This window comes from Diabrotica virgifera, chromosome 5, assembly GCF_917563875.1.
Source record: "Diabrotica virgifera virgifera chromosome 5, PGI_DIABVI_V3a".
NCBI classification, from domain to species: Eukaryota; Metazoa; Arthropoda; class Insecta; order Coleoptera; family Chrysomelidae; genus Diabrotica; species Diabrotica virgifera.
The window spans coordinates 167,411,406-167,483,494 of NC_065447.1; positions in this window are offsets into that span (position 1 = coordinate 167,411,406).

The window sequence follows — 72,089 nt, forward strand, 5'->3', positions numbered from 1 at the left end:
TAGTGGCTGGAGGTTTGTATATGTTAACTACGGTAATCTCTCCAATTTTGGTGACCACCTCATGTATATTATTTTCATTGGAAGCAGAAAGCAGGAAACCATTTTCTATATTGCAGCGAATGTAGGTTACGACGCCGTAAAGTTTATTACAAGTGGCTACCAGTAAATCGTAGCCAATTATCTTTCCCCTTAAATCAAGCTGGACTTGTGGTGGTGTCTGTCCGGTTTAGTAGTGGTGTCTGTAAGCGTTCATGCCTCCGCTCCGTACAACAATATAGAGAAAACTTAACATCTCGAATGTCTTATTTTTATATCTCATATTTTCTTTCATTTCATTTTCGTTCAAATTTTCTTGTGTCATTATTACAATTGTAACTTTTTCTGTTCATCTCACAGATGAAAATAATATGTACTTCAGTTTTAAAATTAGAAATGGTTAATAATAATAAATAATTTCGACTAGTGCTTTATTTGTTATTAGTGATAATAAAATACTTTGCTACTAATTCGATTTCTTCTTAGCCTTCTATCGTCCACGTTTGGACACAGGCCTCTCCTAACTCCTTCCATCGGTCTCTATCCTGAGCAACATATTTCCAATTCGTTCCGGCTACTCTTTTAATATCATCAACCCATCTCATCTGTGGTCTTCCTCTCGGTCGTTTACTTTGGTAAGGTCTCCAATGTTGTATCGTGGCATTCCAACGTTGGTCTTTTTGTCTAACAGTGGGGCCTGCAAAGCTCCATTTAAGTTTGGCAACTTTTGTTGTTATGTCCTCGACTTTTGTTTTTGATCTTACCCAGTCGCTCCTCTTTTTATCTGACAGTCGTATACCTAACATTGCTCTTTCCATAGCTCTTTCTGTTGTAGCTAGTTTATTCATATTTGCCTTGGTTAGGGTCCAAGTTTGACACCCATATGTCATGATAGGAAGGATGCACTGGTTGAACACTTTGGTCCTCAAATATTGAGGTATTTTGCGGTTCTTAAGTATCCAACCAAGTTTTCCAAATCCTGCCCATGCTAGTCTTGCTCTCCTATTAATTTCCGCACTTTGGTTTTCTTTGTCAAGTTTCAGGATTTGGCCTAGGTAGATATATTCCTGGACTTTTTCTATCTCACTGTCATTTATAGTTATGCGTCTGTGGTCATCTGTGTTTGTCATTATTTTTGTTTTCTTCATGTTCATTTTTAGACCGACCGCGACGTATTGGGAGCTGCCTGCGAGTTCCTCTATCATAATTTGCAGTTCCTCGAATGAGCTCGCAATAATCACAATGTCGTCAGCGAATCTGAGATGATTTAGCTTCTTGCCATTAACGTTAATGCCATAGGTTCACCAATTTGTCGTTTTGAAGACGTCTTCTAGTGCTAGGTTGAAAAGCTTTGGCGATATTACGTCTCCTTGTCTCACGCCTCTCTTAATAGGGATGGGATTTGTATTTTCGTCTAGTTGTACTATCATAGTTGCATTTTCATATATATTATGTATTAGTTGTCTATATCTCGAATCTATTCTACAATTATTAATAGCTTGTTCTATGGCCCACATCTCGATACTATCAAACGCCTTTTCATAGTCTACGAAGGCAAGAAATACGGGTAGTTGGTATTCATTTGCCTTCTCTATCAATGTTCTCATTGTCAGCAGATGGTCTGATGTACTATATCCTTTGCGGAAGCCAGCCTGTTCCACTGGTTGGTAATTGTCCATTTTGTAGGTCAACCGGTTGTTAATAATTCTCATGAATAGTTTGTATACTTGACTGAGCAACGATATCGGTCTATAATTCTGTAGGTCACATTTGTCCCCTTTTTTGTGTAAAAGTATTACTAGACTTTCGTTCCAGTCTTTAGGGATCTTGCTATTATGGAGACATTTATTAAATAGCTCTGTTAGTATAGGGATTGTTACTGTCTTGCTTGTTTTCAAGAGCTCGGAAATTATACCGTCCTGTCCTGGAGCTTTATTATTTTTTAGTTCTTTTAAAGCTCTTTCTATTTCGAATCCCTTTATATTTGGTAGTACTTCTGATCCCACGTTTTTTATTTTTCTTTTGACGTTCTCCTTTGTTGATTCATTAGGCTGGCTTTGCGAGCTGTACAAGCTTTTGTAGAAGTCTTCGACTATTTTTGTTATGTTATATTTGTCCTTCTCTTCCTTACTATTGGCGTCTTTAATTTTAATGATTTTTTGAACACCCAATGCGGGTCTTAGACATTTTAAGCCTCTGTTGTTTTCAATGACTCGCTCTATTAAGTTCTCGTTCCATTTTTGTAAGTCGCGTTTTAGTTCTTCTCTAATTGTTTTATTAAGTTCTATGTATTCTTGAGTATGGCGTTTGTTTTGCGTTAGTAGTTGTCGTCTTTCCGTCATTAGTTGTTTAGTTTCGTTGCTTATTTTGTCTTCTTTAGTACTTGTTTTCTTTGCGACCTGTAGTCCGGCTTCGAGAAGGTTCTTATTGATGTTTTTGTTAATTTCGTCAATTTCATCTTGATTATATGAAGGATCATATTTGAACTTATCCGCTAAGACCTCTCGGAATTGCTCTTCATTTGTTTTTACTTTAAAGGCATCTATTCGCGTTGTTTTTTTAAATATTCTTTTCCTCTCTTCTTTCATGTTATTATTTATTTTTGCTCTAACTATACGATGGTCACTACCCGTTGTTACGTTGTTTATTGTTGTTACGTCTTCGAATATTCTTTTGTTGTTTGAGAGAAAATAGTCTATTTCATTTTTGGTGGTTCCGTTAGGTGCAACCCATGTCCACTTTCTGTTAGGTTTCTTTTTGTAGAAGGTATTCATAATATACATGTTTTCTTGTTCCAGAAATTCCATAAGTTTTTTTCCCCTTGTGTTTCTTGTGCCGAATCCAAAATTTCCAATCTTGCTTTCAGAGTCTTCAATCTTACTTCCAATTTTGGCGTTAAAATCTTCCATTATTATTATTTTGGATTCTCTGTTGGTGTCTATCTTTTTTAAGATTTTCGTAAAAAGTATTTATTTCTTCATCAGTTGCCTTTTCAGTTGGAGCATAAACTTGCACAATCTCTAATTCGATTACTTCAGACATAATAATAATTATCGATTTCTAACACATCTTTAATATTAATATTGGAATTGTAGCTAGGGCCGCGCCAAGGCTTTCAAGCGCCCCGGGGCAGGTAATTTTAGGCGCCTCTTTCCTCCTTCCTTTGTAAGTAGTTTTTTGTAGCTTATAGTGAATCGTTATACGGTATAGCTACAAACTATTTTTAATGTGTTAGAAAGTATTATCATCATCATAATCTAACCATTATCGTCCACTGCTGAACATAGGCCTCCTCTAAGTTTCTCCATGTCTCCGTATCTTGAGCTATCAGCTAACCAGTTCCCGGCAGTTCTCTTTACATCGTCACTCCAGCGCGTTGGTGGTCGATCTCTGCTTCGTTTATCTGATTGTCCGCTCGCGGTCGCAATTCCAATAATCTTCTAGTCTAGCTGTTGTTCGGTGTTCTTGCCACATGACCTGCACATCTCCATTTCTTTGTTTCTACAGGTTCTACTATGTCTTTGATTTTTGTTCTTTGCCTGATATTATTTGGTATTCTGTCTACTTGTGATTCTTAGCATGGCCCTCTGGGTAACCCTTATTTTCTGCTTTTAGATTTTTGCTCCGTATTTTAAAGAGCCGCTTGAATTGACATGAAATTTGGCATACGCATAGCCAATTTATGACAAAGAAAAAAATTAATACATATTGCGTCGTCGGAGATGAAAAAATATACCTTCAAAATAAGTCCGGAAGTGGATAAACTGACTAACTCTGAGCAACTTTTGTTCCACATACAGTTTCTTTTCACTAAGTCAATATTTTTCGAGTTATTTGCGAGCGAATATGTTCATTTTTCAACATAAAAACCACGGCTTTAGACGGTTTTTCGCAAATAACACAAAAAGTGTGTATTTTATTGAAAAAAATGTTCTTAGCAAAAATATAACTTATAAAAAATTTAAAAAACTTGTGCACGCATGAAGTCTGTAGATCTAGTAGAGGAAGAGTTGTAGCTCGAGAAAAGTGGGTTCTTATTCGTCAAATTCCAAATCGAATATGTCGACGTGAAATAACCAAAAAATGAAGCACTTTTCGAGCAAAACTATAACTTTTTTAAAGTATTTAGAAAAAGCTTTATTTTTGTTTTCTTTTAAGTCTCTTTCTAGCAGCAAAAGTAAGCCAGTAACGCTGAAAATAAAGTTGGTCCCTTTTTTTGGTAAAAAACATCGTAAAAATATCCGCTTGATTAGCATCCCAAGTGAAATTAATCGTTACAGCTTTACAATTTACTTGATTTGTGTATATTTATACAGTGCGCTGGAATAAGTGTTACCCCTCCTTATTAACTTTTTTATTTTTAGCACATAAGCAAAACGCTCGGACAGGTCGATTTTTAAAATAATCATAGTAAGTATATTATAGCATCAATATTTCGAACTTTACGCAATCCCTCTTCAGGTGACAGACATATAACTTTGATTTTTTTAAATGAGAAAGTACATCATGTAATACCTCATTTAAAAGCTTTTGAAATACTGATTGGAAAAATGTATAAAACTTTAATCCTGTTTGAGAGCGTAGGCGCAAAATTTCGGTCGACTTCGTTCTAAATGCAATAATTTTTTTCGAATCCTGAAATAACTAATAAATATTTTTAAAAAATTTAAACGCAGAATGAAATATTCTATTAGTCTCGATAGATAGTCGAAAGTCCCTGAGAACTCCTATATTGTTTATTTTAATAAGTGATAGAGGTGAAAAAAGAGAAAATTTAGTCAGATTTTTAATTTAAAACATATCATTCAAAAGAAACTTTTTGTTTATTATAAGGGACTGTCAGCCCTCGGTAATAATGTAATCTATCATTCGGCTTTTAAATTTTTCAAAAATACTTATTAATTTTCTCAGGATTCGAAGAAAATGAATGCGTTAAAAAGAGTTCGACCGAAATTTTGCGCCTATTCTCTCAAAAGCGATTAAAGTATTATACATTTTGTAATCAGTATTTCAAATGCTGTTAAATGAGGTGTCAACATGATGTACTTTCCCATTTAAAAAAATCAAAGTTATGCCTGTCACCTGACGAGGGATCGCGTAAAGTTCGAAACATTAATGCTATAATATACTTTAATTAATTTAAAAATCGACCTGTCCGAGCGTTTTGCTTATGTACAAAAGATATATAAGTTAATAAGTAAACACTTATTCCAGCGCACTGTATGATCTGGAAGTTTCACCATTTCAAAGTGCTTATTTTTGAAAAAAAAATTTGTTTTAAATAAAAAAAATAATTTGAAATTTCAAAGGCAATGCTTTTTTTTCAAAATTTTTCCTAAGAATATATTTTCGATAAAATACTTTTTAAGTTATTTGCAAAAAACCGTCTAAAAACGGTTTGTTTGTTTTTATTGTGGATTTTTTGGATTTTTTGTTGAAAAATGAACATATTCTTTCGCAAATAACTCGAAAAGTAGATATTCACTTAAGTAATATAAAAACTTTATAGAACAACTTAACTTTATAGTTACTTACAATTAGTTACTTTATCCACTTCCGGACTTATTTTGAACGTATATTTTTTCAACCCCGTGAAGAAGTGCTACTCTCCTAGGGCAAAAGCACACGTCGACACAATATCATTTTCTTCTTTGACATGTATGCCAAATTTCATGTTAATCCGAGCTGTTTTTTTAAATTCAGAGGTTTTGCAATATTTTACCGTGAGTTAATGGAGTAATACTTCGGGTAAATGAGAGAAATAACGGTTCGTAAACTTAGGGGATCAATATAATAATAATTGCTATTTTTATATCTACCTACGATTGGTAAATTTTCAATTTTACAAAATAATAAAATATTACTAATATTTCTGGTAATTTTATTGTCAAATCTTTTTGGGAACTGCCGGCGCCTTTTTGATTGGGCGCCGGGGGGCATCGCCCCTCTCCGCCCTTATGGACGGCGCGGCCCTGATTGCAGCGCTACTGGGTAAAATGTGGCAACAAGCAACTCTCATTTTGTAAACTCACTTTTATAAGACATAATATCTTCTAAAACGTTTTTTGGCTTTTAAGCCAAAAAGGAGAAAATAAGAAAACACAAGAAAGCACTAATAGACGGTAGAAAATACTACAAAACAGCCGACTATGGCTCTTTCCAGGTGACGTTTACTTGTTTGCTGTGGGTTGGGAAAAATAAATAAAAAAGAAAATAAAAAACGTAGGTAATAGCAACTACGTCGGTTATAAGAGCAGTGAAATGATTTTATTAACTTCATTTTTATTAAACGCCAGAGTGATACATTGAAATAACTGACGGAGTAACCTTTAACATAAAAGTAATATATTTTTAATATCTTCTTAAAAGCACAAATTGTTAATAAATTTTAAAACCTACTCCAGAATTTAAGTTAATAAATTATTTACATTCCAGGGTGGCTCTGTGAAGAAACAACTAGATTTATATGTGGGAGGTTAATCTGGCTTTTTCAGAAAAAATCAATAACATTAATAGTTGATTTTATCTCCCTCTCAAACAGATCGAGAATATTAATAAAAAACGTAAATTTTTAACAATAATTAAGAACATTATTTTCTACTATTTTCCTTGCTTATAACTTTAATACGACTGAACTAGTTAATGATACGTTATGTACGGCTTGGTATTAAACAGTAACAGGGTAGGTTTCTTAGTCCTTACAGTATAGTCTAAGAGCTGAGAGCGGATTTTGTGCGTGATAAGTAATATGGAAAAACTATACGGGGATATGTTAAATTAGTTGTGTACATGACTTTCCCCAACGGCCGAAAACCAGAAGGGGGACGAGGGTAGTTATAAGGGGTCAAAGTCGCGGTTTTTATTATATTTTTTGTGACGCTCATGATCGAGATAGTGCACCAAAATTTGGGAATCAGTAGGTCATGACATAACTAAGTAAAATCCCCAGTACGTAACGGACGTAACTATGTAAAATCTTCACGGACTGAACGCTGCTTGGCGTACAAAGGGGTGGTAGGCAGGGGTGAGTATAAAAATATAAGGGGTTTTTTGCCGTTCGTGAACGAGATAGTGCACCAAAATTTGGGAATAAGTAGATCATGACATTACTAAGTAAATGCTCCAGGGGCGAAACGCTGCGTAGGGGACAAATGTTGTGCTGCGTCACAAAAAAATAATACAAACTGCGAATTTAACCCCTTAAAACTTCCCTCATCCCCAACTCTGGTTTCCGCCCCTGGAGAGTTTGTATAATTACATCATGAACTACTTACTCCCAAATTTTGGTTCACTATCTCGATCACGAACGTCACAAAAAATCCCTTATAATTTTTATATTCGGCCCTGCCCCCACCACTTTGTCGGCCATGCAGCGTTCTGTCCCTGGAGATTTTAGTTAGTTACGTCATGACCTGCTTATTACCAAATTTTGGTGCACTATCTCGATCATGAGCGTCACAAAAAAATAATAAAAACCACGATTTTGACCCCTTATAACTACCCTCGACCCCCACTCTGGTTTCCGGCTCTAAAAATTTTACTTAGTTATGTTATGTTATACTTACTCTCAAATTTTGGTGCACTATCTCAATCATGAACGTCGCAAAAATCCCCTTATATTTTATATATTCAACTCTACCCCCACCCCTTTGTCGACCACGCAGCGTTCCGCAGAGATTTTACTTAGTTACGTCATGACCTACTTATTCCCAAATTTTGGTGCACCATCTCTATCGTGAGCGTCACAAAAAAAAATAATAAAAACCGCGACTTTGACCCCTTATAACTACCCTCGTCCCCCACTCTGGTTTCCGGCGGTTGGGGAAAGTCATGTACACAACTAATTCAACATATCCCCGTATAGTTTTTCCATATTACTTATCAAGCACAAAATCCGCTTCTATCTCTCCGACTAGTACTTTGTTAGAAGTATTGTATCAAATTCCTGTTTTCGAAATTACAACTTTCTTTTACTAGTTTTCTAGAGCTGTTCTAAATAGATATAAATTTGACTGAATCCAGAACTCTACCGTTGTTTGATAATCCCTATTCATTATCATTATCATCATCATCATCATCATCATCATCATCATCATCATCATCATCATCATCATCAATGGCGTTACAGTTCTTCGTGATCTTGGAGGCGTTTACTATTTCCTGCCGTGTTTGTCTGTCCTATGTCACTATTTCCCATTGTATCACTGCCCTTTCTCCAGATCTTTTGTGACTGCATCGTTCCACCTTTTTCTAAGCCGTCCTACAGACCTTCTCCCATCTAGCCTTTCCCAAAACACATTGTTTATAAGGCTATTGTCATTACTGTGTATCATATTGTCTTGCTCATCGGAGTCTATTGGTCTTTATATTATATCTGACTAGATTTTCCTTTCCGAATAGAGACTCTAACTCGTTATTGAATCTGCGCATCCATTCGTTTGTCACGCTGTCTCTTCAAGGATCATATATTTTTCGAAGGATTTTACATTCCCACACCAGTGGCAACTATGGCCTAAAAACTAAAAACCTATATGAAAGAGATTTAAGACTAATAACACACCTCTATTACAATCAGCGAGCAATAGTTATCATCATTTTCTTTGCCTTATCCCTATGCGGGGTGGGCTTCCCTAATTGCATTTCTCCACACAATTCTATCTTGGGTCATATCAATGTCAATCCCCTTTACCAACATGTCCTGCTTTATCGTCTCCCCCAGGTATTCTTTGGTCTTCCTTTCCTACTCCTTCCGGGAATCTGCACTTCAGCTATTCTTCGTATTGGGTGAATAACGTCTCAACGTTAAACATGACCAAACCATCTTAACCTATGCTCTCTCATTTTGGAATCAATTGGTGCCACACCTAGACTTCCCCTAATATACCTACTCATTTCTAATTTTGTCCTTCTTTGTCACTCCACTCATCCAACTAAGCATTCTCATTTCCGCCACATGCATTCGTTGATCCTCTTTCTTCTTTACTGCCCAACATTCAGTTCCGTACATCATAGCCGGTCTTATGGCTGTTTTATAGAATTTTCCATTCAGCTTCATTGGAATTTTTCTGTCACACAACACACCACTCGTTCCTTTCCACTTCATCCATCCAGATGTAATTCTACTTCATGCATCTCCATCTATTTCTCCATTACTCTGTGATACCGATCCCAGCTACTTAAAACTATTCCTTTTTACAATCAGTTCACCATCCAAAGATACCATTTTATTTGTAGTAACTTCATCTTTAAATTAACATTCCAAATACTCTGTTTTTGTCCTACTAAGTTTTAAACCTTTTTGCTCCAGAGCTTCGCTCAACTGTTCCAGTTTTTGTTCTAAGTCTCTTTCACTATTTCCTACTAACACAACATCATCAGCATACACTAAGCACCATGGAATGTTACCCTGTAGTTTCGCTGTTATGTGGTCCAAAACTAATGAGAATAAATACGGACTAACCACCGAGCTTTGGTACAATCCCGCTTTCACATGAAATTTATCAGTCTCTCCCACACCTGTCCTAACACTAGTCGTTACTCCCTCATACATATCCCTCACATTCTTTACATATGCACCAGGGACTCCTTTCTTATTGAGTGCCCACCACAGAATCTCTCGAGGAACTCTATCATATGCTTTCTCAAGATCAATGAATACCATATGAGCGTTTGTTTCTTAACTCCTATATTTTTCCATCAACTGCCTTATAATGAAAATTGCATCTGTTGTTGATCTGCCCTGCATAAAGCCAAATTGATTCCCGGATATTTCGGTCTCTTTATGTATCCGTCTATCAATTACTCTTTCCCATATTTTCATGGTGTGGCTAAGCAGTTTTACAGCCCTGTAGTTTATACATTGTTGCATATCTCCCTTGTTTTTGTAAACAGGTACCAGTATACTGCTTCTTCATTCGTCTGGCATTTGTCCAACTTCCATAATTCTATTAAATATACCTGCTAGCCACCTTGTTCCTGTCTCTCCCAATGCTCTCCATACTTCCCCAGGAATATCATCTGGTAATACCGCTTTTCCATTCTTTATTTTTTGAAGCGCTTGAGCCAATTCCTCGTTTGTTATTTTGGTGACCATTGTTGCTACTGTCTCCGTTGACTCTACAGGCTGTCTGTCAAATTCTTCATTTAATAAGCTGTCAAAGTACTTTCTCCATCTCTTTTTGACATCCCTTTCGTGAACTAGTGTTTTATTATTTTCATCTCGGATACATCTAATCTGATTAAAATCTTTTGCTTTCTTTGCTCTCTGTTTGGCTATTTTATATATCTTCGTTTCGCCTTCCCTGGTATCAAGTTGATCGTATAGGTTTGAATACGCTTCTGCTTTGGCTTTTGCTACTGCTACTTTAGCTTCCATTTTCGCCACAAGATAGTTTTGAAGATCTGTGTCGGATCTGGTTTCTTGCCACTTTTTATGTAATTTTCTCTTCTCTTTTATATTTCCTTGTACTTCGTTTGACCACCACCAAGTCTCTTTATCCTCAAACTTTTTTCCTGACGTTTTCCCAAGTATTTCAATAGCAGTCTCTCTAATACTACTGGCCATTTTTTTCCAAATTATATTAGGGCTTCCTATCATGTTCCAATATATTTTTTCTACTATTCTTCTCCTGAATAGACCTTCTTTCTCATCGTTTAGCAGCCACCACTTGATTTTTTGTGGTCCTCTCCGAAATTTTTGTTTAGTTTCGCTTTTTACTTCGATGTCCAGAACAAGCAGCTTATGCTGTTGGCTTACTGTCTCACTAACTATTACCTTGCAGACCTTGCATTCACGTATGTCTTCTTGCCTTATCATGAAGTAGTCTATTTGGGATTGATGTTGTCCACTTTTGTAGGTAATAATTTGAGTTTCTCGCTTTTTAAAGAATGTGTTAACAGTCGCCATATCCAATGCTGTTGCTAATTCAGGCATGTTATCTCCAGCTTGATTTCTAATTCCAAAGCCTAATCCCCCATGTATTGCTTCGTATCCTGCCTTGGCTTGGCCCACATGTGCATTGAAATCACCTCCTATTATAACTTTCTCCTCTGATAGAATATCACTCAGGACGTCTCCTCATTGGTCATAGAAAGCTCTTCTTTCATTCTCACCCAGACCTGTTTGAGGAGCATACACACACAACATTCAATACCTCTTTATCAATTACAAATTTCACCGACATCATTTTATTACTCGTTCTTACAACTTCTACTACGTTATCTTTCATTTCACTATCAGCAATTATACCAACTCCATTTCTAGTGCTACTACTCCCTACATACCACAATTTGTATCCTTCACCTAGTTCTTTCGCCCTTTGTCCTTTCCACCTAGTTTCTTGAATGCAAGCAATTTGAACTCTCCTTCGTTTGAGCGCATGCACTAACTCCAGACTCTTACCTGTAAGACTACCAAGATTCCACGACCCTATCCTGATTTTTCTAACCTGCAATGGTTAGTTCCCCTTTAGATCCGAACTCCGAGATCCGAACGGAGGCTCATTTTACTTCCGGTATATTTTACCTCTGGAGATGCCATCATTTTAGTATAAGTTTTTATATCTTTGGAGAAGGTCTTTTCATTTTTATGGCCTGAGAAGATTTTGTTTGGATATTTGATGCCTGAATGCCTTTTCTATCAGCACCATACCCTGTCCTGCACGTTTAGCCAATACACCACCAATGCAACCAAAGTGCAGTATTACCTTACACCCGCCTGCATTTTTCTGTATAGGCCAGGATCCCTACTGTAAGGACTGCCCTATAAGCCAATGTATTGTTGCCCGTATCCCGCCACTAGGAGGCACGTACTTTATTTGGGATACAATCAGCGCGCAATAGTAAGAATTGAAAAAGAAACATCTGAAGAAATGGAAATAAAGAGAGGAGTCAGGCAAGGCTGCTTACTATCATCTGTATTATTTAACGCTTATTCTGAAGAGGTAATGTGAGAAACTCTAGAAAATAAAACAGTCGGCATAAGAGTACCTAAATAGAGTCTTAGATAACAACATCAGATATGCAGATGATACTGTTATAATAGCCGATAGTTTACAATACCTGCAAAGACTCGTGAGTAAAATAGTAAGGTGTAGTAGAGAGTACGGACTATCTCTCAATATCAAAAAGACGAAGTTTATGAAAATTAGTAAAAACAACCATAATACTAACGAAATCTTGATAGTAGAGGGCCAGCAGATCGAAAGAGTAAATAAGTACACTTACCTAGGAACACTTATAACAGAAAATAATGACTACACTGCAGAAATAAAAGTTAAAATCGAAAAAGCACGTTCTAATTTTATGAAAATGAAAAAGGTCCTATGTACATAAGATTTAACATTAGCTCTTAAGGTACGCCTAACAAAATGTTACGTATACAGTGTACTATACTATGGAGTGGAATCATGGACGTTAAATGCAGAAACAATGAGACGACTTAACGCCTTTGCAATGTGGACCTATAGAAGAATTATGAGGGTTTGCTGGATAGATAGAATTACGAATAATGAAGTACTGAGAAGAATAGGTAAAGAGAAGGAAGTTGAACTTACAATTAAAGAATGAAAGCTACAGTATCTCAGACATGTGATGCGGGGCGAGAAGTATGGCATCCTTCGACTCATAATACACGGAAAGGTAGATGGCAGAAGAAGCATCGGAAGAAGACGAATTTCATGACTGAAGAACCTGAGAGAATGGTTTGGATGCTGCTCAAAACAACCATTTAGAGCTACTGCCTCAAAAATTAAAATAGCTATGATGATTACCAACCTCCGTAGCGGACATCGCACCTGAAGAAGAAGAAGAAGAAGAAGAAGAAGAAGAAGAAGAAGAAGAAGAAGAAGAAGAAGTTATGACCGTTTGTAGTAATATTTTACCTTATTCGCCGTCGTTCCTGATTTGAGGTGGCCATGTATTTTGTTTTGTATTCATTTATTTTTAGATCGATAGGTTCTTAGATAGATATGCAGCTTCTTCAAAGCTCGAGAAAATGTCCTTAACAATAATCCCAATTATAGCAACGTACATATTCTCACTTTATTATATTTCTCTCACAAAATTTGACAAGGACGATACAAGTCTTAATACATTAATAATTCTCGTTTTAGAGTTAACAAACAAAAATAAATAACATAGTTTTTTACAGTGACAAAGTAAAAGACTGAAAGTGGAGTTGGATATTCTCTAACCACTGTACGTACATCAACCTTACGAACTCTTATAACATTTACTCGTTGGTGCAGTATTCACACTGATGAACTACTATCTATCTCACATGCTTTCAAATATGATCAACAATATCCGAAAACCCACATAACCATATGCACTGAGTTTTTCTCTATAGATTCTATTAATACTATACGTACCAACCATTTAATAAAAGATATAATTAATGATGAAAATTGTTGCAAATTATGTTTATTTAAACCAATCATCGATTAAGTCATCACGTCCAGATGGATGACGTCACTAATATGGTATTTATGTCAAAAAGTCATAATTTAAAAATAAAAATTAGGATTTTTATTACATCTAAATTTTTATTAAATTTCAGTATTTTTCCATATACAGGGTGATTGATTAGTGTGGTAAAGCTCAATAGACCGCTACAGTAATAGATAGTAATAAAATAACAAAAATTGTAGCCAACTTTAAGCTTTACATTTTAAAATTAATTAAAATGTTACAGGGTGTTCGATAACATCGTGGCAGACCAAACTCATGTTTTTTTTTAAATGGAACACCCTATATTTTATCTGATATTCGAAATATTCTTAACTTCCCCATTACAAAAATACAAAGGTCTGTTATGTTATATAAGGCATTTACAAAATTATAGCCAATTTTCTATGAAAATCGTAACAAGTTCAGCTCTCTGTATAAATAAAAATAAGCACAACAGCAACGGTTTATTGATTCCATATTTTTTTATTTATTGTCAAAATTTTAAATAATGATTGACATTGCTAGTTTTCTTTATATCGAATACAGGGTTTATAGTCTGGGTTGATTATCGGAGAATAGGCCATTTTTGGGAAAAGTTATTTACCAGCAATTTTATTGCTGGAATCGAATCTTATGATTGTATATATTAATAATATAGATATGCAAAGTCCGCAGATAGTGTGCTACTTTTTTTATAAACCAAATGGCGCCCAAAAATCGTGTTTTTTCAATTTTTGCTCTATAACTCCAAAGATTTTAACTTTAGACCAAAACACCCAAATAAAAATTCACCGCAATTAAATTCTGCATAGGGACTTGTTTTTTTCGATTTACTTCGACGAAAACTTTCCCCAGAAAAAGCGGGTTTTTCCAACAAAATCTTTAATTTTCAACTAAACTTTTAGATAAGTAGTTGTTAGTCAATAATTAAATAACTTGGTAACGTAAAAGCACTTTCCGTATATATTATAATTCCAGATGCCGATGGAAATTTAATGAACAGTTTAGCAACAATTGAAATGTTAATTAAAATTTTTACGCTCGCTATAATAACGACAATAATTATGATGCATAAGAATAACTATGATTTTTTCATAAAAAGATACTATACCGATCTAATGTATTTTACAGAATTGAAATTGGACTATTTAAGCGGCCTCAGGAATATTTTAAAATTATAAACAATTTAATTTTTTGGCTTATAAACAAATAGAATATCTCGGGAAATATTAAACTAAATTAAATTGCGAAAACGGTATTCGAAAGACAGCGGCAGGACACTTCTTTTAAAAGAAAAACGTTTAATCATGACGAGTGGTTCCTGAGATACAACCGGTCAAAATTGACCGAAATTTACGGCAAAGATATAAACAATAGGATCATAATTTTTAAACCATCACCTTTTTATTTTTATTCTCTTTCTCTACACCAATTTTCGTATCTTTAAATCCTCATAACATATATTATTATAATAAAAACTATGGATAATACGTGTGAAAATTGCCAAAAATAGCAAAATTCCAATCAAAAATTAGGTTGGAGAAAATGTAACCCTCAAAGTTCAAAATCGGTATACAAAAAAATGCATTTTCTCGGCTTCCCATGGAGCAATTTCCTTCATTCTTTTTTTGTTCCCAAGTAACTCGAGTAGAGCCATCGAACTAATGTATTATTAAATGTCAAACTTGCTTTTGTTTTGTTATAATAAATTAATTTATTTATTATAACACAATATTATAATTTGTTTAAATAAAAATTGTTTAAATAATTATACAGCTTTCAAATGAGAATATTTATGTTTTTAACTTTAAAAGGAATACTTGTAGTAAGTTTATCTAAAAAAAGCCTACAACTGGAAAAAATATGTAATTTTCTGTTCTTATAAATAAATTAATCTATTATACCAAAAAAAAAGTTTGACATTTAATAATGCGTTAGTTCGATGGCTCTACTCGAGTTATTAGGGAACAAAAAAAGAATGAAGGAAATTGCTCCATGGGAAGCCGAGAAAATGCATTTTGTTAACGTATACCGATTTTGATTTTTGAGGGTTACATTTTCTCCAACCTAATTTTTGATTGGAATTTTGCTATTTTTGGCAATTTTCATACGTATTATCGATAGTTTTTATTATAATAATATATGTTATGAGGATTTTAAAGATATAAAAATTGGTGTGGAGAAAGAGGAAAAAAATTAAAAGGTGATGGTTTGAAAATTATGATCCTATTGTTTATATCTTTGCCGTAAATTCTGGTCAACTTTGACCGGTTGTATCTCAGGAACCACTCGTCATAATTAAATGTTTTTTCTTTTAAAAGAAGTGTCCTGCCGCTGTTTTTCGAATACCGTTTTCATAATTTAATTTAGTTTAATATTTCCCGAGATATTTATTCTATTTTTTTATAAACCAAAAAATTGTTTGTAATTTTAAAATATTCCTGAGGCCGCGTATATAGTCCAATTTCAATTCTGTAAAGTACATTAGATAGGTATAGTGTCTTTTTATGAAAAAATTATAGTTATTCTTATGTATCATAATTATTGTCGTTATTATAGAGACCGTAAATTTTTAATTAACATTTTAATTGTTGCTAAACTGTTCCTTCAATTTCCATAGACTTCTGGAATTATAATACATATGGAAAGGGCTTTTACGTTACTAAGTTATTTAATTATTGATTAACAACTACTTACCTAAAAGTTTAGTTGAAAATTAAAGATTTTATTGGAAAACCCCGCTTTTTCCGGGGAAAGTTTTCTTCGAAGTAAGTCGCAAAAAAACACGTCTCTATGCAGAATTTAATTGCGGTGAATTTTTATTTGAGTGTTTTTGGTCTAAAGTTAAAATCTTTGGAGTTATAGAGTAAAAATTGAAAAAAAAACACGATATTCGGGCGCCATTTTGTTTAAAAAAAAAGTAGCACACTACCTGCGGACTTTGCATATCTATATTATTAATACATACAATAATAAGATTCGATTCCAGCAATAAAATTGCTGGTAAATAACATTTCCTTGTATTTTGCTAATTAGCCCAGAGTATTAGTTTGTATACAACATTCCCTATGTCTAAATTTATTAATTTTCGAGATATTTTCATTTTTCAATGGACCAGTAGCGTGGCCAACCAGATCCCAAAATTTAATAAACTGGACTGATTATTTTGGGGTTACGTTAAGAATGAAGGTTACAAAATGTCTTCAACAACAAGGGATGAGATGAAAAATAGAATACAAAGTGTATTTCGAAATGTTAGTTGACAATTGCTTAGTAGTGTAAGTAACTCATTCACTCAACTAATTTTGAAAAACTTATGTAATTAAATATATAAAATATTTTACTAAAAGTAGCTTTTAATTTTTTAAAAAATGTTGTATTTTGTGTTCATGTTTTTTTTGTAAAATTTTTTACTGATAAATTATTTTTCGTTCTTTATTTGTTACACTGTTTCATTTACATACAAAAGTAGTTTTTAATTGTTTTCAGAAAATGTTGTATTTTGTGTTTGTGTTTTTTTTTTGTAAAATTTATAACGAATAAGTTATTTTTCTTTCTTTATTTGTTACATTTACATACAAAAGTAGTTTTTAATTGTTTCAAAAATGTTGGATGTTGTGTTTGTGTTTTTTTTTTTGTAAAATGGATTACTAATAAATTATTTTTCTTTCTTTATTTGCTGTATTGTTACATTGATTCCCGGATTGATAATCAGTAATCTTAAATTATTAGTTTTAAAAAATTCAGTCATGGCTTAATTAAAATTTGGAAAGATTTAGGGCCGGTTGTTCGAACGCTAATCAACAATGATCATTATCAAATAATTAATTACTGTCAATGTCAACTTTTTTTGGGTTGTCAAAACATAATTAATTACAATTCTGAGACTATGATCAATTAATATAACAATAATTATTAACATAATTAATCATAAATCTCATAATTATAACTAATTATGTTTTCAGCAACCCAAACAAAGTTGACATTGACAGTTTTGGTGACAGTAATTAAATATTTAATAATGATAATTGTTGATTAGCGTTCGAACAACCGGCCCTTAGACCCCTAATTATTAATTTGCTCTGAAAAATTAAAATATCTCGAAAACTAATAAATTTAGACATAGAGAATATTATACAAAAATTAAATTACGGTAACGGCACTTTTCGATAGTGACACAAAATACAGGGTGTTCCATTTAAAATTACTAAGAAAATAATGTACTTGCGTTTTGACTCACCCTGTATTCGATATACAGAAAATTAGCAATATCAACCATTCTTAAAAATTTTCACAGTCAACAAAAAATATGGCATCAATAAACTATTTCTGTTGTGCTTATTTTTATTTATACAGGGAGCTGAACTTGTTACGATTTTCATAGAAAATTGGATATAACTTTGTAAATACCCTGTATAACATAACAGACTTTTATATTTTTGTAATGAGGAAGTTAAGAATATTTCGAATATAAAATAAAATATAGGGTGTACTATTTAAAAAAATATAAGTTTGGTGTGCCACGATGTTTTCGAACACCCTGTAACATTCTAATTATTTTAAAATGTGAAGCTCAAAGTTGGCTACAATTTTTGTTGTTAACTTTTATTGCTATCTCTTACTATAGCGGATCTATTGAGCTTTACCCCACTAATCAATCACCCTGTAGTCCCCGGCTTACGAAATAACGAATTTATTCGTTTCATTTTCACCATACTGTATATCTAGGGAGCTCCGAACATCTGAGTTATAATAAATAGAAGCTTGTTTTCACTAGTATATGCAAATAAAAATCTGACAACCACTTCCGGATTCCATCTCCCTCATCAATATTTCCTAATAGATGGGAGCACTTACTTGCTTATTCGTATCCTAGAACAACATCAACCAACACGGTGTGGCAACATACGCATGCATGTCATATGTCTTCGTTCGAGGCATCTACGTCGAGGGAGGCAGTTTCCTAAATAGAACGGATATTATTGTTCCCGACGTAACACAATACTACTAGAATGGAATTTATTGTGTAATGATTACTAATTGAAGTTAACAACGGAGCGCCATCGATATTCGAGAATCGATCGCACAACGTCCATTGTACATTTCAGGCTGAAGGGGAGGATTCTAAGAAATCTCGAAGACTCAAGACGTTAATTCGATTGTGCTAAGTTTATGCTTGATGAATATATCAAGATGGATTTGTTTCATATTGATGTATCATTATAATCAGTTCCTTACTGATGAAATTACTGACAGGTGAAAGATATCCTCCCCAGGGATTGAAATTAATAAAGCTATTGTTGCATTTGGGACTGTTTGTTACAAGATAACAATGGTACCTTTAATTATTAACCCAAAAATTAATTTTGCTGCATTGGTCCAAGAGCTGTGAGACATTTTTGAGTAGGTATTTTAGGCAACCTGAAAATTTTATAGGTGACTCTTCCATGATAGCCTAATACAAAAATGCCGGTCTGGCTGGAGCGTAGCGGTTATTTTCCCCAAAAATCCCCCCCAAAGTTAAAAAAAGCGTACAAATTGTTATTACAAAAAAATATCATTGACGTGACTTTAAGTAAATTTAAATATTCAAATATAAAGGAAATAAACAGGTTAGGCGATTTGAGGGCGATTTTAACTCTGCAAGATACTTGCATGGGCGCCACAGGATTATTTTCAAGGGGCGCATCTGAACTTCCTGAGCTGTGATTTCATCTGAATCTGTACATACTGTTAACGAGTATAAAATATACAACTATACATGCATAGCGATGTACATTCCTTCCCGACAGGGAGGTGCAATTGTTATTTTGACAGGGTATTTTTTAATATTAAAAATAAATATTCTAAAAAAGACAGGATTTTTTTGGTGACATCTTCCAACTGCCAGCTGATCAAACAAATTACACGTGCATGTAAATGAAAAGCATTATAGGTAAGCAGCAGTGTGGGAAAGAGCGTATACCGATAGCTGTTTGCGTTCTCTGTTGTAGCTAAACGAGTCCGTTCGCTCGAGAAAAATAACGTGATCTGGCGATTCCCATGTTGTTGGGCCTCGAAAGGTTAGAGTAATAATTATATATTATAGTTTTTTAAATAACTTTTTATTAATTTTGCAAATATAATAGAAAAAGACAAATTTATTATTATAAATATAGGTAGGTACAGGTAGAAAAGTATAAAACTATAAACTAAATTAATTCTGTGTCCGAATCTTTTATTTCTTCTTCAAACTCCTCATCTGAGCTCAAATATTCATTATTTTCTTCTTCTTCAGACTCCCCTCGAGACCCAGATTCCTCTTCTACATGATCTGTAAATAGTTGTAATATGTATTTAGAATTAATTAAAAATTAATTAGTGATTAATCAATTGAGTTGCTACGTATTCTCTCTCCTTTTATACGGAGTCGAAGCCTGGACAATCACCGGCGCATCTAAAAAAATCTTGCCATTGTTGAGATGTGGTGTTATCGAGTAATGTAAAAAATATCATGGATATACTCAGCTCGTGATATACTGAGTTAATTTTTTTTTGTATTTAGATTACACTCCACTACTTTAAATTTTTCAACTAGGATAGGCATCGTCTTGCCTGTTCTCTTTTTTCTTGCACTTTTCCTTATATAACCAATCACATCACCTTTTTTATTTCTTAGTATATGACCAAAGTAGCTCATTTTTCTTTCCTTCATAGTGCAGTTCTTTTGCCTTTTTCATCTTTCCTAATATTTCCGTGTTTGTTACGTTTTGTGTCCATTATATTTTTTACATTATTCGATAACACCACATCTCAACAATGGCAAGATTTTTTCAGATGCGCCCGTGATTGTCCAGGCTTCGACTCCGTATAAAAGGAGAGAGTATACGTATTAACTCAATTAATTAATCATTAATTAATTTTTAATTAATTCTAAATACATCTTACAACTATTTACACATCGTGTAGAAGAGGAATCTGGGTCTCGAGGGGAGTCTGAAGAAGAAGAGAATGAATTTTTAAGCTCAGATGAGGAGTTTGAAGAAGAAATACCATATTCGGACACAGAATTAATTTAGTTTATAGTTTTATTAGTTTTATACTTTTCTACCTGTACGTATATTTATAATAATAAATTTGTCTTTTTCTATTATATGTGCAAAATTAATAAAAAGTCATTTAAAAAACTATAATATATAATAATTACTCTAACCTTTCGAGGCACAACAACATGGGAATCGCCAGGTCACGTTATTTTTCTCGAGCGAACGGACTCGCTCAGCTACAACAGAGAACGCAAACAGCTATCGGTATACGCTCTTTCTCACACTGCTGCTTACCTATAACGCTTTTCATTTACATGCACGTGTAATTTGTTTGATCAGCTGGCAGTTGGGAGATTTCACCAAAAATTCCTGTCTTTTTTAGAATATTTATTTTTAATATTAAAAAATACCCTGTCAAAATAACAATTGCACCTCCCTGTCGGGAAGGAATGTACATAGCTATGCATGTATAGTTGTATATTTTATACTCGTTAACAGTATGTACAGATTCAGATGAAATCTTCTGAAGTTCAGATGCACCCCTGAAAATAATCCTGGGGCGCCCATGCAAGGATCTTGCAGAGTTAAAATCGCCCTCAAATCGCCTGGCCTGTTAATTTCCTTTATATTTGAATATTTAAATTTACTTAAAGTTACGTCAATGATATTTTTTGTAATAAAAATGTGTACCCTTTTTTTAAATTTGGGGGGGATTTTTGGGGAAAATAACCGCTACCCTCCAGCCAGATCGGCATTTTTGTATTCGGCTATCATAAAAGAATCACCTGACAATTTTTCAGGTTGCCTAAAATACCTACTCAAAAATGTCTCACAGCTCTTATACTACATATTTGAGCACTACAATGGGTGTTTGTCCTATATTGCTTTTATTTGTTTTCTTCGAGAACTTAAAACTACAACCAAAGGACTGAAAATCATTATGTAATTAATTGAAAGAGCTTTCGCTAAAAAACAGTAATTTTAATGTTCAAATTCCAATTTTAGGTTTGTAAGTGTCTTATATTTCAATTATAAATGAATAAAATATGATAAAGTTATAATAGCCGGTGATGTACTTATAATACAATTGGAGAGGTTGATGGAAGTTGCATAAAAAAGCTCAACAAAAAGACTTAAAATAAACCTCAACAAAACATACTTTATGCCAAAGGAGAGAACTTGGTAGTGATACAGCAGACTACTGTTGTGGAATATGTAGATGAGTTTTACGATTTTTATTGGGAATAAGCCAAGGGGAGGATCCTAAGAAATCTCGAAGACTCAAGACGTTCATTCGATTGTGCTAAGTTTATGCTTGATGAACATATCAAGATGGATTTGTTTCATATTGATGTATCATTATAATCAGTTCCTTACTGATGAAATTACTGACAGGTGAAAGATATCCTCGCCAGGGATTGAAATTAATAAAGCTATTGTTGTATTTGGGACTGTTTGTTATAAGATAACAATGGTACCTTTAATTATTAACCCAAAAATTAATTTTGCTGCATATTTGAGCACTACAATGGGTGTTTGTCCTATATTTCTTTTATTTGTTTACTTCGAGAAATTGAAACTACGACCAAAGGACTGAAAATCATTATGTAATTAATTGAAAGAGCTTTCGCTAAAAAACAGTAATTTTAATGTTCAAATTCCAATTTTAGGTTTGTAAGTGTCTTATATTTCAATTATAAATGAATAAAATATGATAAAGTTATAATAGCCGGTGATGTACTTATAATACAATTGGAGAGGTTGATGGAAGTTGCATAAAAAAGCTCAACAAAAAGACTTAAAATAAACCTCAACAAAACATACTTTATGCCAAAGGAGAGAACTTGGTAGTGATACAGCAGAGTACTGTTGTGGAATATGTAGATGAGTTTTACGATTTTTATTGGGAATAAGCCAAGGGGAGGATCCTAAGAAATCTCGAAAACTCAAGACGTTAATTCGATTGTGCTAAGTTTATGCTTGATGAATATATCAAGATGGATTTGTTTCATATTGATGTATCATTATAATCAGTTCCTTACTGATGAAATTACTGACAGGTGAAAGATATCCTCGCCAGGGATTAAAATTAATAAAGCTATTGTTGTATTTGGGACTGTTTGTTACAAGATAACAATGGTGCGTTTAATTATTAACCCAAAAATTAATTTTGATGCATATTTGAGCACTACAAAGGGTGTTTGTCCTATATTTCTTTTATTTGTTTACTTCGAGAAATTGAAACTACAACCAAAGGACTGAAAATCATTATGTAATTAATTGAAAGAGCTTTCGCTAAAAAACAGTAATTTTAATGTTCAAATTCCAATTTTAGGTTTGTAAGTGTCTTATATTTCAATTATAAATGAATAAAATATGATGAAGTTATAATAGCCGGTGATGTACTTATAATACAATTGGAGAGGTTGATGGAAGTTGCATAAAAAAGCTCAACAAAAAGACTTAAAATAAACCTCAACAAAACATACTTTATGCCAAAGGAGAGAACTTGGTAGTGATACAGCAGAGTACTGTTGTGGAATATGTAGATGAGGTTTACGATTTTTATTGGGAATAAGCCAAGGGGAGGATCCTAAGAAATCTCGAAAACTCAAGACGTTAATTCGATTGTGCTAAGTTTATGCTTGATGAATATATCAAGATGGATTTGTTTCATATTGATGCATCATTATAATCAGTTCCTTACTGATGAAATTACTGACAGGTGAAAGATATCCTCGCCAGGGATTGAAATTAATAAAGCTATTGTTGTATTTGGGACTGTTTGTTACAAGATAACAATGGTACCTTTAATTATTAACCCAAAAATTAATTTTGATGCATATTTGAGCACTACAAAGGGTGTTTGTCCTATATTTCTTTTATTTGTTTACTTCGAGAAATTGAAACTACGACCAAAGGACTGAAAATCATTATGTAATTAATTGAAAGAGCTTTCGCTAAAAAACAGTATTTTTAATGTTCAAATTCCAATTTTAGGTTTGTAAGTGTCTTATATTTCAATTATAAATGAATAAAATATGATGAAGTTATAATAGCCGGTGATGTACTTATAATACAATTGGAGAGGTTGATGGAAGTTGCATAAAAAAGCTCAACAAAAAGACTTAAAATAAACCTCAACAAAACATACTTTATGCCAAAGGAGAGAACTTGGTAGTGATACAGCAGAGTACTGTTGTGGAATATGTAGATGAGTTTTACGATTTTTATTGGGAATAAGCCAAGGGGAGGATCCTAAGAAATCTCGAAAACTCAAGACGTTAATTCGATTGTGCTAAGTTTATGCTTGATGAATATATCAAGATGGATTTGTTTCATATTGATGTATCATTATAATCAGTTCCTTACTGATGAAATTACTGACAGGTGAAAGATATCCTCCCCAGGGATTGAAATTAATAAAGCTATTGTTGTATTTGGGACTGTTTGTTACAAGATAACAATGGTGCGTTTAATTATTAACCCAAAAATTAATTTTGTTGCATATTCGAGCAGTACAGTTATATTAAAAAAAAAAAGGGTACAAGTATTAGAAAGAGAAGTTAACGTCATCCTATTTGTGTAAAACCGGCTGGGATTTTTGGAGGTTATCAAATGTCACAGGTTATTAAAAATATAAATCATTGGCGTTGAGCATTAATTAGACGAAACCATTTATTCAACAATTATATAAAGAATAATTTTAATGACTGTTACAAATAGAATTTAGTATTTGGTGATAGAACCGTCTGCTTCTATAACTTTATTTAGTCTATTTGGCATACTTTGAATTATATTAGATATCATATTTGGATCAAGATCTTCCTGGCACTCTAAGATTGTATCCCACAATTGATCTGAATTTTGTGGCATAAAAGTTCTTTTATATATTTTTTTAACAAATATGCCCCAAATGTTTTCAATTGGATTTATATCTGGACTGTGCGCAGGCCATGGCAATACTTCAGGTTTTGCGTTTGAAACCAATTCCTTACGGCATGGGCAGTGTGGACTGAACAATTATCTTGTTGATATATAAAAGTATTATTAGGATACAATTGCTCAATAGAAGGGAGCATTACGTGTTCCAAAACGTTAATGTAATTGTCGGCAGTAAATCTTCCCTCTAATCGCCAACAAACACCAGGTCCATGTATACTAATCCAACTCCATACATTTACAGAAAAACGTCCAGATTTATTATGAGAGTGAATATATCGTTCTTCAAACCTAGTATTGGCTGGACGATAAACACGGATTTGACCGTTATAGGTCGACTGAAAAGTCTTTTCATCAGTAAAAATGACGTTGTTCCAAAATTGTGGGTTGCGGTAAATATAGTTTAGTGCAAATATTACTCTTGCTTGCCGATGTTCAACAGTTACTAATGGTTTTTTAGCAGCTGGTCGGTTTTTTAATTCAGATTCATTGATCCTTCTGCTTACAGTAGGTTGGGCACCAGGAAATCCCGTATGAATCCTTGAATTCTTCGACGTCGCAAATGGATTATCTCAAGAATTGAACTAAAACAGCATCTTGTTGAGGAGTGGATACTTTGGAACGCCCTGAACCAACTTTTCTTTTTAATGATTGTTGTTGGACTTATCGTTGCTTAATTCTGAAGATTGTTTTCAAATTTCTATTATAGAAATTTGCTAGCGCACGAATTGACCATCCTTCTTCCATTTTCGTAATTATTTGAGCCTTTTCAATCTCACTTAAATGACGAGGCATATTAATTTTTTAGTGTACGTAACGTTAAACCTTCTATCAAATTAAACGTCTTTGACGTCTATGAGTTGCATTTTTGATCACTTATGACATTTGATAACCTCCAAAAATCCCAGCCGGTTGTACACAAATAGAATGACGTTAACTTCCCTTTCTAATACTTGTACCCTTTTTTTTTTAATATAACTGTACAAAGGTTATTTGTCCTACATCGCCTTTATTTAGTTTACTTCGAGGTTGAAGCTAGAACCGAAGGATGAAAAATCATTATGTAATTAATTGAAACAGAATTCGCTAAAAACAGAAGTTTTGGATTTGCAAGTATCTGGTATTCCAATTATAAATGAATATAACGCCGGTCCGGAACAAAAATGACGTATTTTCAAATTTTATCAATTCCTGTATATTGCGTAATTATCTTCTAAAATACTGTGTACAAATGATACAAAAGCGACAGAACTGTAACTGTGTGCTGAGCCACTACAGGGTAGTAGCGTCGTTATTGAAATACGCACTATTTTAGACCTTGTTTCAGATAAATAATGACGCAACTGTTAATAGGTTTGAAAATGGGGGGACTAAGTTAAGATAATGAAATTCGGACTAATCGGGATGAGAGTAAAATCCATCACTGTAAGAATAAACGGCATAGTACAGATATTTTCCTAACAAGTGCAGAAAGTCATACTTTTCCGCACGGGATTGCAGTTTGCCGAAGACGTGTAGCGGGAGTTCGACAAGCAGTAGAGTTCGGAAAAGAGACTTTCTGCAAGAGTTAGGAACAATATTTTTTCTGAGTCTTTAAAAAATGACGAAATCTTAATCAATTAATTTAATTAATATGAAAATACATACACAAATTAATTCTTTGACAAGGTTGTCAAAACCAAACTTTCAATATAATTAGTTAGAATGACGACAATCTTGGTTTTCATGATGATGATTCAAAACGACTGTTCTACCGATTTGACTTTCGAATATTATGTCAAAATAATTTTTAGGGGAGTGCAATTAGAACGAAAATATGCATTGTTTCGGAAAAATTCAAACAAGCTGATATTTTTCTAAAACTTTTTTTGTTAGTTTATATACATGTTAAAGTAAAAAGTTCTACTTGCGGATTTGGCCGCTAATTTTTTATTAATTGTTTAAACAATAACAATTTTTTTGTATTAAAAATTTTAAAAATATCGTTAAATTCATCATTTTTCTTTGATCAAATATGTTTCTATTTTGTTTTTGATTGTACTAAATCCGAATATGGCTTTACAATTTGAAAATTCATATACAGAAGCTCTTATACAGTGTGTCTGCGTAGCTAGGAACCACATGAAAAACTTTTTTATTATCAATTTTACGAAAAAAATTATTCTTCATAAAATGCTGTGGATAGTCGAAAACCTAAGACTTAACCATCAGATATCAAATTTTATCAATTTTATACAAGTTATGTCAAAAATATGAATTTCGTTAAAGGGTAAAATACATACTTTTATATTTCAGAATATCAAAAAATGTTATTATGAAAAGTTGTTTGAAATTAAAAACTATGTTTAAATATACAATTACATTATTCTAATCGAAAAATTTTTTTCAATTTTTTCTCAAATTACGGATTACGAAATTATCACTTTTACGAAAAAAAGTTATTCTTAATAAAATGCTCTCCCTGGTCTAAAATCTAAGATACAACCATCAGATATTAAACTTTTTTAATTTTATACGAAGAATGTAAAAAATATGAATTTTTCTTAAGAGTTAAGTGCCTTTATTATTCACAATATTTTAATTAGAAGGATGTAATTGAACACTAAAACAAATTTTTTAATTCCAAACAACTTTTCTTAATAACAATTTTCGATATTGTGAAATTTAACGATACTTTACTCTTGAGTGAAATTCATATTTTTGACATACCTCGTATAAAATTCATTAAATTTAATATTTGATGATTGCTTCTTAGAATATATACGATGCAGAGTATTTTATAAAGAATAACTTTTTTTCGTAAAACTGATAATAAAAAAGTTATCAATAGGTTCCAAGTTACGCAGACATACTGTATAAGAGCTAAAAAAAAATTTTTTTGCTGTACATTTATTATTGTTGAAGTTTATTATTAAATGTATTTTAGGTAAGTTTTCCAGAAAAAAGTTTTGATCACTTTATATAAACATTTTTATAGCTGATAATTTTCGGTTTTTTATTACATTTTTGTTATCTTTCTTAATTTTTTCAAAAAGAAATAGTCTATTTTATTTCTAAAGTAAAATAATTTAGTGCATTTTAAACATGGCATCCAAAGCTTTAAAAAGCACGTATAAATTTGTAATAGATTTGTTCAAACTTGAGTAATACCGTCTTAAAGTGGTGGTAATTCTATAAAACTACGAAGATTTCAAAAATTACATTTTTTAAGACGTCATATCCTTTGAATTAAATTTTTGAGATTTTTTTTTTGAATAAAACATCATTTAGTAAGATGCTTGAAAGGTAATTTGTGCAAAATTGAGCGTTTTATAAAAAAAATGGTTTTAGTTACACATTTTTAAATAATTTTTGAACAAAATTCATGTAAGGCTCATTTTCCGCCCCCACCGTACTTATGCCCATACGTTTTATTTCTTTTTATTATAAACATATTATAGCTTAATTATTCTTCTTTTAGGTTCAATTTTTAAAATTTCATTTAATCCATTAGTTAAAGAATTACTTTAAAATAACTCAACCGTGTACTTCGCCGTACGCTAGTTTACAGTGCGCCAATGTTTGTGAGAAGAATAAAAAATTATAGAAGATACAGATTTAATTTTAGAAAATTCTTTATGTAAGTTTGTTTTTGTAAAATTTTCTGAATTTTTCAATGGTCAAGTCAGTTTTGTTCTGAAATTTATATTTTCGGAGTTATTTAAAAAAACATCTAATTTCATAGTTCATTTGTTTAATAAAAAATGAAGCACCCACTTCTCGAGTAGAACTTTTTGATATGTTGTTTATTAAACATTTCTTAATGAAATTACAAAAAGTTCTATCTTGTATGATTTTTTCCGAAGTGAAAATCTATATGCACTCCCCTATTTATTTCATCGAATTGTAGCGTTAATTTCATTAAAACAGGAACACAATAAGATATATTTGAAATAAAATAGTAAATAATATCTAAATATTAGTTTATTGCATGTATTATAATTATTTTAAGGCCATATTAAAATATCTACACGCGTGAGGAAAAGTAAAACGCGTGCGGAAAAGTGAAACTTTCTAAACTAAAACGCGTGCGCGAAAGTAAACATTTTTGCACGCTCGTAGAAAAAATATTTAAAAATAGTTTTTTATACAAAAAATTATTAAGGTCCAGAATGACGCAACTGTAGATAAGATTGAAAATGGGGGGATTAAATTAAGATAATCAAATTCGAACCAATAGGGATAAAAATAAAAGCCATCATTGTAAGAATAAACGCCATACCGATGCTCCTGGACGATTACTCCTCATTTAATCCTTATTTAAATATTTAAAAATCGTTTTTTGCTCTCCTGAGAAATTTGGCTTTTTGCAGTTAGGTCATTCTAATTCCGGACGGGCGATAATAATTAATTATAATAGCGTCCGACTGGAATGAATTGGAGAGACCGATGAAAGTTAGATGGACTTATTTTAAAATAAATTGTGACTAAATTTTTGGACAGTGTCATCTGTTTAACCCTCAAGGGCTTTCTTCAGAATCCCTTCCGAGTAGTAAATTACAAAAATTTGCAACAATTCACGTTCTTGTCTAACCGCACGTTCAATTTAACCCTCCGTTAGTCGCTATCGGTGTCACACACCGACGACAGAATTATTCATTCGGGATTTACAAAATAACTGTTTTTTTTCTATCGCCACTTTCTGTATCTCTTCCTATTAGCTAACCTCGTGTTAGTGTACATTCTTACCTACTTGGGTACAGTTGTGCGAGTTTTATAGCTATTTTTGGTGCAAGACTCCGTAGCAACTAACGGTGTGGTTATTACTTTATTGGCATAACTTGCAGTTCAGGTAAAGATTTAGCATCTTATTATTACATTTTATCGATAAGTTTTGGTCAAGTCTTATTTATAGATGTCCTTTGAAGCCGAACAAAAACGTTGGAATGGAATTATGGGAAATGGTTCCTAGCGACGATGAAAATTATTTTGACGATGAGGGAAGTGAAAATGAAAGCGGTTTTTCATTTTATATCTGTTGTTTTTCAATAAAACATTTCCAAAAATATTTTTCAGTCATTCCTATACACAATATAAAATATTTGTACGAATTTTATAGCAATAACTATTTTTTTTAATTGTCGGTCTCTGACACCGTAGCGACTCTTGATGCTCCGTTTATCCTAGCGACTAACGGAGGGTTAAATTTCCTGACAGCTGTTCGTTGACACGTACTTCTCTTGAGGTCATTGTAGTCTATCTTCGTTGATTTCAGAACATTTATTAATATTTTCTGTCTTACTGTATCCAACGCTTTATTATCGCCAATAAAACATTCATATATCTTGATTCACGTCCTGGCACCTTTGTATCAGTAGTATGTTAAGTTAAAATGAGCTTCACAATTTCCTAGGCCTTTGCGAAACCCAAATTGTGTATTATTAATTAAATGTCCAGTTTATGATATATTCCGTTGTGGAAATCGCCGCTTTCTCATGCGTTTTCCTTTTTGGGGGCACAAATAAAAATGGTTGTTGACCAGTCTTTGGTAATAGGCCTGCCTTAAGTTTGATTAAAGAGTTTTACTTAAAAATCAATGTTCTTCTCATCTATAATTTTTAGTTTTTCGATGTGATCCGGAGTTTTTCTCACTCTTCATTGTTTTTAATGCGTGTAATTCTGAAGTACGTTCTGTGTGTTCCAGGTCCCCTCTTTCATCATCGAAAACTTCATCGATGTATTCTGACCAGCGTTATACTTTCTCATCCGTCTGTGTTATAGTAATCCCTTGTCTATCTAGAGGTGCACCACTTAGATTTTGCATTTTACTTCTGCCATTTCTTTAATTTCTTTGTGTAGATTAAATAGATTGTGTCTTTTTTAGGTCCGCGATATCTTTGCATTTCTTTTCAAAATATTTTTATTTTGCTGACTTTATCATCTTCATGATCTCTTGGTTAATCTCCCTATATTTATTATTATCTTTATTCTTATATTATCTCTGTTATTTCATAATAGTATTGAGTATCTCGTAATTCATCCATTTCTATTTTCTCCTTACAGAAGTCATTAGTATTCCTTTCGTCTAATGGTGGTGCTTTCTTTCTCCTTTAGTTGAGGTTAGCGACTACACTGGCAAATCTGTCTCTGTCCAATGCGGCTCTAAACAAAGATGTTGAATCAAGGCCGGTCCAGTCTCTGATATTTCTAAGCCATGAAATCTGGCGCCTACCAGGACCCCGTTTTCCTTCAGTCTTACCCTGGATGATCAGTTGCGTAAGGCGGTACTTTTCGTTTCTCATTATGTGTCCCAGGTAGCTAACTTTTCTGACTTTAATGATTTTTAGCAGTTCCCTATTTGTACCTATTCTCCTCAGAACATCTTAGTTGGTGGTGTGGGTTGTCCAAGGTATTTTCAAGATTCTTCTATAAAGCCAGAGTTCAAAGGCTTCTAACTTGTTCATCAGTGTTGTGTTGAGTGTCCAGGCCTCCGTTCCATACAAAAGTATTGACCACACATAGCAATGCAGAAAAGGACATCTAAGGCTGATACTAAGCTACTGTTACAAAATAAGCTTTTCATTTTGATAAACCCCTGTCGGGCTTTCTCTATTCTCGCCCTTACTTCTTGTTTATAATCAAGTTGATTATTGAACCAGCAACCAAGATATTTGTATTCCTTTACATGGTTCCATTTTTTAGTTTTATTTGTTCCATGAACAACGTTTTAGTCGATCCCAGTGTCATTCCTGTATCTGCTCAGTTTGCTACAGCATGCTTCAGCTCATATGCAGTTCGTGTTGAAGGTATTTTTTTATGTTGATTTTTTTAAGCTTCCTCCTTCTCCTAAGTACCTTCTCTGTTGAGGTTGGGGATCAATAGGTCAAATTTCTCTCTGTTGTGGGTTTGATGAATTAAGTAATTTCCTGTTGTGTGAGTCCAATATCTGATGTTTCGTATCCAAGATTTTTTCTTTCTTCCTTTTACCTTCGATCTTGCCTTTCAATAATATTACCCGGAGCTGGTCAAATTTCTTCTGGCTCATTATGTGTCCTAGATATGACGTCTGTCTAAGCGTCTTACTTTAAGCTTACTTGCATCTACTTTAGGAAATCTTTGATGTTGTATCATGTTTTTAAGTGTCAATATAATCTTGGCGATAAGTAGGTTGGGATCTGAGGCCACGTCTGCGAATATGCTTCACGGATCTAACAGCGTTACGGTATCTGTGATTTATAATAATAAAGTCTGTCTGGTTCCTAATTTCTTTCTGTGTATCTGCGGGTGATTGCCATGTATCTAGCCATGTACAGTGTCATCTGTGTAGTGGATTGAAAAATGATTTTGCAATAATCAAGTTCTGAAGATACAAATCCTTTCACCTCTTCTGCAAATTTGATGGGTTTAGCGTTGGTAGTTGGAATTTGAACCGAAAATGATATTTGATGGGATGGTTGTGTAGTGAAGATGGACGATGGAAAACTAGAGAAGAAATCCAGATGATTAAATTTATGACAGAAAATCAAAAAATGTCACGTAAATGATACAAAACGAAGTTGCAGCGGATGCGTACAAACGTCAATTATTCTTGAAAGCGAGCGGCGCAAGCATTGACATATTAAGCCTAGACTCGGCATACTCACCAAAAAAGCGTAACGCGAAAACAGCATGTAAACAGTCGATCGGTGGTCTATCATCTATCTATTTTAACCAAGCTACTTTTGACATGTGACTGACAAAGATGGCTAGACCACTCAATCCTATGTCGGCGTTACACCTCGATACATTGAGTGGCATATCCCTAGCCAAGTCTATTCTCTTTACATGCCTCTGGGCGCAAGACCACGTATGTTCTTCTTCTTCTTCTCGCAAATGTGCAAATGAGTTTATGAAGGTGCGTAAGTACTTGGCAAAACATTGGGTCATAAACGTAAAATGATCTATTGGTTGAAGTTGGCAGATTGTGCTATATACGTAGAACAATTTACAGAACATTAAATTACAACAAAATAAATATACGATACAATACTTTTTACACGACAATGGCCACACTTCATCTGTTATATGGATCTGAAAGCTGGGCAATGAAGCAAAAAAATAACTCTGGAATTTAAACTATCAAAATTACGACTTCAGCTTCCCAAAATCTTCTAAGGAGTTACAAGAATTTTATGTTTGAAGTCACACAAAATACAATGTTTAATTAAGAAAATAGATTAAAAGTTCAAAATATAGTTAAAAAACTTAATATTAAATAACCTAATATCTGATAATTTTTATTTATTTTGTTGATACTTTTACGTATGAAATATTATCTGAAATGTATTAATACTAAGGATTTATTTTTATCACACTATGTATTAGACCTGGATCCTGCGTGCCAAAAAATGTATTAATAGCAAGCCGAAAATTTGTTAACAGCTTAACGGTGTCTAGTCGGACAAACTTTGATAAATGGAAACATTCGATCAGGGGAAGTTTTAATTGTGGAACGTGATATTAATTTTTTAACTCGTCATGCTGACCAATTTATAATTGTGAAAACTAGCAAGTTATTTCAAAGTTTATTCAGTACCTAACCTTTACATAGAATTTGAAAAAATGTTTGTCCGACCAATATGTTGGGCATTTTAATAAGTCCGACACGTAGAAGATGTCAGATGACAGGATTTATGTTGATTATTAGTAGCAGTCTGATTTTTTGCATTAGAGTTTAATGAAAGGGTATCAAATCAATTATAAGTTCTGTCCGACAAAATACATGGGACGTTCTCCTAGTCTGACGTTCAAAACCTGTAACCGGTTTCACAATTAAAACTTTCCCTGTTCCAGTGTTCCCGTACATCAAAGTTTGTCCGACTAGACACCGTTAAGCTATTAACAAATTTTCAGCTTGTTATTAATAAACGTTTTTTTGGTACGCCTGATCCAGGCCTATATGTCAGTACGTGTTATTTTACCCCCAGTTATTCAGAAAAATTAATATTTAAAGTTCATAAAGTATGACAAAACGCACATTATGGAATTTACACGGGAGGCTTAATTGATGCATATTTTAGTGTTTTTGGTAGTAAATGAAATAATACCACATTCACTCCACACACCTTTTCCATTTTCATTTTACAGTGCATCGGTATTTGAGTAGATTGCATTTATATTTTCAGTTTATAAAATATTGCAATATAGGAGAAATGTAATTATTTTTTATTTATTTATTTTTCAATTCGTTAATGGATATTTTATGTAGTTTCTACGTTTTTCATCTGAAATACAATTTTATATTGTTATATTGTTAAATTGAATTAGGTGCAATTTATAATAATAAAAAATATACTAATATACTATACAGGGTAAGAACAGTATACAGGTACATAGGGTAAGGAAAGGTATGTTCGTGATATAGGAATATGACAACTAAGCAAAAATAAGTTTTGCTTTATTATGTTACTAATTACAAACTACTATTAGGTAAGTTGGTGACACAGTAAGGTATATTGGTGATTGTGGTTAGAAAATTTGGTAAAACAACCGCAATTTAAGGAATTTAACTTACACTTTGCGAGGCTTTTCGAGATCTGTCAAATTTTTACTGTGATTATAACGTGATTGATAGCTTTGGACTTAAATATTTTCATTCTTTTTTACATACAGTTAAATTAGTATAACCAAGTTACCATGTAAACAGTGATATTGGCTCTAATATCTTAAGAACATTCTTAGAGAATTGGCCAGACCCTGTAAATATATACAGATGCATCTAAGACGTTAGTTGGCACTGGATGTGCCTTTTACATACCTGCTACTAAAACAGAAAAAATGTTTAAGTTAGGCCATGATTTTTCTATCTTCAGTGCTGAAGCCACAGCAATTTATGAGGCCCTGCAATATTTTAAAAAATCAGAATATATATCTGCAACAATTATTTCCGATTCACTTTCTGTTCTTCTTGCTATTCAAACTATAGATTTTCCCAATAACAATTCAAATATTTATATCCTACTAATTAAGAGAATCCTTTTTGAAATTCATAAAAATCAAAGAAGAGTGAACTTTTTATGGGTTACGGCTCATATAGGACTAACGCATAATGAATATGTCGATAGTTTGGGTAAACAAGCTATTGAGTATGGTACTTCAAATAATCGTAAGTTTTGCATATCTGATTAAGTTAACACTATTAAGCATCGAGTTAAAAATCAGTGGAGTCAATCATGGCGAGATCTTGGTAAACAATCCAAATCTCAGTATTCACTGATTCAATCTTCTGTTCCAAATATATATTGGTTTAAAAATTATGTAGTACCTTGAAGATATATAACAGCATTAATGAGAATGAAGTTTGGACATGCATGTTTCCCTCTACATCTAGCAAAAATTAAAGTTTTTGATTCAAATATTTGTACTGAATGTCAGAAGGTGGGTGATTTGAATCACACTTTCTTTGAGTGCGCAAAATACATTCCATACAGCTATAATTTAATCGAAGATTTAATAAAATGTAATGTTTTTCCACCTTTCGATATATCCTATCTATTGTCTCTGAACAGCAAAATTATATATGATTTTTTAATGAAATTTATCTGTGAAACTAAAATTAACCTCTAAATTTATTAATCCTGATAATTTGATATATTATGTAGATATGAAACAAGAAGAAGAAGAAGATGTATAATGGAAAAATGTGGTGAGCAACTTGGATAGTCCATAGCGGAGAGCTGCAGCTTTTGAACTGAGTAGAGTTGTGGAAGAGTTTGCTATGGAACTCTAAGGACCTCATTGCCTTCTTTATGTATGAATAAAAAACAAAAAAGTTGTGACTGGCTAATTAACACTCAAGTCTATGCCATAAAACAAAAAAAACTTACCTTGACTAAATCACGAGTTCAATGAAGCTTTTTTATTAATAATTAGTTTATTCAATGGTTTTATAAAGTTTTATAAAGAAAACAGCAATAATTATTCCAATAAATATGTAACCGTCTCTCACATTTAATAAGATATGCCTACATTGTCGACTGTCACACAAGGTAACGGTCAAACAGTCTGTTTACTAAAAGCGGGTGCACGCATGGTGCTGTGTCATGAATGTGCTTGCATAGGGAACTGTGTGGTATAGTACGTTCTTTAACGGTAAAATATTGCAAAACCTCTAAATTTTCAAGAACCGCTTGGATTGACATGAAATTTGGCATACACATAGCTAACAGGTCAAAGAAAAAAAGTGATATTGTGCCGATATGTGCTTTTGCCCCGGGGGTGCTTTTCACCCCCTCTTGGGGGTGAAAAAGTATTCGTCCAAAGTAAGTCCGGAAATTGATAAACTGAATAATTTTAAGTAATTTCTGTTTTATAGAGTTTTTTCACTAAGTCAATACTTTTCGAGTTATTTGCTAGTGAATATGTTCATTTTTTCAACAAAATAACCACGCTTTTAGACGGTTTTTTGCAAATAACTCAAATAGTAAGTATTTTGTCGAAAAAATATTCTTAGCAAAAATATAGCCTGTAAAATATTTTAAAAATGGTGTATATATCACGTTTCTACACCTAGTAGAAGCAGAGTTATAGCTAATTAAAAATAGGTTCATATTCGTCAAATTCCAAATGGAATACTTTGACGTGAAATATCCAAAAATGAAGCACATTTCGGGGAAAACTCATTACAACTTATTTAAAGTGTATAAAAAAGCTTCATTTTTGTTTTATAAAAAAAATTTCTAGCATCAAAAATAAACAAATTACGCTCAAAATAAAGTTAGTCCCTTTTTTTTTGTAAAAAAATCTGGAAAATCACCCCCTAATTAGTATCTCAAATGAACTTTCATAAGTAAGTTTCATCGATTCAAAGTCCTTATTTTTGAAATGGCTGTACTTAAAAGGGGTTGAACGAGTCACTGATCACGAATATATGCAAGTTTAGAAACACCAAATCTTAATCAATTTTTGTCTAACAGAAAAACAAGAAAATATATGATAATCAGAAAAGCAATGCTGACTTTTTTTTGTTTTTCGAGATTTTTGGTATCTCTAACGGCCGGTTTCATAAAGTAAAGTTAACTTGTGGTTAAGAGATAACCAGAAGTTACGTCAAAATATACGTTTTAGTTTCAGGTCAACGGCAAAGTATGGTTAACTCACAGAATTTTTAACCAGAAGTTGGAGTGGGTTACCCTTATGGGTATACCCAGAAGGGTAAAAATTATGAAACTAAAACGCATATTTTGGGGTAATTTTGAGGTTATCTCTTAACCACAAGTTAACTTTACTTTGTGAAACCGGCCGTAACAATTTTTAAGTTATTAAAAAAAAAAGCATATTTTTCAAAATTAAAATTTTTAAAAATTTTACTTTGAAAAAATTTTTTTTCCAAAATAAGCACTTTGTATCGATGAAACTTACAGATCATATAAACACAACATAAGTAAAATAATTTGTGGAGCGGTAACGATTAATTTCATTTAAGTTGCTAATTAGGGGGTGGTTTTCCAACTTTTTTTGCCAAAACAATAGGGACCAACTTTATTTTGAGCGTAACTTGCTTAAATTTAATGCTAAAAACTTTTTATAAAAACAGAAATAAAAATTTTTTTAAACACTTTAAAAAAGTTATAATGGATTTTCCCCAAAAAGTGCTTAATTTTTTGGATATTTCACTTCGAATTATTCTATTTGAAATTTGGTGAATATGAATCTATTTTTCATTGGCTATAACTCTGGTTTTACGAGGACTAGAGACCTAACGCATACACCATTTTTTTCACTTTTTTATAGGCTATATTTTTGCTAAGAACGTTTTTTTTTGAGAGAATACTTACTTTTTGAATTATTTGCGAAAAGCCGTCTAAAAATGTAGTTATTTTGTTGAAAAATGAACATATTCACTCGCAAATAACTCGAAAAGTGTTGACTTGGCGAGAAAGCTCTATAGAACAAAAGTTACTTAAAATTAGTCAGTTTATCCATTTCCGGACTTATTTTGGACTTATATTTTTTAACCCGCAAGAGGGGGTGAAAGTCACCCCCAGGGCAAAAGCACACATCGGCACATTATCACTTTTTTTCTTTGACATGTAAGCTATGAGTGTGCCAAATTTCATGTCAATCCCAGCGGTTCTTTAAAATTTAGAGCAAAAACCGTGAAAGAATGGACTAGTAATCTGATTAAAAATTATCACCAAATTATAGTTCAGAGAAATAAGGAAAAAAAATATCGTGTTAGTGACACATCCCCCTCCAGGCTGAAACCAAATTTTTCGAGTAATATGGTCATCTATAATAATAACCTGTATGTTTCCTGCAGCCGATTTTGATGATATACATAGATATAAACAAATGAAGATCAAAAAACGGTAAATTTTCGCTTTTTTCGTCTATAACCAAAAAGTTAAGTATTTTAAACAAATTTGAGAGTTTTAAACTCATAAACCGTATAAAAAACTTCAATATGGCGTTCGCTGAATATTTCTATCCTTATTGGTTACTTAGAAAATTGCCAAATAAATCATAAATTTTGATTTTTTTTAAATATTCATAACTTATGTAAAAATTAACTTAGAACCTTCTTATTACATGGAATGCTGAGACTAATGGTGCTTAAAGTATACCCTAAATTCCAAAGCAATTGGTCACATAGTTTAAAAGTTATTTAATTTGTTTATCCAAAATTAATTTTTTTTGCAACACTGTAAGTCAGAAAATGATGAAGTTACAGTAATATTTTGGATAGTTTATGAAAGAAGGAAATTTACAGTATTAATTTAATTAAAAAAAAATGACAAAAAATAATTATAAATATTGCAAAATAATTTTGCAAAAACATGTGAATTAAAAAATGGGGGGGCTAACTTTGTCCCTAAATGTCCTAGAACAGTTGTTTTTCTTTCTAAATGTGTATAAAAATTCAGTCTTTCTAAATATGAAAAAATAATTTTTCTAGGGGTAACGGTTAAAAAGTTATTCTAATTGTTTATAAGTAAGCAAAGAAAGGACATGTTTTTGCAAAATAATTTTACACTGTTTAAAATTATTTTTTGTCATTTATTTTTAATTAAGGTAATAGTATAAATGTTCTTCTTTCATAAACTGTCAGAAATATTATTGTAACCTCATAATTTTCTGACTTATAGTGTTGCAAAAAAAATGAATTTGGGAAAAATAAATTAAATAACTTTTAAACTATTTGACCAATTGCTTTGAAATTTAAAATATAATTTAAGTACAAGAAGTCTCGGCATTCCGTGTAAGAAGAAGATTCTAAGTTAATTTTTACCTAAGTTACGAATATTTATAAAAACTCAATATTTATGATTTATTTTGCAATTTTCTAAGCAACCAATAAGGTTGGACATATTCAGCGAATGCCATATTGATGTTTTTTATACGATTTATGAGTTTCTTACTCTCAAATTTGTTTAAAGTGCTTAACTTTTTGGTAAAAGACGAAAAAAGCGATAATTTACCGTTTTTCGATCTTCATTTGTTTATAACTATGTATATCATCAAAATCGGCTGCAGGAAACATATAGGTTAATAATATAGATGTCCATACTACTCAAAAAATTTGGTTTCGGCCTGGAGGGGGATGTGTCACGAGAAAAACCTTATTTCTCTGGACTATTACTTGTATCACCAATATACCTTTCCTTACCCTATTTCTTTATCATTGGTTCTCACTTCATCTTTTATGTAGGATACCCAAGAGGGGGTGAAAGTCACCCCCAGGGCAAAAGCACACATCGGCATAATAACACTTTTTTTCTTTGACATGTAAGCTATGAGTGTGCCAAGTTTCATGTCAATCCCAGCGGCTCTTTAAAATTTAGAGCAAAAACCGTGAAAGACTGGACTAGTAATCTGATTAAAAACTATCACCAAATTATTTGTATCACCATTATACCTTTACTTACCCTATTTCTTTATCATTGGTTCTCACTTCATCTTGGTTTTCCTACTGGCCGACGTCCTACCATAGCGTTCTACTAGGTGTTCTGTGGTTTTCCATTGTTATAAGTTGACGCGCTCCCGTCCTCAATTATTATCTGTACACCGAGGTATGTGAGCTGTTTTACTACTTCAATGTTACGAACGTCTATTGTCAAATTCTGCAAGTTTATCTCAAGCTGTTAGTGACTATCTTGAGACATCAGGTATTCGCCGTTTGGAGTGGCCTGCGATCTCTCCAGATTATGATCTCCATTAAACACGCATGGAATGTGTTCTCCAGAGCTGTACTGTGCATACCCAACGAAATCCTACTAGTACCCATTCTGAACTTACAATTGCCTGTAGAGAAGAACGGGGGAATCTACTGCATAAAATAATTGATCGACTTGTTAGAAATACACGGTATTAAAATTGTTAATGTATTTATTATTAATTAGAAATAATTTTTTAAGTTTTTAATTTTTAATTTATTAAAAAAAACAATATCTCTTTTACAACAAAAATTATCTATAAACATTGTGATACTTTTTTAATGATCTACATATATTAGGAGTTTCTGAAAATAGTTAATACCTACATAGTAGCGAAAATTTTGGTTGATGTGTAACTTTTGAAAATAGATGCATTAAGAACTACTCTCCTCCATTTGACGTTGTACATCACCAAAAACAACATACATCATCATGATAGAGAAGTAATTTATATCAAGGATGAATCATAATTCCAACAAAACGATACAATAATGGACTGAGGGCGCACCCAACCCATGTTGGAGCAAGGGATTTTATGCAGCAATTGCGTGCAGTGCCTAGGTTAAAACCTAAAGTGGCGAGTTATTTAGTACAATTAAATAAAACAGTTTAGTGTCAGTGTCAACCATATTTTTCAGAGAAACAAAAATAGCCGAAAAGATTAATGTTAGGAGCAATATGTATGTTCCCTTCATCTTTATAATAAATACAATTTATAATTTACAATAATTGTATTCGATGCGTTTTCGTTATTTATTTGCCCACCTTAGTAAATGAAATGAATTTTGCCAAAGAGTGTCTTCGATGTCATTTTTCTTTAGAATTTTAGTAGTCCTGTTATTGTTTCTATTATTAAATGCTTATTAGTATGGTATAACTAGACCCAAACCCAGACATCCAAAGTGAAAGTTATCCTCTAACACCAAATTATTCTATGTGGTCCACATAATGTTCAGAAAAAAGTCACACCATTTTGAGCATCGGGTTTGGGGGGGGGGAGAGGGTGGAGAAATCAGTAAATTCGTAGTTTTTTACGTTTTTCGTAAATATTTTTAAAACTATACGATTTAGCATAAACAACCTTTTATACAAAACGCTGGATGGAAGGGCCGCCCGAGAACTTTATCGTACCGACGATCGATCTATTATCGTTATGGTACTAGATACTGGAATTCTATAAAAATAACAAAGTTACTCGTTATTTTGATATTTTAGAAACACCTACTGTACTTAAAAGTATTTTGTGGTTCTACGCATCATTAATTCCTGCATTTGAGAAAATGTTTGATGCCATATTTCGGGGACACACTATAGATGTGTAGGTTATTGCATAAATCAATAGAATATTATAGTCATACTTTCATTTCAAATTAGTTCATTTTTCTGAGAAATTAATAGTGTACAATATTTGCATTTCATTCTATTTCGATTACGCCAGTCAATGCGCGAGATTAAGAACAAGATATTATCTCCAAATTCTATCCTACTGCATGGATTTTAATGAAATTTTGGGAGTAGTCCAATCTCCTAATTCAAAGTCTATCCTATATACTATGGCGCTTTTATCATGGGGGAAGTTCCCACCACTTCTCAGGGGTAAAATATTTTTATTTTCGAATTACATGGAGAAAAAGGAAGATTTTTAAGAAATTTTAAAAATTCATTCTATAATTTTATCACATTTTTTACAAAAACCATTCATTTTAAACCCGTTCAACTTTTTGAAAGTAGAAATAACACTATATATATATATATTAAAAGGTATTGTAGAAGGAAAACAATGCATTTAAATTATGGTGGATGGGGAGTTAAATGTATATACTTTTTATTTTTCCTTAAAGTACATTAGTCATATATTTTTTTGCACCATATCTCGCTTAGTTTGTAAGTAACCGACATTTAACGGTGCTCATTTTAAAGGCCTTTTCAAACACTACAAAAGGTGTTGGTAGCATTATACATCTAAAACCTACCGTTCCTCTGTTATTTCAAGTTGAATACACCAATTTGAGCATGCACCAAAAACAAACTATTTTCACCTACCATTATCTCTTTTTGTATTATAAATAGAACATTTACGAAGGAACGAATCTCTTTATTATTTATAATTTAAAAAATGCTTTATATAGTGTTTTTAGTTCGATTCATAGCTTTTAAGGTATTCACAAAAAATCCGTCCGAAAAGGTGTCATTTTTCAATGAAAATGGCCAATTTTCAACTACGCATAACTCAAAAAGTATTGAGTTCTCAAAAAAAAGTATAGACAAGTTTTTGCTTAGAAATAGGTTCTTTAGCCACTTCCGTGCTTATTTTGACCAACAAATTTTCCACCCCCTTGAAGAAGTGGGAACCGCCCCAAGATAAAAGCGCCATAGTATATAGGGTAGATTTTGTTTCTTGAGCTATTCCGTACTTACTGTGAAAATATCAAGTACATCAATGTAGTAGGATGGAATTCGGAGCCAAATACCCTCATTGACTGCCCTACAATAATGCTCTGCTATGAACGCTTGAGAGAGGACACACAAAAGGTTATAGCATAATTTCTATTTACCGTAACTTTTCGAGTTTTTGAGCTACAGCAATGAATTTTATGTCGTTGGAAAGATAATTTTGCGTTCTTTCAAAATGTGTTAAAATATACCGGGCATATCTAAAAAATTAAGATTTTTTATTCATTTCCGGTTCAACCGGAAGCCATATTTTTGGTAAAATTTATTGTGATAATAGATAATAAAGTACCATATATGTTTGCAAAATTTTAAATTTTAGTTTCTATTAAGAAGGAAGTTACGGGTACTCGAATATTTTTTAATAAAAAAATCATAACTCCCCTCCTATGGGGAGTTAAGATATATGACTAATGTCATTCAATTTACTGAGAGGATATTAAAAATATATCAAAAAATAAAAAAATTCCTTGGAGCCATTTTTGAGAAAATCTAGCTCAAATTTATGTCAAAATTTGACCCCTTAAATATAGGCAACCCGTAACTTTTTCTGAAAAACGATAACATTATTCTTATAGCCCGATCTTTAGGCTATATAACGACTTTTTCAAATTAAACTTATCTTAAACAAGTTTTTAGATAGATAGGGAAATGTGTCGGGTGGGCGGTCGGCCATGTTGGCCACCATTTTGAATTGGAAAATGTCAAATTCCGTATTTTTATTTACCTATCGATGAGCTTACTTTGAGTTGAATTTCATTCATTTTGGTCAAAATTTGCAAAAATGGGCCCTAAATAACCCCCCTATTTCGGCCCCCCTTTGAGAGGTTTTTTTTAAAAACTTAGTTTCTCGACAAAATTCTCTTAAACTTACTCACACCGAATTTCATGAAAATCGGTCCAGTAGTTTTTGCTGGGCGGTGGCGACATACGTACGTACGTACGTACATACTTCCGACATGTTTTTTTATTTGCTTTTTAGACTCAGGGGACTCAAAACGTCGAAAAAAAGTGAAATCTGAAAAAATTTTTTTTGCACGATCCTATAACTTTATCTATTATACTCATACTACGTATGTAGTACGAGTACGATAAAGTAAGAATGGTCTACATTAAATTTGAAATAAAAAGGCCCTATGCATAATCCTTCTAAAATGAACGGTTTCAAAGTTGCTGAGCTAGTATAGTATAATTGGTACAAAAAAAGGCCTAACCTAAAAATCAAAAGTAAAAGTTTTCCTCCAACACCAAATTGTTCTATATGGTCCACATATTGTTCAGGAAAGGTCAATAAAACCAAAAATAAAAACCTTTTTAAAACTTTGTTTTTTAAGCAACTGGTTTTAAGGTACTAGTACACTTTAGAAGACCAAAAATAAGCATTTTTTCAAGATTTTTTTTCTCAGAACCTTTATTAAAAATGAACATAAAACTTTTTACATATTAATATTTATTTTGCAAAGAATAAAAAAAATATATCTTTTTTTATTTGTGTGCTTACACTAATATTGTAGAGGGCGCCAAAGTCGAGGCCTCGAAAAAAAGTAGCTTCGATGGCGGACAGTTAATCTCAGGATTGGGATCTCTGAAAGAAAAAAATCGTACGGCATTTGAAAAAGGAAGGATTCTTACATGACAATTTACCACCGTTAGTGAAGAATTCCGCAAAATAAAGATTTTACGGAAATTTGAAAAATTTTTGTGAAAAAATCGCCCGATTTTGTTCAGTTTTTCACCGTTAGTGAAGAATTCCGCAAAATAAAGATTTTACGGAAATTTGAAAAATTTTTGTGAAAAAATCGCCCGATTTTGTTCAGTTTTTCACGGATAAAAAATATTTATCTTTTATTTTTTGGTTAAATTGTGGTAAATTGTCACGTAAGAAACCTTCCTTTTTCAAATGCCGTACGATTTTTTTGTTTCGGATATCCCACTCCTGAGATTAACTGTCCGCCATCATTTTTCGAGGCCTCGACTTTTGCGCCCTCTACAATATTAGTGTACGTGCATAAATAAAAAAAGATACATTTTTTTGTACTCTCTAAGAGTTAGAGATTAATATGTAAAAAGTTTTATGTTCATGTGTAATAAAGTGTCTGAGAAAAAAATTCTTGAAAAAAATTATTATTTTTGGTCCTGTAAAGTGTACTAGTACCTTAAAGCTGCTGTGAAGGTGCTTTTAAAACCATGTTAAAAGACACTTTAAGCGCAGGCAGTTTTATAGCAAACTTAAAAAGATTTCTTAAATGGAGACTTTTAAAGACAATTTTTCATATTAAATTATTCTTTAAACCCATATACTCCATATAGGCCAACAAATTTTTACTAGTGTTATGATTAGGTAGATAGGTATTTGTAACCAGAAATAATAAAAAGTACTTGGTTATTTCGGACTGTCAAGGTAGAAAAACACTTGTGTACCCAACTTTATTGACAATGTTAACAAAAATATGACTTCTCGCGATTAAAAAATAATATTAATAAAGCAATAATTTAAATCCGAAAAATATTAATTTGAAAGAAAAATAATTGTAACTACAATTTTAATGTTTTAATGTTAAAATAAATCGAATTTATGTCTTTAGGTCGCTTATTTATAATTTTTTTGTAGTCCTTATATTGTAATCTATCACAGCTTTCAGCATCTCCAGAAAGCAATATGACCGAAAACCAATAGAATTATTTAGTCTATCGACAGAGAATTGTTAAGATCAAATGGTTTTATTTTATACTATTTCAAGAGCATATATCCTATATAAAAGCAAGATTGCCTTGGTATTAAAACCGTTTAGTTTTAATGCTGCTGTCAATAATGCCACTCGGTTTTAATGTGAATCTAACTTTAAAATCATGGCGTCGCGCGTCGTAGTGCATTGTGTGTGTGTGTGTGTGTATGTGTGTGTGTGTGTGTGTGTGTGTGTGTGTGTGTGTGTGTGTGTGTGTGTGTGTGTGTGTGTGTGTGTGTGTGTGTGTGTGTGTGTGTGTGTGTGTGTGTGTGTGTGTGTGTGTGTGTGTGTGTGTGTGTGTGTGTGTGTGTGTGTGTGTGTGTGTGTGTGTGTGTGTGTGTGTGTGTTGTATTCTTTGAACAATAAGCCGTAAGGACCAGTTCGTTTATATTTTAAGTACTTGCGACCTATTTCTTCCATACTGACTGTACTTCCACTACTTATAACACACTACACCACGTTTTCGCTCTAAAACAAATGGCCGACCATTTTGGACATGAAAGAAGAGAGGATGATTTTAGTTTGATTGTTTCTAACAAGAAGCATAGCTTAGTCTTTGCCATAACCAAATTGATTCCGCTAAGAGCGTTTGGTTTTAATATAGCCTAATAATTGCTTTTAAGAAAGCAACTTTAAAGAGAACTCAAAAAATAGTTTTAATGCATATGATTTACTGACATAATAGTCTTGAGATCAAGTAGTTTTAATAATAGGTTTTATTAATCATATTAGGAGAATCTTTAAAATTGCATTAAAACTAAAAGGTCACAAACTAGAATCTAATAAAACGAAACAGTCCGGAAGTTCTTCATAAAACTGATTAGTTTTAAAGTGAACTGAGAATAAACCATTTTAAAATTACAATAAGACAAATTATCTATTAAGATTAATAAGTCTTATTTGATACTCTTATTAGATAAAATAAAAATGTGTGTACCATTTTTATATATTCGGCTGCAATACGAAGGAAAAACAATCTTACTTTTTAATTAGAATAAGGAGTGCAGCCAGTCCCTTTAACTGCAGTTTTCTGCTCTTATTGGAGCGTCATCAGAAGGAACGTAGGCACTGTTCTCCTTAATCCAATCAAATCGCATCGAAATGTTTTCCCAAATATTGCAGCCAAAATGATGGTAATGGGTGGCTAGCGCCATCTGGCCGTAAAAATACGAAGCAAGTTTTCAATCCTAATAGCAAATAATTAATATTGAAAAATATCAAAAATTACTAAAAGATTTTTAAATTGAAAACTTACTGGTACATCCCCATATATACGCCTCCAAGACTTCTACAATTTGCAAGTCATATGGATGCTGCAGTAAAGACGATAGGGAAGGAATTCTAAACCTTGCAATTCAAATCCCCCGTCTGCAGCTGGCTAGGAACTGAAAGATGCACCATAGTTACTCTACTGAGTAATAAGAAAATAAAATAAAAATGTGTGTACCATTTTTATATATTCGGCTGCAATACGAAGGAAAAACAATCTTACTTTTTAATTAGAATAAGGAGTGCAGACAGTCCCTTTAACTGCAGTTTTCTGCTCTTATTGGAGCGTCATCAGAAGGAACGTAGGCACTGTTCTCCTTAATCCAATCAAATCGCATCGAAATGTTTTCCCAAATATTGCAGCCAAAATGATGGTAATGGGTGGCTAGCGCCATCTGGCCGTAAAAATACAAAGCAAGTTTTCAATCCTAATAGCAAATAATTAATATTGAAAAATATCAAAAATTACTAAAAGATTTTTAAATTGAAAACTTACTGGTACATCCCCATGTATACGCCTCCAAGACTTCTACAATTTGCAAGTCATATGGATGCTGCAGTAAAGACGATAGGGAAGGAATTCTAAACCTTGCAATTCAAATCCCCCGTCTGCAGCTGGCTAGGAACTGAAAGATGCACCATAGTTACTCTACTGAGTAATAAGAAAATAAAATAAAAATGTGTGTACCATTTTTATATATTCGGCTGCAATACGAAGGAAAAACAATCTTACTTTTTAATTAGAATAAGGAGTGCAGACAGTCCCTTTAACTGCAGTTTTCTGCTCTTATTGGAGCGTCATCAGAAGGAACGTAGGCACTGTTCTCCTTAATCCAATCAAATCGCATCGAAATGTTTTCCCAAATATTGCAGCCAAAATGATGGTAATGGGTGGCTAGCGCCATCTGGCCGTAAAAATACGAAGCAAGTTTTCAATCCTAATAGCAAATAATTAATATTGAAAAATATCAAAAATTACTAAAAGATTTTTGAATTGAAAACTTACTGGTACATCCCCATGTATACGCCTCCAAGACTTCTACAATTTGCAAGTCATATGGATGCTGCAGTAAAGACGATAGGGAAGGAATTCTAAACCTTGCAATTCAAATCCCCCGTCTGCAGCTGGCTAGGAACTGAAAGATGCACCATAGTTACTCTACTGAGTAATAAGAAAATAAAATAAAAATGTGTGTACCATTTTTATATATTCAGCTGCAATACGAAGGAAAAACAATTAAATAAAAAGTAAGATTGTTTTTCCTTCGTATTGCAGCCGAATATATAAAAATGGTACACACATTTTTATTTTATTTTCTTATTACTCAGTAGAGTAACTATGGTGCATCTTTCAGTTCCTAGCCAGCTGCAGACGGGGGATTTGAATTGCAAGGTTTAGAATTCCTTCCCTATCGTCTTTACTGCAGCATCCATATGACTTGCAAATTGTAGAAGTCTTGGAGGCGTATACATGGGGATGTACCAGTAAGGTTTCAATTTAAAAATCTTTTAGTAATTTTTGATATTTTTCAATATTAATTATTTGCTATTAGGATTGAAAACTTGCTTCGTATTTTTACGGCCAGATGGCGCTAGCCACCCATTACCATCATTTTGGCTGCAATATTTGGGAAAACATTTCGATGCGATTTGATTGGATTAAGGAGAACAGTGCCTACGTTCCTTCTGATGACGCTCCAATAAGAGCAGAAAACTGCAGTTAAAGGGACTGGCTGCACTCCTTATTCTAATTAAAAAGTAAGATTGTTTTTCCTTCGTATTGCAGCCGAATATATAAAAATGGTACACACATTTTTATTTTATTTTCTTATTACTCAGTAGAGTAACTATGGTGCATCTTTCAGTTCCTAGTCAGCTGCAGACGGGGGATTTGAATTGCAAGGTTTAGAATTCCTTCCCTATCGTCTTTACTGCAGCATCCATATGACTTGCAAATTGTAGAAGTCTTGGAGGCGTATACATGGGGATGTACCAGTAAGTTTTCAATTTAAAAATCTTTTAGTAATTTTTGATATTTTTCAATATTAATTATTTGCTATTAGGATTGAAAACTTGCTTCGTATTTTTACGGCCAGATGGCGCTAGCCACCCATTACCATCATTTTGGCTGCAATATTTGGGAAAACATTTCGATGCGATTTGATTGGATTAAGGAGAACAGTGCCTACGTTCCTTCTGATGACGCTCCAATAAGAGCAGAAAACTGCAGTTAAAGGGACTGGCTGCACTCCTTATTCTAATTAAAAAGTAAGATTGTTTTTCCTTCGTATTGCAGCCGAATATATAAAAATGGTACACACATTTTTATTTTATTTTCTTATTACTCAGTAGAGTAACTATGGTGCATCTTTCAGTTCCTAGCCAGCTGCAGACGGGGGATTTGAATTGCAAGGTTTAGAATTCCTTCCCTATCGTCTTTACCGCAGCATCCATATGACTTGCAAATTGTAGAAGTCTTGGAGGCGTATACATGGGGATGTACCAGTAAGTTTTCAATTTAAAAATCTTTTAGTAATTTTTGATATTTTTCAATATTAATTATTTGCTATTAGGATTGAAAACTTGCTTCGTATATTCTTATTAGATACTTTAAAACTAGTGACAAATGCTTAATAGTTTTAAAGTTCTGGCAGTATATCTACAAGGTAACTTTAAAACCGTTATCTTCTTATATACCACAATAAAACCTTTATAAACCTTAAATAAAACTAAAATGTTTTTATTGTGCTACTTGGGATTATATGCACCTTCGCTCGGAGTCACATTTCAAAGAAAAAAAAAAGAAAAACGGTTTCATTGTACCACAAATTTAACAAAACTAAAAAATCATATCTCAAAAAGTGTTACGTCTATGGTTATTAAGTATTTGTCGTTAGAGTGCACTATCGTCATTAACCAAAATCAACGATTAACCGAACATAAACAGTGTCGCATATCGGCTTGCGCACGGCATTTGTCCTTCTAAGATCCGTATGTATAATCGTAGTTTGTCGAGTTAGACTGTATTATGTGATTACTTTATTCAAAACTGCGAATGTGCCCAAGAAAATTTTCACCTTTACTTTTCTTTTTGTAGTATTTTTTATTTAATTTTGTTACTTATATTTAAAGTAGATCATTAAGAAATATAACGCATATTATAAGTAGATCATTTATTAAATAAAAAAATAATATTTTCAAATATTGTTTGTAGATTTAATACACTATTTTGTGGAGCTTCAAAAGTCTTTGTTACCTAATAAAATAGTTTGTAATTGTTCTAATTTTAACAGTTTTTGAATTAAACCCGGAAAAGTTCGGGCACAAATTTTAAACGTCGATTTCCTTTTACTTTGTTTTTTTGACTTATGACACTATTTGAGCGGATGTGCGACATCTGAATTAACTTTTGTGCTAGCTGGAATTATTAAAGTGGTGAACTACATTAAAACATAACACAAACAAACTCTCATTAATTATTGCAACTCTCGTTGCTTGTCCAAACGTAAAATATACACGTATATGTATAGAAATTAAGATACTCTTTTTATGCATACTTACCTACAGACAGAATCACGCAATGACTTTATAAGTCTCTGCAGGGAAACAATACCCATATTCTGCATTGGCAGATAAAACTGAGTTTCAGAAAAAGTTGCTATTATGAATAAAAAAGAATGTGTGTGTACTTTGTACCCACGTAAGAAGTTATACTTCTACTACATATTATGTGATTTTTAAGACAATACCAAAAATTTAAAAAAATAGAAGAATAAAACGCACACAAACACATTGAAAAATGCCACAAAGAAAAAATGATTTCTGAACGATAATAATTGTTGGCAAAAATTTTAAATACGCATTTTCTGAAAAAGAATTATATGACAAATATACTTACAATCATAAAATGCATAACAAAATAAAAAAATAAAAACTGGCATCGGGAATCGAACCCGTGAATTTCGGGGCTCTTTGATTCGTAATCGAAGCCTAGACTCACTCGTCCAATTCCACATTATTTGTCATGTGGAAAAATAGGGTAACTGAACGTTTTACTGTTTGACTGTTGTTTTGAATATAATTAAATTATGTAGTTTAAATTTTGTGGAAGATAATATTAAAATATAACAAAACAGTAAGAAAACAATATATTAGATGAAGATTGGCAGAACTTTTGTTGGTAATCAAATTAAGTATGTAAATCAAAGCATTACATACCTACTAGATAAATAAATCTACGCCAAAAAACCATAATTTAAAAATAAAAATCGGACCTAATTTGGGATTTCTCTCTAAAATCCCCATTCTTGAGAAAATAAATGTACAGTAGAGCGTCGATTATCCGAACGTCGATCAACCGAACGACCGCTTATTCGAACTATCGACTCCCGTGTCCCGCACTCGAATACCGAGCAAGCGTTAGTAATTGACGCTTAAAATATCTTCAATTTTCTTCAATATTGTATCCAAAAATAATTATGTTGTTGCAAAGACTGCACTTTTTTGTTTAGTTGCTAGTTGTCATTATCAAGATATAAATAAATATGTAGGTATATAAATATGGCTTTTATTCACTTGTGGATAAATATGTATGACTATAAATATGTATCAATATATTGTAGTTCGATTATCCGAACAAATCATTTTTGCGAACACCTATCTCCCCCAATTAGTTCGGATAATCGACGCTCTATTGTATTTCAACCTAATCCAAATGTGTAATTACAATATGATTATAACAAAAACTACTTACCAAATTAGAATGAGTTTTCCTTGTCCAAAATAGTCCAAAAGTCCAAAAATATAGGTATATGAAAACTATTTAAAAAGGCAGTATAACTATTAACTAACTTTTGTTTGTTGTTTCTTTTCACACAAATTTTAAAACGCAACAACCATAAATAATCTAACTACAGCTGTGCCACAGCCGCCATATTGAATAATTTTTGACATGTCATTTGAACATCCAATCAGAACAAAATTATAATGCGCATGCGCCGGGATCATAGGTTTTAACATATAAAAATTCACCCTAATATCGCCGGTAAAGAAGTATAACTTCAAAAAATTAGAAGGTTAAGTAATTGATCCTTTACCTTATTTGCAAGGTAGTTTGCAAGAAAAATTGATATAAATATTTGATCCTCCTCTAAAGGTAATGTATACACATCACTTGCAATTATTAAGCAAACATTTTGAAATATATTTTTTCGATTATTTTATTCATAGGAGATTCTGACCAATAGAAAGCTACGGAAATCAAAATTAAACTGATAACTTTTGATAATATCCCATCGTCAAATATATTACGTCAGATGCCCTTCGTTGCTACGAAAAATTACATTCAGTGACATTAATGACAATTAATGTTTTAAAAATTATAAAAGTGATGACTTTTAACCGTCAAATATTTACAACAACTTTGTGTATAATTGTACTAATTTATACATACATAAATAAATTACAATAAAATTTTGGTTTTGAACAGTTTTATTCATGAAATAATCGCAGCAAATTGCACTCGATCTCTAAAATTATTATCGAATTTTTGCCCTCGTGACACTTTGATATAATTTCACTCCCCTTCGGGTCGTGAAACTAAAACTGTCAAAGTGTCACTCGGGAAAAATTCGATAATTTTATAGCTGTTCTGCAATTACTACTGATAATCTGGGAGTAATATATTTGAATTAGAAGTCCTTCCCAGTCCACACCATAAATACTTTCAACAGAGGAGAAATAACGTATAGTCAAATTGTCCTGTTATTTCAGCCTAAAGCTGCAATACGGCAAGGACAAACTATTTAAATTTTGGAACTTTGTTTCTAACGAATATCGTGCTATTAGCACTAGAGCATTAGCTTTTTTACCATTTTCAACCTAGTACTTGTGCGAAACAGACTTTTCTGCAATTGCAGTAACAAGTACAGATCAAAAATATACGTAGAAAAAGAAATGAGGGTGACACTTTCCAAACTGGAGCTCCAGTTTCAGAAGTTATGCTCAGAAAAACGAGCACTTCCATCTCATTATCCAGAGAGTTAGATAAATATCGTTGTGTATCATTACCATTTGATTTTGTTTTCATCTTCTGGTCACAATAATACATATTCAAATATTGTTTTTAAGGGGGAGGCGCAAAATCTTGGTCCAATGCTATTTAAATGAATTAATTTTTTTCAAATCCTGAGAAAACTAATAAATATTTTTAAAAAATTTAAACGCAGGTGAAGGACTACATTATTACCGAGGACCGAAAGTTCATTAGAATAAACAAAAAGTTTCTTTTGAATGAAATATTTGAAATTAAAAATCACAATAAATTTTCTGTTTTTTTTTTCACCCCTGTAACTTGTTAAAATAAACATTATAGAAGTTTTCAGGGACTTTCAGCCCTCGGTAATAATGTAGTTTTCATTGTGCCTTTAAGTTTTTCAAAAATACTTATTAGCTTTCTCAGGATTCGAAAAATATGAATGTGTTTAAATAGCATTGGACCAAGATTTTGCGCCTACCCCCTAAGATAACTTGTTACTAGAATAGTAGTTACTAAAATTTTTAATTAATTTTGGGGGCTGGGTTGAGGGGCGTCTTAGAAAAATGGCAAAATTTCAAGGGCTTCACTGATACAAATAAGTTTGTGAAGCTCTGTTCCTGTGTATTTTACTTATTTATCCTCAAATGTCATAAAGTTTAAAACCTTTAGTTCATATTACCTTAAAATTAAAAATACCATACCGTCTACATTACAGTTTCAATAAATCCTTATTGATATTAATTATTAGTATTCGCGATTTAAAGATTATTTGCTTTGATAAAGAGAACGGTGTAGATATTACTCATAAAATAATCAAAGGCTTTATTTATCGATAAGGCCGTATAATGGAAAATTATGACATGGCATATTATGCTATCTGGTTTTGGAATCATTATTGGTTAGTGCAGTCACTGAAGATTTTCACCTCCGATTTCGTTGAACCTCCATCGATTTTCATGAAAATTGATGAGCAGTTAGAGGACACCTCAAAAAACAAAGATGACATGATGCTAACTTGCGCTTTTATCCGTGTGGTGGATACCACCCCTTTTCTGAGGTGAAAATTATTTTATTAAAAATAATACCATAAATCGATAGAGGGACAAATTCTAAGCAAAATTTGTTATATCAATACTTTTTGAGTAATACATAAATCAATACTTTTTGAGTTATTAAAGATCAAAGATTTTATTTTTTCTTAAAAAAATGCATGTTTTAAAGTTTTTTTTACGTATAACTCAAAAACTATTAGCTTTAACAAAATACTTATTCCTACCAAAATTAAAGAATAAAAAATTAAATACACTGTTCACTCAAAGTACTAAGCTAATGTTAATTCAAAGTGAGGTATGGGTAATTGAATGTATATTTTTTTCGATGAGTACTCAAATCTAAGTATTCAAGCTTAAATTACGGGAAAATGATGCATTGTATAAAATATACTTGCTAAAACTTATCAAAGTACTTCAGAATGCCTATCAAATGAGCTCCAGGCGAAGTTATTAGCATCAAAATTAAGCAAGTTATGATGAAACGAAGAGAACCCTTTCTAATTTTTTAGAAAAAAGTGAAAAATAAAACATACGCCATTTCCACAAAAATTAAAATTTATAGTAATCCATACCAAAATATCTTTGTATTCGCATAAGTAATGATTTTAACAATTTTCACCGGTTTGGAATGCATATTTTTGAAAAAAAAATAATTTAAAAAAATCAGAATTATTGAAATTATCGTTATTTTCATTTTCTTTTGATAATAACTATAAAAATACTCAATATACGTAAAAAATGGTAAATAACCAAATTTTATTTTTTTCTATATAAAATATTATACGTGTTTTACTATTTCTGTAGGGTGAAAAATAACCGAGATAGAAACGTTTAAAACTTAAATTTTGATGCGAGAACCATGTAACCGTGGCCATTTAATCTTTGATTTTTAAAAAAGTAAGGGATGTAAAAGATTAATTTCAACGAGTTTTAATAGAATTTGGAACTACCTTTCAAACCGTTTTCAGGTGAGCCTGATGTCTTAAAAGTTAATGGAGTTATTAAAAAAAACCATAACATTTTTGGAAAACATTTTAAAAGATTAAGTTTGAAAAATTTTTGGAGTATAAATTTTAATGCTATTAACTTGTTCTGTATCTCATTTGATAGATATTTTTAACTACTTTCACAAATATTTAATAAGTTTATGTTATAAAATGCATAATTTTCCCATAATTTAAGCTTGAATACTTAGATGTGGGTACTCGCCGAAAAAAATATGAATTTAATTACCTATAGCTCACTTTTAGTTAATAAAAAAAGGTTTTTTTGGTAAGAGCTTTATTTAATTTTTTATTAGCTTCAATTTCGGTAATATTAACTTTTCTGTAGAAACTTATAGTTTTTGAGTTATCTATGAAAAATCGTTTAAAAACATGCATTTTTCTTACGAAAAATTAAAATTTTTGATCTTTAATAACTCAATACAAAAAATGGGGCCTCGAAGTAAATGTCCAAAAAACACAATATCTTTGCGCAGGAGGAGAAAATAATCCAGATGACCTCGACTTAGAAGATGAAACTATTAAGAAATGTGACCAATGTACATATTTGGGGGTAAAACTGACAAAGACAGGACGAAGTGATGAAGCCATAAAAGACAGAATAACCAAAGGAAAACAAGTTATAGGTGCGTTGAATTCAGTATTATGGCAAAAAAATATAAGACCGGAAACGAAAAAACGAATATATAATACCATATTAAAACCAGTAATCGTCTATGGCTCAGAAGTGTGGCAGTTATCACAAAAACTTAAAGGTAACCTATTGGCAGTTGAAATGGATTTTTGGAGGAGAGCAGCGGGAAAGTCTAGATTAGAACATGTGAAAAATGAGGACATCAGGAGACAAATGAAAGTACAAAGATCAATTATAGAAGACATCGAAAAACAACAACTAATATGGTACGGACATGTTAGACGTATGGGGGAAGAAAGACTACCCAAAAAGATATTAGAATGGGTACCACCAGAGAAAAGAAAACGAGGACGACCACCAACAACATGGATCCAAGGAATCTCAAAAGCAATGTCAGCAAGAAATCTATCTGAAGAAGACTGGCAGAATAGACAGGCTTGGCGAACGGGAACCCAAAGGCGTATTACGCTGTGAACGGGATATATATATATATATATATATATATATATATATATATATATATATATATATATATATATATGAAAATTACTAAGTTCTCGGGAAGAACCGCGTTGAGAATTTATAACTCGACGTTTCGGCACCCTTTTTGGAGCCATTATCAAGAGGGGTATGGTTCCGTTCGAGTTCGGGGTCTCAATCTGCCTACTCCCCTCACTCGTGACGTACCAGTAGTGTCTTGTTCTCTAGGAGAACGGTCAAGCGGCACTGAGGTCTCAATCTGCCTACTCCTCAGTGTCGAGTGACGACCTGTCTTCGCCTGTGTAGCTCCTTTTATACTCTCAGTGCGCGCGGGAACTGTATGCGCGGGAGAGGCCTGAGTGGGATCGACTGACGTGGGTATTCGCCGAAGCAGCGGTCGCCATGTTGCCGGCAGTCTTTTGGCGTCATCGCGTGTGTTTAGGCTGTGAGGGCGTTTTTCAATTTCGATGGCTTCACGGATGATTCTCGATTTTAAGGAGCGGACAGGGGCGATGGTTTTTGCTTTCTCGAAATCTATTTGGTGACCTGTCTGAATATGATGTTGGGCAAGGGCTGAAGTAGTGTCGGAATGTTTTACAGATATGGAATGTTCGTAGATACGGTTTTGGATTCGTCGGTTTGTCTGTCCTATGTATATCCGTGGGCAACTGGAACAAGGTATCTCGTAGACACCATGGTCTTCATTGGGGATTTGGTCTTTTACGGATCTGACAAGATTGCACAACTTGGAGTGAGTAGTGAAGACGGTTTTGATATTTAGAGGGGTAAGAATTCTACTAATCTTGTCAGTGACACCTTTGATAAAAGGTAGAAAGATTTTGGGTTGATCGGGCGGCAAGTTTTCTTTATTAGATGGAATGGGATTTAGATGTTTCTGAATGCTCCTATTGATTTGGGTTTTATGGTAGCCGTTTTGTAAGAGTGTTTGCCTTATTGAATTTATTTCAGATGGTCTGTGATTGTCGTCACTAAGCCTTATAGAGCGAGAAACAAGAGTGTTGACAACTGAACTGAGTTGGGCGGGGTGATGATGTGACTGGGCATTGAGATACCGATTTGTATGGGTGGGTTTTCGGTACACGGAATAGGAAAAACTGTGAGGTGGCTGTTTTTGGATAAGTACATCAAGAAATGGTAAAGACTCCTCAGACTCAACTTCCATCGTGAATTGAATACTGGGGTGTATTCCATTCAGGTGGGAGAGGAAGAGATCTAACGTATCTTTACCATGGGGCCAAATGACAAAAGTGTCATCAACGTACCGTAACCAGCAAGTGGGTTTGAGATTTGATGATGACAGGGCTATTGTTTCGAAATGCTCCATGTAGATATCAGCTATTACGGGAGAGAGAGGGGATCCCATTGGGGCACCTTTGATTTGACGGTAGAATTGATTTTGGAATGAAAAGTATGTGTTAGACATGCAATGTTTTATAAGAGATAATGTGTCTTGGGGGATTTGATGTTTGGAGTCCAAGATGGAAATGGTTTCATCAATAGGAATGTTGGTGAATAAAGAAACAATGTCAAAACTGACTAGAATATCTGAGGATGAGATAGAAATATTTTTCAGAAGATCAATGAAATGGAAAGAATTTTTGACGAATGACAAGGCGTTTTCGGCTAGTGGTTGTAGGGATGAGGCGAGATGTTTTGCCAATTTCTGAGTGGGGCAATTGTATGCACTGACGATGGGTCTTAGAGGAACGTTGGGCTTATGAATTTTTGGAAGTCCGTATATTCTTGGAATTCGGGACGATTTTTCTCTGGGTGTAAGAGATTTTTTGATGTCTGGAGGTAGAGTGGACTTATTTATGATAGATTTGGTCATTTTTTCTAGATAGGTAGTGGGATCGTTTGGGACTCGTTTGTATTCTGTAGAATTAAGAAGTTCGGACATTTTGTCGAAATAATTAGAAGTGTTGAGAATGACGGTGGCATTACCTTTGTCTGCCGGAAGGATGACGATGTCAGGGTTGTTGTAGAGTTCTTTAAGGGCACGTCTTTCTGAAAGACTGATATTTGTCGGTGGGGGTTTGGAAGTACGGAGAATTCTGGCGACATCTTGTCTGGCAATTTCGGCTTGGTCGGAAGGAAGATGAGAAATAGCTTCTTCAGTTTGACAAATAATTTGTCAAACTGAAGAAGCTATTTCTCATCTTCCTTCCGACCAAGCCGAAATTGCCAGACAAGATGTCGCCAGAATTCTCCGTACTTCCAAACCCCCACCGACAAATATCAGTCTTTCAGAAAGACGTGCCCTTAAAGAACTCTACAACAACCCTGACATCGTCATCCTTCCGGCAGACAAAGGTAATGCCACCGTCATTCTCAACACTTCTAATTATTTCGACAAAATGTCCGAACTTCTTAATTCTACAGAATACAAACGAGTCCCAAACGATCCCACTACCTATCTAGAAAAAATGACCAAATCTATCATAAATAAGTCCACTCTACCTCCAGACATCAAAAAATCTCTTACACCCAGAGAAAAATCGTCCCGAATTCCAAGAATATACGGACTTCCAAAAATTCATAAGCCCAACGTTCCTCTAAGACCCATCGTCAGTGCATACAATTGCCCCACTCAGAAATTGGCAAAACATCTCGCCTCATCCCTACAACCACTAGCCGAAAACGCCTTGTCATTCGTCAAAAATTCTTTCCATTTCATTGATCTTCTGAAAAATATTTCTATCTCATCCTCAGATATTCTAGTCAGTTTTGACATTGTTTCTTTATTCACCAACATTCCTATTGATGAAACCATTTCCATCTTGGACTCCAAACATCAAATCCCCCAAGACACATTATCTCTTATAAAACATTGCATGTCTAACACATACTTTTCATTCCAAAATCAATTCTACCGTCAAATCAAAGGTGCCCCAATGGGATCCCCTCTCTCTCCCGTAATAGCTGATATCTACATGGAGCATTTCGAAACAATAGCCCTGTCATCATCAAATCTCAAACCCACTTGCTGGTTACGGTACGTTGATGACACTTTTGTCATTTGGCCCCATGGTAAAGATACGTTAGATCTCTTCCTCTCCCACCTGAATGGAATACACCCCAGTATTCAATTCACGATGGAAGTTGAGTCTGAGGAGTCTTTACCATTTCTTGATGTACTTATTCAAAAACAGCCACCTCACAGTTTTTCCTATTCCGTGTACCGAAAACCCACCCATACAAATCGGTATCTCAATGCCCAGTCACATCATCACCCCGCCCAACTCAGTTCAGTTGTCAACACTCTTGTTTCTCGCTCTATAAGGCTTAGTGACGACAATCACAGACCATCTGAAATAAATTCAATAAGGCAAACACTCTTACAAAACGGCTACCATAAAACCCAAATCAATAGGAGCATTCAGAAACATCTAAATCCCATTCCATCTAATAAAGAAAACTTGCCGCCCGATCAACCCAAAATCTTTCTACCTTTTATCAAAGGTGTCACTGACAAGATTCGTAGAATTCTTACCCCTCTAAATATCAAAACCGTCTTCACTACTCACTCCAAGTTGTGCAATCTTGTCAGATCCGTAAAAGACCAAATCCCCAATGAAGACCATGGTGTCTACGAGATACCTTGTTCCAGTTGCCCACGGATATACATAGGACAGACAAACCGACGAATCCAAAACCGTATCTACGAACATTCCATATCTGTAAAACATTCCGACACTACTTCAGCCCTTGCCCAACATCATATTCAGACAGGTCACCAAATAGATTTCGAGAAAGCAAAAACCATCGCCCCTGTCCGCTCCTTAAAATCGAGAATCATCCGTGAAGCCATCGAAATTGAAAAACGCCCTCACAGCCTAAACACACGCGATGACGCCAAAAGACTGCCGGCAACATGGCGACCGCTGCTTCGGCGAATACCCACGTCAGTCGATCCCACTCAGGCCTCTCCCGCGCATACAGTTCCCGCGCGCACTGAGAGTATAAAAGGAGCTACACAGGCGAAGACAGGTCGTCACTCGACACTGAGGAGTAGGCAGATTGAGACCTCAGTGCCGCTTGACCGTTCTCCTAGAGAACAAGACACTACTGGTACGTCACGAGTGAGGGGAGTAGGCAGATTGAGACCCCGAACTCGAACGGAACCATACCCCTCTTGATAATGGCTCCAAAAAGGGTGCCGAAACGTCGAGTTATAAATTCTCAACGCGGTTCTTCCCGAGAACTTAGTAATTTTCATTTACCTGACCGCGGAAATCTTTCCGAACATATATATATATATATATATATATATATATATATATATATATATATATATATATATATATATATATATATATATAATAACTCAATAACCTTTGATTTATTTTAATAACTTTATATAACAAATTTTGCTTAGAATTTGCCCTCCTATCTAATTGTGGGGTTATTTTTAATAAAATAATTTACACCACGAGGAGGGGTGAGATCCACCCCTTGGGTAAGAGCGCAAGTTGGCGCCATGTCACCTTTGTTCCTTGAGATATCCTCTAACCACTTACCAATTTTCATGTAAATCGATGGAGGTTAAACGAAATCGGAGGTAATAGCTCATATCCACCTTCAGTGACTCCACTAGGTGTATTTTTAGAAAAACTGTGTAGGAAATGACCACAGGCATGATACCGTCTGTCTCTATAAATATAGTGTACAAAATAAATAATGTTTGTTTAATTAGTTTTAAAATGGTGACTTTTGGTTTATGCCATTTCCTCTTATTTCTAAATCCTTTATTTAATGAACATATGGATCGTACAATATAAATACTGTTGCACGTTATCAGCGTCATAGCAAGTGACGTCACATATGATACCAACAAGTCGTAGGTACAGTTGAGTCCACGAGTCTTTACCCGTGCGTCATTAATACCTGGCGAGATAAAACACATACTTTTTATCTAGCATCATTCTCTTCCACGCATGAAACTAATGACAAACCAGCTGCCGCCTGTTATTAAGTAAAAACACATGTTATTTTTATGAACGATCAGATAGGTACAAATAAAGACGATAGGGGATGTTTTCACATATTTTAAGTACAATTTCTGACGTTTTGGTTTGTTTACTTTTGTGACTGTCAGTTTGTTGAATTTTTTGCTATTATTTTGTCGAATTTTTGAATTTTGAAGTTTTTTATAGTATACAAACAGTTGTTTTCACAACTAATTTTATATTGGAGTTAGAAATTTTATGATGTTTATGTTATTTTACGATAAATTTTGACAACGTACAAATAACCTCATTGTTGACACAGTTAAGGAATGCTTGTGTTTAATGTTCCGCCAAAGTGAATAAAATAACAAAAAGAATAGTTATTTATGTACCAAGTCAGTAAAGTTAGTCTTTATCGAACGAGTCTGATATTATGAGCTGAGCGAGCCTAGCGAGCGAGGCGAATAATAGACAAGTTCGATAAAGAGTCTTTACTGACGGGGTACATACAAAATTTTATCGCGAGCAATTTGATATTTTGTTTTTAATACTTACTTACAATTTACAATTTAGGAATTTTTTAAAGTTTAGACGTAATAAAAATTTCATGACAGTGATGACAGGTGACTTCTGCATGATGGCCGGTTTCGATTTTTAATCGATAGTTATCAATATTGAATAATTCTAAATCGGTAAAGTGCTGATTTATTTTATATGAATATAATTACAAAATACTACAGAATTTCACTTTTCGACATCAATTTAATTAACAATGTTGTAAATTTTGTACAATACTTTTAATAATTAAAGTAAATAAATTGTAAGTTAACTCAAATAAATAATCAATTACTGCCATTGAACACTTACATTCAATTCCGATTAATCGCGGCAGGTAAAGTAAAATTCTTCTTTCAGTACAATAAAGTGTTACTTTACTGCCGCAAATGAGGGCAAATAAGTACAATAATGAATGACTTTAGTGACGGTTGGCGATAAAATATGTTATCAGTTTTTTTTATAAATTGTTTATTTATTTATTAATCAATGATGATAAAAGAATTTATTAAGCTACTTCAAATGTAGCTGTAAATATGCACCAACATTTTAAAGCAAAACTTAAATTTGTCATTCTATTTATTTGATAACGTCAAATTTTATATTATAACCCGTGATCGGAATAATACCCACTTTCTGTCAATTACTGTTGCGTTTAGTAAATTTCCGACTTATTTCGTATGCTTCAAATGATGACGCACGGGTAAAGACTCGGGGACTCAACTGTAGGTCTGTACCTTTTTAGAATCATTTAGCCAATTACACTGAATTTCAGTCAACAGACATATTTTATTATAGTTTCATTTATTGTATATTGGTGAATTTTAAACCATTTTTATGAAGTACACTTGGCCGGATTACACTTTAACTGCGATCGAACGAAGGTGACATTTTGGCATAAATTGGTAATGCACAGTGGCGGTGTTGACACTTCAGATTCGGTTTATTATTTACTATATTGAATATTTTATATGTACTTTTAGAGTTTATTGTTTTTATTTATTTACATTGAATATTAATTTGTTTTGTTGTATAATCTACTTCTGCAATAATTACGTGATATATAAAACTCGGAATTTTTTTTGTAATTTGGCAACAATTGCAACTTAGATCTGTGACTAAGATAATGACGGGCAAGAGTATTTACATTGTAAAAACCATATTATTTAAGTAGGTATTACATTAGTTATTTAAACACAAAAATTAAATCTTCTATCTGTAAAAAGATTTATATCCTCGAAAAAATCAGATGTGAAACAAAATTAAACGTAACGTTAACGTGTGTTAAACGTAAGCTGTAAACTCAAATTTTATGCTGCCGGTTAACTTTTTGGTTATATGTATCTTGTAGAGGAACCATTGCAGCTGTTTTCTTAATGTTTTGTTTAGTACCCGTCTGACATTTTATTTTTATACTCTTATTCCGTTTTTCCCGTCAATCTCATTTTAGATATCTATGCATCACACTATCTAGCTACGGAAAGCCCGAAACAAAGTGGCAGATCAAGTGAATAGAGCAAACAGAGATCCAGGTTGCCTGAATGAAACAATATAGAGAAATAAAAATAAATAAAAATGTATACCATTTTTATTCAGTTGCAATGCGAAGGCAAAACAATCTTATTTTTTACTTAGAATACAGAGCTCAGTCCAGCACTCTGAATCGGCGATTTTCGACTCTTATTGGACTCATCCTCGACTCGGAGAGGCGTAGGCCTGCTGCTCCATACTCGAAGTGACCAACCATGAAAGCTTATCCCCACATTGCAACTGACGTGTATGGATTAGGTGACTAGCGTCATCTGGCAATTGAAAGGTAAAGTTTTCAATCCTAATAGCAACATTAATAATATTGAAAAATATTAAAAATATTACTAAAAGATTTTTAAATTAAAAACTTTACCTTAGAAATAAAAATATCGGGAGAAAAATGAAAAGAAGAAATTACAAAAGAGTCATCAGACCAATAATTACATATTAGACAGAAACACGACCTGATACAGAGAGACCAAAAATAATGCTAGAAACAGCAGATATGAAAACCATTTGAAAAATCGATGATAAGATACTAAGGACACACTGTAGGGATAATACACTAAACACATACTTAATTATTTTTATACAGGGTGACAGAACATTTTTTTAAATTAAATTAATTGACACAAAAAGTAGAATGTATTGTTATATTCCTAATTGATATAAGAAATAAAAGTTTATAATTATAAATTAAAGTCAAATTAAAATAAAGGTTTTCATTTTTCTCGACCACGGGCATGTAAATTTGGAACACCCTGTATAAAACAAATTATGTATAGGTAGATTTTAAGAGAGTGATTCGGATAAGTGTTTACGAACCCCAGGAACAATACGACTAAAGTAAACAATTAGAGTGATGTGTACAAAGAAAGTGTTCGCGGAAGGATTTGTCATTAACTACCGCTAACTAATACTCTAGTGAATAAGATAATAGGTCATTAAATTTGTAAATGTTGTATTAATGTAGAAAGTAAAATTGAAATGGGGAATATTATTTTTTCTTGAAATCCATTAAGATATTTAGAAAAAGGAAAGTTTTGTATTGATGAATACGGATAATTGAAAGTTGCTTGGGATTGGTTGATTTTTGAATGCTGGAAGGGTTAATTTGGAAGTAGGAGAATGGATGATAAATGTGAAGGCAGAATGTTTTGAGCGATCGAAAGGCGAAGTCCAGTGTTCGAGAAGAGTGTACAAAAAAGTGAAACGCCGGTATAGTTAGTTTGTTGTTGAAATTTAAAAAGTAAGATATCGTGGAACGAGTATTAGGCCGAGTCGAGATAAGATATAACTCCGTGAGTCTAGAGTATCCCGGTTTTTGTTGAAGTGTTTGAAAAAGGTAGAACACGGCATCAGGAGAAGGCAGGAACGAGGGCGGTACGGGGCGTAGTTTGCAGAAAGGAGCAGAGGCTTTACTGGGAAGCTGGTACGAGTCGTTTGATCGCAACCCAAGATAGGAGGAAACGTGTTTTGTGTGAAGACATTGTCAAATCATCAGAAAGGTCAGTCTATTTTGTTATGACATGAATGTATGGTTTATGTATTAAATACCACATTGAAAATTGAGGCACACAATCATTATTAAAAATTTTTCATCAAACCTAAATCAATTTATCACTGATAAATCATAATAGTTCATTTTAAATAAAATAACTTTGGAGACAAAAAGAAATAAGATTCCCATGTTTGTAAATGTTATATTAAATAAAGATAGAAAGATAAGATATAAGAAATATTAAGCATTGAATGCCATTTAGATAAAATAAACGATTTTATAATTTCTAATTGAAATTCATATGCGTGTATTATTTTACTCTCTTTTATCTATCCCGATTAGGAATCCACTGAGAAATATTTTGAAGCCACGAGAGTAATGTTGTTCTGAAGCTATTTCCTTGTGGCATTTTTATAATTACGTATTTTTTATGGGAAATAAGCCACAATTTTACTAAAAAATGAATTTATTAACGTTTCGAAGCCAAAATCGGGTTTCGTTGTCAAAATACAAAATATTATTAAAATAAACAAACATGTTGTTGCTAAGTAAAAAAATTCTTCTAATAATTTATGTAATCTGACTCATTTATATTGGCAATTTAGACGTATATTATACATTTTAAAGTAGAAGACTTTAAAATGATATCGCCAATATTTATGAGTTGCGTTCCTGGGACGACTTTACTAAAAGATAGTTCATTCGATTACATGAAATCAATCACAACTCAAGAATATCCGTCGCTAAAAAATATCAAGAATATCAAAATATATCTATGTAATATTAATATTATTTATAATTTAAACATATTAAAGTCAGAATTTGGTGTTAGTTTTTTGAAGGTAGATTCAATGTAAGACCAAATACTTACGATGTCGGGATAGTATCACGAGGTTTTTTCCTGGTTTTCCCTCGTGATTTACTATGGAATCTCTAACGCGAGAATTTTACTGTCATCGTTGCATTTGGTTGTCTTTTTAAAGACAGATCACATGCTATGATTTTTTTGCGACGGATATTCTTGAGTTGTGATTGATTTCATGTAATCGAATGAACTATCTTTTAGTAAAGTCGTCCCAGGAACGCAACTCATAAATATTGGCGATATCATTTTAAAGTAGTCTTCTACTTTAAAATGTATAATATACGTCTGAATTGCCAATATAAATGAGTCAGATTACATAAATTATTAGAAGAATTTTTTTACTTAGCAACAACATGTTTGTTTATTTTAATAATATTTTGTATTTTGACAACGAAACCCGATTTGGGCTTCGAAACGTTAATAAATTCATTTTTTAGTAAAATTGTGGCTTATTTCCCATAAAAAATACGTAATCACGAAAGTAAGTAATTGATATTATAATTTAGCCCTGAGATTGACACTATGTTGGTATTTGATCTGTTTGATTAATGAGATAATCATTAATTAATTAATTAAAATAAATTACATCTGAGAACAGCATCAGATTTCAAAAATAAGATCACAACAGTATGTAATTTATTGAATTCAACATACATTTCACTGCTTTCACAAAAGAGAAAAAAATATTATTTGAGAAATTGCTTTTCGCTTAAATTCAATGTTCAATCTGCCACCCACCTGCCTCTTGGCAATTTAAACATTTAATATATGCTAGAAACAATGTTTATTTGTGAAATAAATATTTTTTTCTGAATTCTGAGAGTAGTAAAATGTATTTTGAATTAAATAAATTACATACATTCTTCTTTCTGTGTCAATTAATTTAATTTATAAACATTCTTTGGACACCCTCTATAAATATAAATTCTGAGAGCAGTAAAATATATTTTGAACTAAATAAATTACATACATTCTTCTTTCTGTGTCAATTAATTTAATTAAAAAACATTTTTTTGGACACCATGTAGGAAATAATAATTATGATAATGGTTATATGTATTATCGAATAGAGAATTGAATAACCTTTCAAACGAACTTGCATACGAATCTTATTCTCATTAAAAAAACCATCTATGACGTCATCACGTCCAGATGAATGACGTCATTCGTATGATATATTATATTTATGCCAAAATGTCATAATTTAAAAATAAAAATCGACCAATTTCGGGAGTTTAAAATGCTCGGGTTTATGAAATAGTGAACTTATTCCATTTGACTTTGTCACACTGTATATTATTAAACAAGAATTTCCACCAAGCAACTGACAATTTCATAATTTGTTTTGATTTTCTGATGGCTCATAGCGTTCTTGACCGTTTTTATTGCTTCTTTATGTAGAACAGTGCCAAATCCCCGCTGGCAGAACCGACAGTTTTTCATTCGTTGAGCTTTTCGCAGTATTTTTAAAGTGCATTTGCGAATACACTCTTTTACAACCTAACCGTCCATTTTCTCCACCTCCCTTTCTTAACCGAGTTTGGGACCGGCTATGGCTGATTTATATCACTCTATTATTTGTAAAAATTTAAATGTTGGTAAGTTTTATGTAGTCCATTCACTCACGGTAAAATATTGCAAAACTTCCGAATTTTAAACAACCGATTGGATTGACATAAAATTTGACATACACATAGCTACCTAATAGGTCAAAGAACAAAAGTGATATAGTGCCGATGTGCGCTTTTGCCCTGGGGGTTAGTTTCACCTCTTCGCGGGGGTCAAAACCCATACGTTTAGCTTCTGTCCTTTAGAGTCACTAAGTCAATACTTTTCAAGTTATTTGCGAGAGAATATGTTCAATTTCAATAAAAAAAACCGTTTTTGGCGGTTCTTCGTAAATGACTCAAAAAGTACCTAAGTATTTTATTGAAAACAATATTCCTAACAAAAATATAGCTTATAGGAAAATTTAAAAAAAAATGGTTTATGCATGAGGTCTCTAGACCTAGTAGAAGCAGAGTTGTAGCTACTGAAAAGTAGCTTCATACTCGACTCGTCAAATTCTAAATCGAATATTTTAACGTAAAATAACCAAAAAATTAAGCACTTTTTGAAGAAAACCTATTAAGTACATTTAAAGTGTTTAAAAAAAGCTTTAATTTTGTTTTATTAAAAATATAGCTTATAAAAAAGTGAAAAAATGGTGTATATTATACGAAGTATCTAGATCTGATAAAAGAGGAGTTTTAGTTATTATTATATTTAGTTATAAGTGTAAATATATGGACTGTTCACTCTTGTTAGAGTATAGGTCGCTCAAATACTATGAGCTCTTTTAATCCATTTCACTCGGTGGATTAGTCCGCAGTTTCCTTTAGGTCGTCGTTCACAGGTTTTGATGTTTTTTTGCCTTCTCTACTATCTTTTTCTACTCTCTCTGGTCCTGAATCTTTTCTCTCCAGTTTGCAATTTCCATCTTTGATATATGTATCTTCTAGCAGTTGATCTTCCCATCTTATTTTTGGTCTTCCTTTTGGTCTATTTTTTACTGGTTTCCAGTTCATTATCTTCCTTATCAGTTCCTCTACCCCTCTTCTTTGTGTATGCCCAAACCATCTGAGCCTTTGTGATTTAATGAATTTTACTATATTTTCTCCTTCAGTTATATTTATTATTTCATGGTTCATCAGCTTTCTATATTTTCTTGTTTCTGTCTTTACTGGGCCATGTATTCTTCTCATAATTTTTCTCTCAATTATTCTTAATTTTTCTTCGTCTTTTTTCGTAAGGCATATTACTTCTGCTCCATAGGCTATCACTGGTCTAATTGCTGTTGTATATATTTTTGATTTTTTTTGGTCAGGTTTTTGTCAATTGGCTCTGCAGAAGCAATTTTTCAAAAAAAACTTCCTCTTCTATTTCTATGGTCTCGTACCTACCCAGTTTCTGTTCCAGTTGTTCTGTATATTGTTGCTTGGTTTCTTGCGTTTTCAATTTGGCTATATTACATTTCCTCCTTTTCTTTCCTTATGATTATTTGCTTTGATTATTTTCATCTGAAGTTTTGCTATCAACAATATGTGATCAGTGTCCGCATTTGCCCCTCTATATGACCTTACGTTTTGTACTATTTGTGTCCACTTTTTCGAAATTAGATTATGATATATTGGGTTTCCATCCATTTTTCCTGGTATCATCCATGTTATTTTGTGTTCTTTTTATGTTTATGCCGAGTACTAACTATATATGTATGTGTTTGTTGCTGCTGCTAGGTTGCAGATTTTTCCTCCATTATTATTTGTAGTTTCATGAATGGTTTTTTTGCCCGCTACATTACGATTATAGTCCTCTTTCCGATCTTTGCATTAAAGTCAGCCAATATTTTTAATATGTCATTCCTCGGGATATTTTCACAGGTTTCTTGCAAGATGTTGTAGAATTCTGCTTTATTTTCTTTGCTTCCTTCTTCCGTGGGTGCATAGCAATTGACTATCGAGATGTTGGCTTGTTTATTTTCTCTTCTTATGTAAGATATCCTTCCATTAGCTGCTTTGAATTGAATCACTTTTTCCCTCATTTTTTTGTTCACCATAAATGCCGTACCATTCGTTCCCTGTTTGTTTTCTCCCGAATAATATATTCTAAGATTTTTCTTCTCAATTTTTCCTTCTTTCTTTCATCGTATTTCCTGTAGGGCTAGGATTTCTAGTTCGCATTTTTTCATTTCAAGGGCTATTTCTTGCCTACTGCTAGGATAGTTCTAATATTCCAGGATCCGATTCTAATGGGTTTCATTCTTTTCTTCTTATTGAGTTTCTTTCTTGAGTTATATGTGTAAAAGAGCTAAAAGTAAAATGTGAAATAACCAAAAAATAAAGCACTTTTCGGTAAAAACTCATTACAACTTAGTCTTCAATTAAAGCTTTATTTTTGTTTTTTTAACTCTCTAACTCTTTAACTCTCTAGAAGTAAATTACGCTCATAATAATGTTAATCCCTTTTATTTTTTGGTAAAAAACATCGTGAACAGCTTCCCCTAATTAGCATCCCAAATAAAATTAATCGTTACCGCTTAACAAGTTACTTTATGTATAGGTCTGGATCCCGCGTATGAAAAAAAAGTTGATTAATAGCAAGCTGAAAATTTGTTAATAGCTTAAGGGTGTCTAGTCGAATAAACTTTGATATGTGTGAACACTGGAACAGGGGTAGTTTTAATTGTGGAACAGGTTAAAAATTTGGAACGGTCACAGCACGAAAACGGCACATTTATTTTGTCCGACAGAACAGACTTAAACTCTTCGAACAGAGATTAAACTCTCATGCAAAAATCAGACTGCTATTTTTCACCAAATGGGCGTTTTAATGAGTGGAACATGTAGAATATGTCAAATGACAGGAATTATGACAGGTAATAAATAGCAGTCTGATTTTTTCATGAGAGTTTAATCTCTGTTCGGAGAGTTTAAGTCTGTTCTGTCGGACAAAATAAATGTGCCGTTTTCGTGCTGTGACCGTTCCAAATTTTTAACCTGTTGCACAATTAAAACTACCCCTGTTTCAGTGTTCCCATATATCAAAGTTTATTCGACTAGACACCCTTAAGCTATTAACAAATTTTCAGCTTGCTATTAATCAACTTTTTTTTCATACGCGGGATCCAGACCCAGTATTGTTTATATGATCTGTAAGTTTTATCGGTTCAAAGTGCTTATTTTTGAAAACACTGTAGTTAAAACGGCTTGAACGAGTCACCATTCACGAGTGTATGAAAAAATAAAAAATCTAAATTATCCAGAAAAGGGAAATTTACATTTTTTTACTCTTTGAGTGTTTGGTTTTTGGAGTCACTAATAATTTTTAATTTATTTAAAAAAAAAGAAGGAATTAAAAAAAAACAATTTTTACTTTCAAACCAATTTTTTTCAAAAATGAGAAGTTTGAACCGATTAAACGTACAGACTATATAAAAAATACATAATTAAAGTAACTTGTGAATCGGTAATGTTTAATTTCATTTGGGATGCTAAGTAAGGGGTGATTTTTACGATTATGTTTATTAAAAAAAGGACCAACTTTATTTTGAGCGTAACTTACTTACTCTTGATACTAGAAACTTAAAAAAAACACAAAAAGCTCCTTTTTTAACACTCTAAAGGCATTGTGATGAAATTTCCCAGAAAAGTAATTCATTTTTTGGTTATTTCACGTTGACCTATTCGATTTGTAATTTGGCGTATAAAAACCTATATTTAATTACCTACAACTTTGCTTATACTGGGTCAGACTTCACAATATATACACCATTTCTTCAACGAAAACTTTTCGTTTATATTGCGTCTGTGCGTTTGTGCGTTGCCGCTCCTGCAATACTTATAGCAGATTTATCGATGGACTCTTATACAGTTTTGTCTTCTGAATCCACATATGAAACGGCATTTCTATATCTCTAAGTGTCTTCGAGATAATCGCCCTCAAAATCTAAAATGTGACGTCACAATCCTTTTATTTTCCTGAAATCGTTGCTAGTAAGTAGGCTAGTTTTTTAATCTGAATTTGTTAAGCAAAGCATAGGTTATTTACATATTTGAGTTTGACACTTCGTGAATGTCAAACTAAATTTTAAATTATTTTAAATTAAGTATTAATAAAATATTAATGACATTTGATAATGAATTTAATTCTTATATAAAATAAATAAGATGTGATGAATACAATTTGAGTATATTTTGAAAGCAATAATTTATTAACAACTTTAAAAAGGTTTATACGAGTATACGGCCTCCCCTTTAATGGGAGTACCTAATGATAAATGGACTGTTCCATTTGTTATGAAATGAAAATTGTTATTATAGTCGGTTCTCTAAACTCAGACTCAACTGGCTAGTGATTTTAGTAGGTAATTTTTTTGTTTTTTGCCAATTTTGCCAAAATTGGCAAAAATTATTGTTTAGTAATTAAGAACTATTTAGTAATTATTTTTTTTACAAATTGGCAAAATTACTGACTTAAATCACCAGCAAGTTGTGTCTGAGTTTAGCGAACCAACTATATGAAATGTTGTTTGGAATAAAAAAATAATGGTCTAATATGTGCAATTACATCCTTCTAATGGAAAAAAAATTGAAGATTTTTCTCAAATTATGGATACTAACAACATTTTCATTTATAACTTTTTTATTTTTAATTTGACGAAAAAAGTTATTCTTTATAAAAAGCTCTTCATAATTTGAGATTTATGATGCAACCACCATATATCAAATTTTATTAATTTTATACGGGGTAGGTATATAAAAAAAATGAATTTCGATCAAGAGTAAAGTACCTTTATAGTTCACAACATTTAAATTAGAATGATATAATTATTGTACATTAAAACATAATTTTTAATTCTAATCAACTTTTCATAATAGCAATTTTCCATATTATGAATTAAAATACGTAATGTTTTTCTGAAGCTATTTTCTTGTGGCATTTTTATAATCAAGTATATTCAAATGTGAAATAAGCCACAATTTTACCTAAAAATGATTGTATTAACGTTTCGACGCCCAAGTTGGGTGTCGTTGTCAAAATACAAAATAATATTAAATAAACAAAAATGTTGTTGCTTAGTAAAAAATATTTAGTATTTTAGTATCATTTAAAATTTAAAATATCAAGTCAGAATTTGGTATTAGTTTTGAGAGTAAACTAAATGTAAACAAAAATACTTGCGATGTCGGGATAGTACCACGAGGTTTTTCCTGGTTTTCCCTCGTGATTTACTATGGAATCTCTAACGCGAGAATTTCAGTACCACCGTTGCATTTGGTTGTCTTTTTAAAGACAGATCACATGCTATGATTTTTGTGGCGGCTATTCTTGAGTTGGGATTGATTTCATGTAATCGAATGAACTATCTTTTAGTAAAGTCGTCCCAGGAACGCAACTCATCAATATTGGCAATATCATTTTTAAAGTCGTCTACATTAAAATGTATAATACGTGTCTGAATTGTCGATAAAAATGAGTCAGATTAAATAAATTATTAGAAGAATTTTTTACTAAGCAACAACATTTTTGTTTATTTAATATTATTTTGTATTTTGACAACGACACCCGACTTGGGCGTCGAAACGTTAATAAAATCATTTTTAGGTAAAATTGTGGCTTATTTCCTATTTGAATATACTTGATTATAAAATACGTAAATAAACAAAGTTTTCGTTATGATAATGCTCGCATTTTCAGCTTGTTTATAAGCTATATTTACAAATATTTTATTCGACACAATACTTGATTTTGAGATATTTGCGAAAAAAACGTCTAAAAACGTTTTTTTTTTTGTTGAAATTGAACAAATTCACTCGTAAATAACTCGAAAAGTATTGACTAAGTAGAAAAA